This window comes from Aotus nancymaae, unplaced genomic scaffold (genome assembly GCF_030222135.1).
Source record: "Aotus nancymaae isolate 86718 unplaced genomic scaffold, 86718_ANA_hifiasm-v0.15.2.pri h1tg000019l, whole genome shotgun sequence".
Lineage (NCBI taxonomy): Eukaryota > Metazoa > Chordata > Mammalia > Primates > Aotidae > Aotus > Aotus nancymaae.
This window is the reverse complement of record NW_026988431.1, coordinates 11007819-11068766: the sequence shown is the minus strand read 5'-3', so window position 1 is coordinate 11068766 and position 60948 is coordinate 11007819. Positions and strand designations below refer to the sequence as shown.

At 41.8% G+C, this 60948-nt stretch overlaps 1 pseudogene; it reads right to left on the bottom strand.

Annotated features, from left to right (window-relative positions):
• Positions 1-24559: 24559 nt before the first annotated feature.
• LOC110567297 (adenosine 5'-monophosphoramidase HINT1-like) lies at positions 24560-24940 on the bottom strand (annotated as a pseudogene).
• Positions 24941-60948: the final 36008 nt, after the last annotated feature.

Here is a 60948-nt window from a genome sequence, read left to right as displayed (position 1 = left end):
AACATGTAGATAGAGCTGTTCTTCAGGGAAGACTGGTTTCCTTGGCTGAGAGGTGCATACCCTATTTATGGATGGCCATCCCTTACTCTCTAGACGCTTCTGTGACAGGGGATTCCCATCTTGTCATGTAGGCAGGAAAGTCCCTTCTTACTGTGTGGATTGTCAGGGTGTGAAGAGATTTCTTTTCTCACCACTGTGGCAGTGAGGGTTAGGGGAGTCCCTTTTCACTCCTTTATTTAATTTTTATTTATTTATTTTTTGAGACATAGTCTCAGTCTGTCGCCAGGCACCAGGCTGGAGTGCAGTGGTGGAATCTTAGCTCACTACAACCTCCACCTCCCGGGTTCAAGTAATTCTCTGCCTCAGCCTCCTGAGTAGCTGGGACTACAGGCGCGCGCCACCACGCCCAGCAAATTTTTGTATTTTTAGTAGAGATGGGGTTTCACCATGTTGGCCAGGATGGTCTCGATCTCTTGACCTCATGATCCACCTGCTTTGGCTTCCCAAAGTGCTGGGATTACAGGTGTGAGCCACCATGCCCGGCCTATTTTTATTTTTATTTTTTTGAGACAGAGTTTTGCTCTTGTTGTTCAGGCTGGAGTGCAATGGTGAGGTCTTGGCTCACTGCAACCTCCGCCTCCTGGGTTCAAGCTATTCTCCTGCCTCAGCCTCCTGAGTAGCTGGGATTACAGGTTCCTGCCACCGTGTCTGGATAATTTTTGTATTTGTAGTAGAGATGGAGTTTTACCAAGTTGGCCAGGCTGGTCTTGAACTCCTGACCTCGTGACCTGTCCGCCTAGGCCTCCCAAAGTGCTGGGATTACAGGTGTTAGCCACTGCGCCCAGCCCACTCCTTTAATACAGGCGGAAAAGAAAGGAAAGGAAGCATGGGAAAAGTCACTTCTGGGCAATGTAGTGCAGAGCTTGATGGCACTGGAGACAGACTCTTCTTGCCGTCTGTTTTGTGCCTCTGGAGGTGAGAGGGCTGGTCTATTACTAGTGCATATTTCACTTTAAACTGACCCTTCCCATCTTGTGCTGTTTCCCACTTACCCCCATATATCTTTTAAAATTGAAATGTCAACACTTCTCTGGGTTCTTGCTCCTATATCTTTCCTCTTATTAGCTATTAATCTTCATTTCTGTTTGCAGGATATGCCAGTAATGTGGAAACAATCTGATTTCTAGCTAAGGGAAATTTGAAAAATTTGCTTCAGCCCTCATGTATAACACACAGGAAAGTCACAACCTTCACCCTTGTGGAGCCTGCTGCCTTGTGGGCAGAAGTGAGTGTGTGGGCACAGGTGTGAGGGAGGAGAAGCTCTGGGCCTTTGGGCAGCCACGTGACTTACGAAAGAAGACGCAGAGTTGACAGTTGGATTTAAAGTGTTTGTGCCAGCCGGGTGCAGTGGCTCATGCCTGTAATCCCAGCACTTTGGGAGGCCGAGGTGGGTGGGTCACTTGAGGTCAGGAGTTCAAGACCAGCCTGGCCAACGTGGTGAAACACCGTCTCTACTAAAAATACAAAAGTTAGCTGGGCGTGGTGGTGTGTGCGTGTAGTCCCAGCTACTCGGGAGGCCGAAGCAGGAAAATCGTTTCAACCCAGGAGGCAGAGGTTGCAGTGAGCTGAGATGGCACCACTGCACTCCAGCCTAGACAACAGAGTGAAACTCTGTTTTGGGGGTGGGGGTGGGGGTGGGGGTTGGGGGTGAAAGCAGTTGTTCTCAATCTTGATAGCATATAAGAAAACTTTGTGGAATCTTTTAAAATATACCATGCCAGGATCATACCTCCACAGATTATGATTTCAAAATCAGTATAGAAGGGAACCTGGGCATCAGGGTTGCATAAAGATCCATAGGTAATTTTAATGTGCAGCCTTGTTCGAGAATAGCTGACTCCTCTACTCTTCCCTCCCTTCTCTTTTTCTTCTCTTTCCATCCTATTTTTACTCTAATCCAGTGATTCTCAACGTGAGCTGTGCGTTAGAATTACCTGGGGAAATACAGAAAATTCAGATGCCGATGCTATGCCCAGACCAATCAAATAGGAGTTTCTAAGGATGGAACTCAATATTTCGTAAGCTTCTTTCTTTCTTTCTTTTTTTTTTTTTTTTGAGACAAAGTCTCACTCTTGTCCTTCAGGGTGGATTGCAATGGTGTGATCTCGGCTCACGGCAACCTCCACCTTCCATGTTCAAATGATTCTCCTGCCTCAGCCTCCTGAGTAGCTGGAATTACAGGCACTTGCCACAACACCTGGCTAATTTTTGTATTTTTCGTAGAGATGAGGTTTCACCATGTTGACCAGGTTGGTCTTGAACTCCTGACCTCAGGTGATCTGCCCGTGTTGGCCTCCCAAAGTGCTGGGATTACAGGCATGAGCCACCGCACCTGGCCCATACATTTCTTTTCTTTTTTCTTTCTTTCTTTTTTTTTTTTTTAGACAAGGTCTCTTTCTGTCACTCAGGATGGAGTGCAGTGGCGTAACTTTGGTTCATAGCAGCCTCAACCTCCAGGGCTCAAGGGATCCTCCTGCCTTAGCTTCCTGGGGAACTGGGACTACAGGCATCTACCACTGTATCCAGCTAATTTTATTTATTTTTTGTAGAGACAAGGTCTCTCTATGTTACCCAGGCTGGTCTGGAACTCCTGGGTTCAACTGGTTCTCCCGCCTCTGCCTTTCAAAGTACTGAGATTACAAATGTGAGTCACGTGGCTGGCTAAGCATCTGTAAATTTCAAGACTGGTGATTCCACTCTACAGCTCAGATTGAGAGGAAGAGCTGGAGGAACTGGATACTCTGTGGCTGTCAGGTAGAGACTAAGTTAGTAAAGCAGACTGAGGGGTGGGATTAGCACCGAAACTGAAGGAAGATTGGGTACTTAGGCTTTTGGTGTAAATGGAGCCTTCAATATGATGTTGGTGAGAAGTAATGGTAATGTTTCATTCCTGATTTTAAAGAGGATACCGCCGACATTTTCTGATAATAGGTACTATGCCTGAGAAGATCCCTTCTGTTTTCTTACTATGAGTTTGTATTATGTTGAATTTTATCAAATTCTGTTCCTGCATTTATTAAAACGGTCATATGGTTTTCTTTTTTTCTTTCTTTCTTTTTTTTGAGACAGAGTTTCACGCTTGTCACCCAGGCTAGAATGCAGTGGCACGATCTCAGCTCACTGCAACCTCTGCCTCCTGGATTCAAGCGATTATCCTGCCTCAGCCTCCAGAGTAGCTGGAATTACAGGTGCCTGCCATCATGCCTGGCTAATTTTTGTATTTTTAATAGAGACCGGATTTCGCCATGTTGGCCAGGCTGGTCTCAAACTCCTGACCTCAGGTGATTCACCTACCTTGGCCTCCCAAAGTGCTGGGATTACAGGCACGAGTCACTGCTCCTGGCCATGGTTTTCTTTTTTAATCTGTTAATGCGTTGGACCATATTATAGATTTTTCTAATATTAAACCATCCCTGCATTCCTGAGATGATAACTGCAACTTGATTATGGCATATTATTTTTTATCCATATTGTTCCAATTGGCTTTGCTAGTAATTTAAAATTTTTGCGTCTTTATTTATGAATTAAAAAGGCAAAAATTTACCCCTTTTCTAATGCCTGCATGATTTTGGTCTCAGTTTTATGCTGATTGTGTAAAATGATTTGGGTGGCATATTTCCTGGAAGAAATTATGTAAGACAGATAATATTTTTTCTTTAAAGATTGGGAGAATTTTTGCATGAAGCCATCTGAGACTGGCATTTTCATTGTGGAAATACTTGAAGACATTGCTTTAACATCTTTAATAGTTATAACATTATTAACTTTGTATTTTTGCTGAAAGCAGCCTCCAAAAGATGTATTTTTCTAGTTCCCAACCTCTTACTCCTGTATCTATTTCTAATGTTTGTCAGCCAAATTTCTTGCTATCACCATTTTTTTTTTCAATTAACATTTATTCTCAACTTGCTGAAAACTAGCTTCTGTTGCTTTGAAAAGGTTGCAGATGAATGCTCATGATGCTGACTCAACAGGATTATTTTTTAGTTTTTTTTTTTTTAAACTTTATGCTTTATTTTGAGACTATTTGCCGGCCACTTTTTTCTGAAACTTTCTACTGCTTGATATGTTTGACAAAATCCTTTTCTGCTATCCTCCTAACTCTCTGATTATATTTGAAATATATCCTTTCTAATCCCTTTCCTCTTTCTCTCCTCGTGGTGTGAATATATTGACATTTGCAGGTTTCCATTCTTACACCCCTGCTCTTTTCATTCTACACAGACTTCTCAGAAAATCTCATCTACTCTTATGATTTAAATTTCACCCAGGGGTACGTAAGATTTTATGGAGTCTGAAGCTTATATAAATTTGGAACTTCTCTTTAAGACAAAAATATAAAATTAAGTACAAGTCCTCATCTTGGAAGTAAGGGGCATGAAACTTAAACTTCATTAAAATTGAGTAAATGTGTCTCTGTCTACATTTCTTGAGCTGGAATATGTTTTTGACCTCTTCCCTAAAAGTTTCTTTAAGATTTGTAAATGAAATTATTCACTGAAGGTATCTGTCTCACAGTAGGACTTAAGATGTCCTACAGTATGGAGGTTTTAAAACACAGCTGCAAAACAATTGAAATGCCTCCTATTGGAAAGTGGGGTCTATGTCTCTCTTTTTGAGTTGGCTTTATGACTGCTCGATTAGTAGACTATAATATGCAAGTAATATGGTGCCAGGTTCAAGCCTCGAGAAGCTGATAGCTTCCACTTCGTGCGTTTTGGGGATGTTTGCTTTTGGACTTTAGACACCACGCTGTAAAAAAGTCAGAGAGCCACATGGAGAACCCACGTATAGGTGTTTGAGCAGACAGCCTGGCAGAGGTCTCAGCAGGCAGCCAGCGCCAGCTTGCCAGCTGTGTGAGTGAGCTATCTTGGGAGTGGAGCGTCCAGCTTCGGGTCAAGCTGCCCTCGTTGAAACTGCATGGAGCGGAGGTGAGATTTCCCCGCTGAGCTCTGCCCAGATTGAAAATTGGTAAGATAAATATGGCTGCTATTTTAAAACCTTGAGTTTTGGGGTGGTTTGTCACACAGCAGTAGATAGCTAGAACACATAGACACCTCAACTTGTTTCTTCCCCTATGTGTCTAATCATAATTAATGATGGTGTCGGTGACACTGTTACCCATACATTATGTGAGCATTTACTCTAATTTTTCCTATTCCCTCATATCTAATTAATCACTAAGTTAGGTAGTTTCAGATTTTACTTCTTACATGCTTCTCTCATTTACTTCTTCTTGTCTATCTTTTTGTTAGTAGTGACCTCTGTATCTTTTAATGTTTTGCAGGAGACTCATAATGTTTTTTTCCAGTATCTCTCTTTGCCCTGCTCAAAATTGGTTTCCTGCACTGCCACAAAAATATCCATGAAATAAATTCTAACTGTGCTACCTCTCTGCTTAAATCTCTTCAATGAAATAGACATAAAATAGTTAAAGATAGGTCGGGCACGGTGGCTCCTGCCTGTAATCCCAGCACTTTGGGAGGCCGAGGCAGGTGGATCACCTCAGGTCAGGAGTTTGGGACCAGCCTCGACAACATGGTGAAACCCCATCTCTACTAAAAATGCCTGTAATCCCAGCTACTCGGAAGGCTGAGGCAGGAGAATTGCTTGACCCTGGGAGGCAGAGGTTGCAGTGAGTCGAGATCGCACCATTGCACTCCAGCCTGAGCAACAGAGTGAGACTCCATCTCAAGAAAAAAAAAGTTAAAGATATAATGCAGTTAACACATTTCTCAGCTGAAGAAAGACCTGAGTTTGCGCATTTGAATATTGCAACACTAACACACAGGTACATTCTTACACCGTTTCCTGTAGGCATCCTAACCTTCATTTCACTCTCATCCCCGCCCCATTAAACAACCACAGCAATAACAACATTTTGCCTACAAAGGATTGAAATGCAAACTGCTTTGGATTTCCAGTATGTCAGTGGTAAAAAATAATAATAATAAAAACACTGTAGAATAATATCTGTGGGATTTGAGAAGGTATAGTTAGTGAATTTTTTTCTTTTTTGAGATAAGCTCTCACTCGGTCACCTAGGCTGAAGTGCAGTGTCCCAGTCTTGGCTCCCTGAAGCCTCAGCCTTCCATGCTCAGGTGATCCTCCCACCTTAGCTTCCTGAATAGCTAGGATTACAGATGTGGGCCACCATGCTGGGAGGAGCCAACATTTTAATATTCAGACAAGTTGTCACTATGAGAGAACTAAAAATGCAAAAGTCCAAAAAAGAATGTCACCCACCATGCCTCCTAGAAATAAAAATGATTTTCGGTATTGTAAGGTTGGCTGCCTCGTGGGGCGTTCGGACACGCCCCCTCCCCTCGCGGAGCGTTCGGACACACCTCCTCCCCTCGCGGGGAGTTCGGACACGCCCCCCTCCCTTGCCGGGAGCTCAGACACGCCCCCTGCCCCCCCGCCGGGAGCCCGGGAAAGAAAAAAAGCCCCATCAGGACATACCTGATACCATTTTGTCCCATCCAGGCTCCACTCCCTGTCTACTATTTTGTCCTATCTGGGTCCCACTCCCCACCATCCGGGTCCTACTCCCCTCCATTTTGTTTCATCCGGGTCCCACTCCCCTCCATTTTGTCCCACTCACCTTGGCCACAGCCAATCGGACGCCTCCACTACCTATAAAACCCCGTGCCTGAGAGGAGTCTGCGCGACTTCTCCGGCCCTTCCTGTCCGGGCAACAGAACCTCGTCCGGGAGCCTGAATAAAACCCCTTGCATTGGATTATTTTCGTGCTGGCCTCAGTTTCTTCATTTCATCCTCGGCGAGAACAGACCTTACAGGTATTATTTGTAGTCTTTTTCCTGTCTGCAGTGGAACTTTCTATGCCTAGTTACGTCATGAGATTGGGTAGAATCGTGTAGCTACTATACTATTTCAGTGATAAATACGGTACCATTAGCTAATGCTTTTAAAATGTGGAATAGTTCAGCAACAGTATATAAATTAACTTCTAAAGGGATGCCCAAGGGGACGAAGTGACATTTTAAAATCTTGTTTAAATGAAAAAAGAAATATTTTCAACTTCCACACATCTAATTTAACAAACAATTTTTGGAGCATAATGTGGAAATGTCTGAGGTAATTTATTTTTGTCATAGTAATGATTGCTTGAATTTGAATACCTTATAGCCAAAATTCATACTCTTGATATTTAGAAGATACAAATATTGATGAGAATGTTGTACAGTATTTTCTTTTAAAAATTCCCATTATTCCTTGCTATTTCTTTAGATCAGGAAAATGTTAGATTACATTCTGAAATTGTTTTAAAGTACAACAAAGAATTGGTTTCTGTTTCACATCAATCGGCACTTCTTTTTGTTTTCAGGGTACCTTGGGTCTGAATTATAGCAAATGACTCCCTTAGATCAACAGGGACAGATATGGAGATTTAGAAAATAATAACATGAATAAGTCAACATTGAATAAAGAATTTAATACTTGGAGTACAGAGTAACAGATCTGTGTGGCACCAATGACTTTTTCAGAATCACCTTTTTACTGCAGGAGTATCTGGGTATTACATGTTCAGTGCTTGCAAATAATTATAGTGCTGAAATGATTCTTATTTAGGTTGAGATTTTAGCCTTTTCACTTTTTTCACAGGTTGTTACCACAGAACAGATTATGTTCGAATGTGTGTATGTGTTCCTGGATGACATAATTCTAACTCCGATTCCAAGTCAAAATGGTTATTTTATCCAGAAGTAATTTTTCAGGTAACCTGGTAACAAGTTTAAAGGCAAGAGCAAAGGAAGGCAGGTACGTTTGCTTCTCATGGTAAAGGGTGTTTTATGTAAAGGGTCATGGAGTAGACCTTACCTTTCACCCTTATTTTCTGTTTTAAAATTCTTCCTCTTCATAGGTCTAGGAGAAAGAGAGAGAAAAAAAGAACTAGTTGTTTCTTACTGCACACCCTTTGAAAAAACATGGGTGGTTGCAAAAGATACTGTATGGTTTCCTAAGGACTCAAGTTACTAGACTTCAGTAAGTTTGATTTATGTAGAACTTAGTGTTTTTCTCCCTTGAACACATGAGAAGGAGAGAAGGGCTCAAAGAACTATGCCCAGTGTAAAATCATCCTATAGTTAGGGTTTTGGGTTGAAATGGCAGGAAGGGCTAGGTTGTCAGCAGGCACAGCTCCTGAGCTAGTCACTGGTCCCATTTTTTTTTTCCTCCCTTTTAGTTCTGAGTCATGGAAAAAGGAATCTGGGCAAGGAAGAGTGAGGCAGGACAGGTCATGCAAATAAAGGAAGATCTCATCCTTAAATTTAGTTTCAACATGATCTCAATGAGTCTACAAAGACTTATGTAACCTGAGATTTCTCATGCCTGGAGCCTGCCGAGCCGCAGTTGTGTGGCACCTGGAGAAAATCCCAAAGTTCTAATATTATTTTGGTCACTCCCCACAGTCATCTCTTTACCATCATGTGACTGAATAAAATATGAATGCAGAAGAGTTTCCTGGATTTGTCAGCTGTGGCTCATTTTCTGTTTCCCAACAGTTTCATTCATTGTCATTATTACTTAACAGGCTCTATTTAGGTCTTGTACCACCTAGTTACACACTAAGTATCCTATAATGCGGTTACTTGAAGACTGTGAGGCTTGCAAAGTGGTTACATGAGTCCTACTCCCTGAACCTTACTTTATGACGTAAACAAATAGTTTACTTGGCTGTTTGTTAATTATAGCCTAGGGCTATCTATGAATGCCACTGCTTTGCCAGATTTTAAGGTTACTCTAATATCATCAGCTTGGAGTTTTGGGCAAAAGTACAGCCAATGACCTTGTACTAATTTATTTCTGTTAATATTGGACTTCTTGGGTCTAGAAAGTTTAAGTAACTCATTAGGAAATTTGAAAAGTTTTCACGACTACGGGGTATTCCGTAAAAATATCGACTGGATCCACTGAAATGATTAGATAAAATCTTTGTGGTTGAAATTCTATTGATTTAAAGTTTGTAATTATTCAGAGAAGTGTTAAGCAAATTTGTTTCATTACGCTGTACTTTAAAAGAGAGACTTTTACCTAAGTCGACTGTAGCTTAGTTCTTTTCCAAGCAGCATAATAAATAAAGCTCTGGCTGAGAAAATGTAGCGCAATTGTAGGCAGTGCAGTTGCAGGGTTTGGATATCCAGTTATCGCGGGTAGGAGGAAAACTGTACTTTCTATGTGCCATTCTATAACCCATTACAACTGATTTTCCTAGCATAAAAAGGGGACTTGTAAAAAATGGTACTAGAGGGCGCTGGGAGTGTCCTTGACTTACATCAAGGTGAAGAAGGGTAGCGCCGTCTGTTCTCACCTGTGGAGTGCATACTCTGTTCCTCGTAGTAGTAGATTTACAAACATCTTTAAAACACCAATGTGGGTATAATTGGCCCCATTTTACAGATACGAAAGAGCATTGTCGCAAAGGGCTGGGGAAGAGGTAGAATATAGAATTCCTAATTGACTGAGGAAAAAATAAATTAACTGGACATGATGAACTGGAAGTGAGTAGATCAGATTTCCTTCCTCAAAAACTAGGGGCTTGACAAAGACACAAAGATAGGTTTTTTTGGGGGAAAAAAAGATTTTTTTTTTTTCACACCAGTAGTTGACATTTGTGAAACTATTACCCACTACCTATCTACCTTTTTATTTTTTTATAGACAGTCTTGCTCTGTGGTCCAGACCGGAGTGCAATGGCGTGATTACAGATCACTACAGCATTGAACTCCTGGCCTCAAGCAAACCTCACATCTCAGCCTCATAAAGCACTGGGATTACAAGTGTGAGCCACTGTGCCTGGCCTTACCTATGTACCTTTATGTTGTCTATGTGGTGAGCATGTTGGTATTCATATTCAATATTCGTTGAGTGTCTACCATGTGCATAGCATTTTGCTAAATTAGGGGCTCTTATCAGTTGCTCATTATCAAATAATTTAAAGAAACTCACTTTCTGCCTTGTCTGGGAACTTATTCATGCTTTAAGAAGCAGCTGACACTTTAGCTTCTCTTGAAGCCCTACCTGAACACATCAATCAGACATTAATCAGCCTCTGTTTTAAGTTTCTGTCTGTAATATATCTATCATAGCCTAATCTCATAGACCATGTTTATTTGTTAATATGCTTGTCCCTTTCTGCTAGACTGTGAGACTATGAATTCCATGCCATGAAAAGTTCCTTGTCCGTCACCCATCAAATACCCCAGTGATTATGTCAACCTGGCTCTTAGTAGCAGTTCGTAAAGCTTACTTGGTACATGAATTACCGTATACCAGCAGTTCTATGTAAAGCAGAAAGTTCTTTTCCTTTAAAGTCAGTCAAAAATTTAAAAGGTATGACTGAGTTCCTGCACACTCTGTGTGTATTATCTAATTTAATCTTACTGTAATTTACTTAGCTTGGTATTATTTCACGGGCCCCTTCATTTATAAAACTGCTCAGAGAGGTGGAGTAGCACACCTAGTATCACTGAACTAGTAAGTAGTGGAACAGGAGATAAAATCTCGTCTGCCTGACTCTGAAGCTGTGTTTATTACACTGAGTTACTCTGACTTCCATATATAAGGATGCTGACATCTTACTCTGTCTATCTGTTTGATTCTTTGCATTTCTTTTTTTTTCTTTTTCAATCCTGTTCCTTCTCTATTTCCCTCCCTCCCTCGCTTCCTCTTCTTTTTTTGAGACAGAGTCTTGCTCTGTCACCCAGGTTGGAGTGCAGTGGCACGATCTCGGTTCACTGCAACCTCCACCTCCCAGCAGGGTCAAGTGATTCTCCCTCCTCAGTCTCTTGAGTAACTGAGATTATAGGTGTGCACCACCACACCTGGCTAATTTTTGTGTATTAGTGGAGATGGGGTTTCGCCATGTTGGCCAGGCTAGTCTTGAACTCCTGACCTCAGGTGATCTGCCTGCCTTGGGCTCCCAAAGTGCTGGGATTACAGGCGTGAGTCACTGTGCCCAGTTAAACATTTTATTTCAACAACATATAATATTGTAGCGATCTCCCAGCCACCAAATTAATTACAAAAATACGAACTTTTCCAGATCTGGGTATACATGCCACCTGCTAGTATTTGGTTGGAGAGAAAATTTCTCAGCATCTTTCCATATGGTGGTAATGAATACACTCAGCATCCACAGGTTTTTAGGCATCCTGAGGAGAAGAGCCCACCCAGGGTCGAAAATGTCCTTAGAGCTTGAGAGTTTGGGCTCAGGAGGGTCTAGTAAAATGCCCAAGGGCTACATGTATGTGACAGCCAGGCAGATCTCTGAGAGTGTTTATTCTGATAAACCTTAACCCTGAAAGCTCTGAGGTAAGTTCTCAGTGTCTCAACAGAAAGAAATATGCAGCCTGGGAGATAAACATGGAAGATAGAGTGCCCGTGGGGAGAAGATATTAACCCAGGAAGATCGTGAGCTCCCCTTTGGATAAAACGTTCCTCCAAGGCAAAGACAAAGTCCCTTACATAAAATGATGTAGTATTTGCATATAACCTGTGCTCACACTCTCACAGACATTAAATAATCTCTAGATTAAGTATAATATCTAATACAACGTAAATGCTATGCAAGTAATTGTTAGACTTTAGTGTTTTTAAAGTTTGTATTATTTTTTGTTATATTTTGTTTTTTATTTTTTTAAGTATTTTCCATCTATAGTTGGTTAAATCTGTGGATGCAAAACCAGTGGATATGGAGGGCTAAGTATATTGACATAAAAAATCAATTACTCTAGATTTTAAAATTAAGGTATAGATTATGCCCAGCAAGGTTGACACAGAGGAGAAGCTTTGGAGCTCAGAATACTTGCATAAAAACCTAGACATCCTCTTTTAAAGAGGCTCTAGCAGCATAGAGGAAAAAGCAGCATGGCTTTACTAATAGTGAAATGGCAAGGCATACACTCTGTAGAATAGCTCCATATGGTGAGAGCACAAGGCTACATCTTTTATTACTACACCTTCACCAACAGCTAACTTGGTAACCTTGTAGTGAAGAGCTGCCAGCAACACACTGCAAAATGACAAAAGCCCCATAGCACACTGAACTGCTAGATTGTGTTATGCTGTGCACGTAGAGCAGGAAAATCCCACTTACCATGTAATCGTACACATGTGTTATCCCACGTGTGTGAAGCTCAGCCTACATGTAGCCTGAGATTCCACAGCTCAAATCAAAGGGAATGGGGCATATGTCTGAAGGCAGGAAAGCAAAATACAAAGAGAGCCACAATTTCTGATAAACTAGGCATAAAAGGTCATTTTTCTTATCAAACCAATTAATCTGTTTAGCTCAACTGATTCTTTGAGACAGTAAAAATGCTTACCTATCTTGCAAGTACTGAGGAAAGGATCAGCTTTCCTTTTAAAATTGAGAATGCTAAGATTATTGCAGATATATGACATTCATGTTGAAATGTTTTTTGTTTCAAAAGCTATACATAGTAATTGTAGAAATAACTAGAAAATAAGACGATAGCTTTTTTTTTTTTTGAGACGGAGTTTCGCTCTTGTTACCCAGGCTGGAGTGCAATGGCGCGATCTCGGCTCACCGCAACCTCCGCCTCCTGGGTTCAGGCAATTCTCCTGCCTCAGCCTCCTGAGTAGCTGGGATTACAGGCACGCGCCACTGTGCCCAGCTAATTTTTTGTATTTTTAGTAGAGACGGGGTTTCACCATGTTGACGAGGATGGTCTTGATCTCTTGACCTCGTGATCCACCCGCCTTGGCCTCCCAAAGTGCTGGGATTACAGGCGTGAGCCACCGTGCCCAGCAGACGATAGCTTTTAAGAAATCCCAATATTTCTTCCCTTAAAAGATAATAACTTTTAACATTTTGGTGAATATATTGTGGGCCCACAACAATGGGTTGATGCTGTGAATATTGTTTTATACTTTTTTTCACTTATAAAGATATTGTGAACAATTCTCGGTGATAATATGTATTTTAAAATTAATTAAAATCAATCACATACATAAAAGTATACCTACTATATCATATCAAGGCATAATTTAATATCATTTTAAATGTATAGTATTTCATTTCTGGAAATATATAATAATTTATTTAACTAATTTATTTATTTATTTATTTTTTGAGATGGAGTCTCACTGTCACCCAGGCTAGAGTGCAGTGGTGTGATTTTGGCTCACTGCAACCTCTGCCTCGTGGGTTCAAGCAATTCTCCAGCCTTAGCCTCCCAAGTAGCTGGGACTACAGGCATGGAGGTTTCATCATGTTGACCAGGCTGATCTAGAACTCCTGACCTCAGGTGATCTGCCCACCTTGGCCTCCCAGAGTGTTTTGTTTTTAGAAATACAAGATTTCCCTACCTCTCCCCTCACTATTATTAAAAAATGCAAAAGAATATCAATGGACAGACTGTATATCTTTGCACATATCCCTAACTTATGTCCTTAGGATTACTATTAAAATTGGAATTACTGGTTAAATGAGACGGATTTTCTAAAGGTTTGCCAATAGCTTTCTGGAATAATCATGCCTGGCTATATGCCTACCCTCAGTGCACAAGATTATATGGAGAAAGGGATGTCGTGTCATTTAGAAGTTGCAAAGAGTTTTCTTTCTCTGGAAAGCATGTGCATTTCTTTAAGCATGAATTGCCTGAATAAGTCTCTTGGCTTTTAAAAAAAATTTTTCTACTGGGATATCTTTGTGTTGCTATAAAGGAATACCTGAGGCTGGGTAATTCAAAAAGAAAAGAGGCTCATGCCTGTAATCACAGCACTTTGGGGGAGCTGAGGCAGGCGGATCACAAGGTCAAGAGATTGACCAGCCTGGCCAACATGGTGAAACCCCGTCTCTACTAAAAATACAAAAATTAGCTGGACATGGTGGCGCACACCTGTAACTCAGGAGGCTGAGGCAGGAGAATTGTTTGAACCTGGGAGACGGAGGTTACAGTGAGCCGAGATCGCGCCACTGCACTCCAGTGTGGCAACAGAGCAAGACTCCGTCTCAAAACAAGCAAACAAACAAACAAACAAATACATAAAAGAAAAGAGGCTTATTTGGCTTAGGTTCTGTGGGTTGTGCAAAAAGCGTGGCACCAGCATTTGCTTCTGTTAGGGCCTCAGGCTGCTTCCACTCATAGCCGAAGGGAAAGGGGAGCTGGAGTGTGCAGATGTCACGTCAAGAGAGCAGCAGCGAGAGAGAGCAGAGGGAGGTGCCAGGCTCTTCTTACCTACCAGTTCTGGGTGGAACTAATAGAGTGAGAGTTCATTTCCATGAGGACAGCACCAGGACATTCATGAGGAATCTGCCCCTTTGACCCAAGCACTTCCCACGGGGCCTTACCACCAACACTGGGGATCACATTTCAGTGTGAGACTTGGCGGGGCCAAGCGAACCGTGTCTAAACCACAGCATGGGATATTCGCTTTTTCTTTTCCATTACGGTATCTTCTTACATAATAATGAATACATCTTTTATCTGACTTACGTGAAGGAATTTTTCTTATTTTCTCATTTGCCTTTGAAATATTTATATATATTTGTGTGTGTGCAGTTAATCCTCATTATTCATGGATTTTGTATTTGCAAATTTGCTCACCAAAATTTATTTCTCCGTTTTTTTTTTTTTTTTTTTTTTTTTGAGACGGAGTCTTGTTCTGTCACCAGGCTGGAGTGCAGTGGCCCAATCTCAGCTCACTGCAACCTCCGCCTCCTGGGTTTCAAGTGATTCTTCGGCCTCAGCCTCCCGAGTAGCTGGGACCACAGGAGAGTGCCACCACGCCCGGCTAATTTTTGTATTTTTAGTAGAGATGAGGTTTCACCATGTTGGCCAGGATGGTCTCCATCTCTTGACCTCGTGATCCGCCTGCCTCCGCCTCCCAAAGTGCCGGGATTACAGGCATGAGCCATTGTGCCTGGCTGCATATATGAATATTTATAGTTCTTCTTTGACTTATTTGTTTATTTATCTCTTAACTCTTTGTTTCAGAGTAGCTAATGTTGCTGTTGGATTTCTCTGTTTTTAAATAAGGCACAAACACTCAAGAAAAAGGGACAGGCCCTGTTAGCCTCTCAGGTGTCTGTGGTTTGGGGGCAGTTTCCCTTGTTCCTACCAGCCTTGTTTTCTGGGGTCTGAGCCTAGTTCTTATTTACCTTGACTTGTTATCAGATAGAAATTTCAGTCTTGATTCTTGCACTGTTTGACGCTCAGGCTGTTGCAGGATGGCCTCCACCTTCATTCTCACTGAATTTTTTCTTCGAAAGTCACGTCCCCTTTTCTTTTCTGCATCAATACGCCATAAACAGACAAAGGTACTTGGAGTTGCCAGGTACCGCAATGGCCTTGTAGGTATCACGGGTCTCTCAGCATGGTGACACCAGCCCAGGCTATATGAAGAACTTTTATTGTTCTTTAGGAACGTAGTAGATACTGTTATTCTGTTAAATTCATCATCCATAGAAAGACAGAACGCGACTATAGGAAGAGTCTTAGAATTAAGCAGAACTGGACTCAGATCCTGCTTTCCCTGCTTTCCAGCTGTGTAACCTGCCACGTTGACTTTCAAGACCAAGTTTCCTCATCTATAAAATAGTGAAAATATAAGCATTGTCTCAGAAGATGAGAGACTGTTTGTAGGGTACCTAGCATGATGCTTGGAGTTGATAGAAGATTGATACCTGTTGGTTAAATATATTTTTTATTCTGTTTCCTTCTCTTCCACATTGGGCGAAATTTGAGCTGTAATCTTTTAGCACCTTCATAGAATAAATAATTTCAAGGTATTTTTCATGCATAATTTGGTATATTATTCTGTTCTGCAAACCACCGAAAGGAGGGAGCAAATCAGGGACTCTTCCAGGGCACGTGACTCTTCCAAGGGTCCCCTTAGAAATAGTTGATCCCTAATCATCTGCTCACAGAAGGTGTGTGATTTCTTGTCATCAATGCTCAGTTTTCATTGACTTGCTCAAGGTTCTCATTTGTTCTGGATCATTCTTTACTCACATGCCTTTTTCCATTTGAGCATTATGCCTGGTAAATAGCTATTTAAAAAAAATTTTAAGTTTGATTTTATTTTTACATTTTAATTGACACATAATCTTACATATTTCTTAGGTACGATATGGCATTTTGATATATGTACACAATATGTGTAATGTGAAATCAGGGTAACTAGCATTCATCACCTCAAATATTGATCATTTCTTTGTGTTGGGAACATTCAAATGATCTCTTCCTGTTTGATGAGTTTGGGTGAGTTTGGTGAGTGCAGGAGTTCAGGGTAGTATCATTTCTTCGAGCTATTTGAAAGAAATTGCTTCTGAGACACAGTTTAGGACGCATCTCATGCAGCCGTTCATTCTTTCCCCTCTCAGACAGGGTAAGCACTTGCTCCTTTGTGTCCCTTTGTGCCCATCCAAGTGTCTCATCTGGAACCTGCTCTTCTCGAAGGTCCTTATTTGTTACTGCAGTCTTTCCTTCCATTCTGTTGGTCCAAAGCTCAGCACAGCATTTGGCATATAGTAGGTGCTTTATAAATATCTGGTGAAGGTAAGAGTGGTGAATTCATGAATAGTGGAAGACGGAGAGTCATTGAAATGAAGGCCATTGCCACAGAAGATGGCCCATGTGCTGTTTCCAGAGTGCCACAGCACGCCAAATGGGGCCTTCCAGTGAGGGCTTGAATACCTACTTCCTCAGCTTTCTGCTGAGATCATTATTCGGCTAGGTAAGGTTGAAAGGTGATTGGAATATTTGTTAGGGAACCAGAATGTTTCAGCCAGAAATTCAAATGGCTCCTTGTCTTCATAAACTGCTTGGGAGAAATAAGCCTAATTTGTATAATTCACACTAGGTCCTGGTGTGGGGCTACAAATGGGTTTTGACCTCAGGTGTACATTTCCCCTTGGCATATTTTAGTGAATATAACTCAGTTTATTGAAAAGGCTTTAGAAACAAAAATATTGCTTTGAAAATTAAAACCCCTAATATGTTTTCTTATTGCTTTGTACAGGTAAGATGTTCATCATTTTAATGATCTGTCTTATTTTAAAATTAAGGGAAGCAGCTGATTGAGTTAATAAACTGGGAAGAAGGGACAAGTCTTTCTCATGGTATAATTCCTAGATATTCACCCTTCCAAAGAATATATGTAAATACTTTCTTCTCCAGGAGGGTCTTGACCCTCACCCCTCTTAAGTGTGGGCTAGACTGAATGACTCTTCTAAAGAATAAATAAAAGAAAGGGAAAAATAGTAAACTTACAGTAGAGAAACTTGGCATAGACTACGTTAGCCAAAGATGAAGATTAATGTCACCAGTGACATCATATGGATATTATATACCTCTTGATAAGAAGTGATGAGAAGGGCACTTCCCCCTGTTACTTTTTCTAAATACCCATAACACTATTCTGTTCATGAGAAAAACAACAGCCAGTTCCAGACTGGAGGGCATGCTACAGAGAGTATACCTTGAGAATACCAGTACTCAAGAGAGTAAAAGTCATGACAAACAAGAAAAGACTGAGAAACTGCCACAGAGCAGGGAGACATGGAACTCAGTAACATGTTCATAGGTTGGATCCTAGAATAGAAAGAGGATCATTATGTAAAACTAGTGGAATCCAAATAAAGTCTGGAGTGTAATTAACAGTAATCTCTCCATGTTAGTTTCTTAGCGTTTTTTCTTTTTTTTTTTTAAGTGATTCTCCTGCCTCAGCCTCCCAAGTCACTGGGATTACAGGTTTGCGCCACCACGCCTGGCTAATTTTTTTTTTTTTTTTGTATTTTCAGTAGAGATGAGGTTTCACTATTTTGGCCAGGCTGGTCTCAAACTCCTGACCTTAGATCAGGAGGGTTTAGTAGAGATGGGGTTTTACCATGTTGATCAGGCTGGTCTGGAACTCCTGACACCTGCCTTAGCCTCCCAAAGTGCTGGGTTTACAGGCGTGAGCCACCGCACCTGACCAGTGTCTTAGTTTTCACGACTATACTATAGTAATATAAGATGTAAAAAAATGGGGAAACTGGATGAGAGGGTATATGAGATCTTTCTGTGGTACTTTGCAGCTTTTCTGTAAATCTATAATTATTGCAAAATAAAGAATTTATTTTAAAAAAATAAAGGAAGCCAAGTCTGTGGCTCGCATTGCCTAGCTTGAAAAGGTAAAGGCTAAAGAACTTGACACTAAACTGGGTTAAATGTACACTGTTCAGTTTTCTGTACATACAACTAATTAAAATAATACACATTTTCCTTCAAAAAAGAAAAAGGGAAGCAGATGTCTTACACTTTGTTTCTTTTTTAAACCCATGGTCAAATGATGGAAAAACCTTTACAGGCAGGCAGGAAAAAATGAGCCTTTGCGGATTGCTTTGTATTGGGGAATGCCTTCTGTCTTAGAAATTGAGTCCTATTGTACTACACCAAAAACTGTCTAAGACAAAGACACTCAAGTACAAAAAAAAAGTCAGGAGAAAATGAATATTTGGCAGGTCGTGTAGTCTATACTGGCATGTTCATAAGATAAAGGTAACTTTCTTTGGCATGGTAAAGATCAACAATATAAGAACTGGTGACTGTCTCCAACTTTTTTTTTTTTTTTTTGGAGACGGAGTTTCGCAATCTTGTTACCCAGGCTGGAGTGCAATGGCGCGATCTCGGCTCACCGCAACCTCCGCCTCCTGGATTCAGGCAATTCTCCTGCCTCAGCCTCCTGAGTAGCTGGGATTACAGGCACGCGCCACCATGCCCAGCTAATTTTTTTTGTATTAGTAGAGACGGAGTTTCACCATGTTGACCAGGATGGTCTCGATCTCCTGACCTCGTGATCCACCCGCCTCGGCCTCCCAAAGTGCTGGGATTATAGGCGTGAGCCACCATGCCCGGCCTCTCTCCAACTTTTAAAAACATCTTCTGGCTCACGCCTGTAATCCCAGCACTTTGGGAGGCCGAGGCGGGTGGATCACGAGGTCAAGAAATCGAGACCATCCTGGTCAACATGGTGAAACTCCGTCTCTACTAAAAATACAAAAAATTAGCTGGGCATGGTGGCACGTGCCTGTAATCCCAGCTACTCAGGAGGCTGAGGCAGGAGAATTGCCTGAACCCAGGAGGCGGAGGTTGCGGTGAGCCGAGATCGCGCCATTGCACTCCAGCCTGGGTAACAAGAGCGAAACTCCGTCTCAAAAAAAAAAAAAAACATCTTCAGCGGCCGGCTGCGGTGGCTCACGCCTGTAATCCCAGCACTTTGGGAGGCCGAGGCGAGTGGATCACGGGGTCAGGCACTCGAGACCATCCTGGTCAACACGGTGAAACCCCATCTCTACCAAAAATACAAAAAATTAGCTGGGTGTGGTGGCATGCGCCTGTAGTCCCAGCTACTTGGGAGGCTGAGGCAGGAGAATCACTTGAACCCAGGAGGCGGAGGTTGCAATGAGCCGAGATCATAGCACTGCACTCCAGCCTGGGTGACAGAGTAAGACTGGGACTCAAAAAACAAACTAACAAACAAATCAAAAAACATCTTCATCTTGCTTTTTTTTTTTTTGAAGCTACAATTATTTCTTTTCTGGATTTAACAATCAAGGCCTAGATAATCTGTGGGAATAATGGGTTAGTTAACTCCTTTATTTGTTGACAAGTACAATACGTTTTTGGCAAAAATTAATGTTTTAAATTTAATGTGGAAGAAGAGGAATGGTGGACAGTCCTCTAGGAATTTACTAAGGCTTGAGGAGAGAGGTGAATTTTCTTGTGCACAGACTGAAAATACTCTCAGCTCAAATCACCATTCCAGAGATGTGATTAGGCAGAGAATGAAATTTTACAGTGTTTACCTCTTTGATTTTTTCATTTGCAGTCCAGCATCAGCTCAGTGTACGTATCAGTTTTCATCCTTACATGTGCGTGAAACCAAACCAGGGGTTTTGCAGAGCTCTAATTGCTGTATGATTTGATGTTACTGTGCAGTGAAGCTGTGCTAGTTAATTGTCTTCCTGACTGAATTTCCATCTCCCCCAACATCCTCCCCCATTGTGCCTGAAGGAGCCTATAAAGCTAAAAACAAACAAACAAAAATCTCTCTGAAGAGCGTCTTTCATTTTCAGAAGCGTCATTTGCAATGGGTAGCGGCCTAGTCATAATACGGGCAATAATGATGACAGATAATTGTAATCCTTAAGTGGTTTCAGCTTATGGTTATTAGGGGAGGGAGCAAAGTGAGGGTGGGTGAGTGGGAGAAAAATATAGTTTACTCTGCATTTATTGTCTCTCCTAGCATTTCCAACAATAGAATGAGAAAGTCACCTCTTTGCATTTCCTGCTGGGGTCTGTTCTAGTTTTGATATGCGGATTTGAATTATAGTCCACTGGTACATTGTGTGATATGCCACATGGTTATTGGAGGAAAATTCATGGAAGCAAATTAGATTTTTGATTACCCACTTTAGATAATGATCGATTTCTAGGGCTTCCTGTACACTGCCATTTTCATGCTAACCAATAGCTCAGGTGATACATAAACAATAGCCTGCTGTAATAAATAATTGCATTACACAATGCTAGTTAAATTTAGAAATCACTCTTTTATTGCATTTTTCGCTCATAAAACGTAGTGCCAAATAGTAATTGAGATTGAGTTAGAGTCTCCTAATGCTTTGCTTCCAAATGTAATCCAGGAATCGTTTCTCTCTGAAGACCTATAGAAAGATCCCATGGGTAATAATGGATGACTGAAGAAGACAAGGGTGGGGAGGTGGGGAAAGGAGAGAAGAGGAAAAAGGTCTAAATGAGATTGGAGGGGAGGGAGGGAGGGGATTCAGAGAAAATAAAAAGCTTGATGTGGCAGCTTGCCTCTCTTTCGAATCCCAGTAAACCATCTTAATGGAAATGGGGGGTAGGGAAGGAAGAGCTCAACTGGAAAAGGCTAAGAAGCAGGCTCTGTGTCCTCAGGAGAGCAAAATGTCTCAGGCAATAAGATGGGAGATTTATTATAAAGAAACAAAATGTGCTGCTTCCCTCTCCCTGGTGTTTCTAAAGCCCTTAGCTTGACAGGAGAATGGAGAATGTAGGCTCCATCTAGTTCTAGTGGCTTCAGGAACATCTCTGGCTGCTTTGAGACTAACTGTCTACTTGCTATGAATCAATTATCTTCCTGCCCCCATCCCCAAGGATAAGCTGTATTCTCCCATTCCTCAGATAATTCCATCACCATCTCCAAGAAAAATGAAGGTCTCCCAGGTAGCCGGAAGTAGACTGGGGAAAATGGAGCTACATTACATTACTTTTATAATTAGAAGATGTACCCTCATCCCAGTACAGCGAGTGATAAACAGTACTCACAGCACAGCTATCTGGAAGGATGATACTTTCCATTAAAAAAGATGTAGGAAATATATTTTGAACATTTTTTTTAAACCAACCTCAATAAATGTGTTTTCAATATTGTAGCTCAAAATGTAACTGGGAAAGTAAGACTCACCTGGGAAGGGAAAGTAATCAAATCAAGTCCAATGGGTAAACAAAGAAAGTAAAACCTGAAACTGATTCTGCAAAACGGTTTAAGTTGCGTGGTCTTGGAAGGATTGTTCTTCCTTTTGTGGAGAATCTGATGGTATCTCTTAAGTCAACCACAGACATGTGAGGACGCCGGTATTCGCTCAAAACTACTACGGCTACTCGTGTCTACAATTTACTTCCTCTTTTCCCCAAACTGGAATAAGTGCTGTCATTTTATGCTCATCATTACATTATACCTCCTCTTCAAGTTCAACTAAAGTTCTATATCTAATCTAACAAAGCCCACTCTCAGTGTCCTATTCCTTCTTTGAACTTTTATTGTTAATACTAAATGCTTTGATTAGTAGCATAAAGGGTACCATAATTTGTAATAAGCGTATATTTTCAACTGAAGAGTGAGTTATTTGAGGGCATCAATCACATCTTGGTTTGTGTGTGTGGGGAGGACGGCGTTTCACCCATAAACTTACCGCAATAATGAATTCATGGATGATGACGCTTAAATGTTTGTTCGTTGGTTGACTGATTCAGAAACATGAAGGTCTTCTACAGATGTTCCCAATGTAGCATAGGAAAATTTCCATGGCAGGTATGATCATTTAGAAAGAGTGTTGGAGTGACCATGTATCCTCAAGCTCCAATCACTGCCTAGGCATGGTGTAAAGTGCTCCTCAGTCTGTCAATCAGTATGCAAATGGGGGACCACTGAGCACAGAATTTAGAGTGGATTTCCTTCCACACTGAGTCAGACTCTGACAAGACCTCTTCTCATATGATTCCCCCATCCAAATTTACTCTTTCCTTATGGGTCCCTTTCCTCTGCTGACCACTTAGAACAGACCAATCAGTCTGGCTGTTCAAGGTCTGTGTTACTGAATCAACAATAAAAAAGCTGAATGACTTGGACAGGGGTAGCTCGGGGAACGTTAAGGGGGCCCTTGAAAGTGAAATCACTTAATAACTTGTAGACACAGGATCAACTTTGGACCTAAAAGCTTAATTATGGTCTGGAGCTACACACTGCAAGTCACGGAGGCAAACCAATGCAAAAACATAGCCTGCTCACATGTATATGATTGTGTCTTATAGGACATGGCAATCTGGAAGGATGTATTCAAGAATGTGTGGGTCCTGCTAATAGAAGGCTTAGATTCAAGCTTTTACTGGCATCATCAATGGAAACTCAGTCCTCCAAAGTTCTCATTGGCAGGGCCCCCAGCATGGTTCAGGTGCTCTCTGGGGTGATCATTAAAGCTCCTCTCTTTGCTAACAGGAGGTCATCATTCACACTTTCTGACCATACTGCAGTTTTGCTAGTTGCTGTGTTGCTACTGTCTTTTAATTACTGGGTTCCCATAAACACTGCCTTGTTGATTGAGTCTGGGCTTTTCTCTGGTTGAGATTCAGAGACTGGAATGGGTGTCACATGTCTCCTCCAATTCATAAAAAGGCAACTTATTTTTTGAATACTATTCATTCATTCATTCACTTGGCACCTGATTCTGTAAGATGTTAGAGACAGTATAATAAATGAAGGAAAAGATAAAATACACAGCTGTAGAAATCAGTAACAAAGAAGGATATGGATAGGAAACTAATAAAGCAAGGAGTGAGCATACTATACCAAAAGGCATATTGCAGACATCTGGCTTTGCAGAGTTTTTAGATGTGGGATATAAATTGGGCTTAAAAATTCCTAGCAGCAGGCTGGGTGCGGTGGCTCACACCTGTAATCCCAGCACTTTGGGAAGCCAAGGAGGGTGGATCACCTGAGGTCAGGAGTTCAAGACCAGCCTGGCCAACATGGTGAAACCTCATCTCTACTAAAAATACAAAAATTAGCTGGGTGTAGTGACGGGCACCTGTAATCCCAGCTACTTGAGAGGCTGAGGCAGGAGAACTGCATGAATCCAGAAGGTGGAAGTTGCAGTGAGCCGAGATCGGCCATTGCACTGCAGCCTGGGTGACAGAGAGACACCCCTTCTCCAGCCCCACAAAAAAAAATTCCTAGCGGCCATAACAAAGATGGAAACCAAATAGGTATAGAATTCACTATGATCACATTTACAAACAAAGCAACTATTTAGGGATGCAGCTTTTCTTGACATTGACAGCAACAATAAATACTTCCCTGTGGGTTTGGGTAAGGCGGACACTGTGTCAATGTAGAGGATGATGCCTTCAGCAGCATCTTTGTGTTAGATTCCTTTTGTCCTTCAGTGCTGGATTATACTGTCCTTCAGTGTCAAGCTGATGGCTGTGCGGCTCGCTCGTGCTCTTGCTTGAATCAAAGCTTAAATTTGAAATGTCTGGGAGGATTGACAGGCTGCAAATTCTCCAGGCACCTTTCCATCAGTATTATTTCGGGCAAAGTGCTTTCTACCTGTCTTAACTCCTAAGAGGCAGTATAGTGAGTAAACATGCAGGCTCTGGAATCAGACTACCTGGGTTCAAGTCCCATCTCTGCTACTATTACCCTCAGTTTCTTTATCATGATAAAAGATAATACATACCTCATAGAGATGTCCTCAACATGACGTGAGGTAATGCTTTTTATTATTTTCTTTTTTAAATTCTCCTTATACTGCCCAGGCTGGTCTTCAACTCCTGGGCTTAAGTGATCCTCCTGCCCCGGCCTCCCAAAGTGGTGGGATTACAGGTGTGGGCCACCATGCCCAGCTGAGGTAATGTATATAAAGTGCTTAGCACTGGGAATACGCAATAAACATGAGCCATTGCTGTTAGACTACAAACAGAGTGGCTTTACTGTCGAAGCGCCTTCTGAGAGACATATTGCTCCTTTTTCGTTTGCCCTCTCTTTTCTTTAACCATGCAACAATGTCTTTTATTATGTATCCGGTTTTAAAATTATTTATTGAATCTCTCCATACACAGGCAAAAATAAGTGTGTCATTTAACATACTGGAACTTGCCTAACTTAATCATTGCCTAGAGAAGGGAAAATTATCCCCAAAACGTGCTTAACCAGGAGGCCAAACGCATCTGCCGACCTCCAAGAACATGGAGATGAATGTGATAAGAGACTGTCCACCATCTGAACCTTCATTCACTACCATTTGGTAACCCTTATTCAGGCCCAGATCCGCAGCACATTTCTTGCCAACAATCATTAAGCGTCCAAGAAGACTTTCATCATCATCTTGTGCTGCAGAAATCTGGGATATATGTTTCTTGGGTATACCAGAAAATGTGTTGGTGCTTCAGGAGAAATGTCGTGGAAAGCAAGGCACCGGTCATCCTCAAAAATGATTTTGGCTGGGATTTCCTTGCGGATGATCTTCCTGAAGATCGTTGTTGCCACCAGGCCGAGCAACCTGAACCTTGGCGATCTCATCTGCCATCTCTGCCAAGGGAGAGGCTCGGAAGGAGGGAGGAACCCTCAGAGCCTGCCCTCTCTTTCTTTCAGCGGTAGGAAGATGATCAGAATGCCCCCATGAGTCATGGATGCTTCTTGCTGACATCCAGACAGGATCCCTTTATTGAGCCTGACCTCTTATTTCCAGACAGGTTCTAAATTTGGCATCCACAGCAGGCATTGAAGGGATAGCCCCTATTTTCCTCCTTGGAGAATTTCCAAACCTGAGTTTTTCAGTTCCCTTCATTTCACATGATGTGTTTTAACTCCTTTTATAAAGAAAACTCTGGCTTGTCTACCTTGATCTACCCACCTACATTCCTGAGAGGCGCACGGAGTGTAAGGCTTCTTTTGAGATACTTGATATTCACATCCTGATAGGCCACATTAGGGCTGGAGGTTGCATAGTTGGCCCTAGAGTTCAGTCAGCACAGCATTTCATAAATGTGAAACCTTTCAGGACACGTGCTCTCTAATTTCCACTGTTCTCACCAGGGGTCACGTTCATGCAGTCAGTATAGGTGAAGCCACAGTGGGGTTGCGACATAAAGGAAAAATAAGTATACTACTGATCCGGTCTCTATTTAAAAATTTGATAGTTTGTTAAAAATACATAAATTTGGCTGGGCATGGTGGCTCATGCCTGTAATCCTAGCACTTTGGGAGGCCAAGGTGGGTGGATCACCTGAGGTCAGAAGTTAAAAACCAGCCTGGCCAACATGGTGAAACCCTATCTCTACTAAAAATACAAAAAAATAGCCAGACATGATGGTGCATGCCTGTAATCCTAGCAACTCGGGAGGCTGAGGAAGGAGAATTGCTGGAACCTGGGAGGTGGAGGTTGCAGTGAGCTGAGATTGCTCCATTGCACTCCAGCCTGGGCAATGAGAGTGAAACTCTATCTCAAACAAACAAACAAACAAACAAACAAAAACTTAGATTTTTGACATGAATTTTGTTTTATGAAAATGTTATTTATCTTGATTACTGAGTTTTTGGCACCCCCTAAAATTTTGCACCGAAGGCCAATGCCTCACTTTCCTGCAGGAACGCTGGTCCCCGCCCTGCCTGCAGAGCCAGCCATCTGCAATGTCCCGGTTCTCGAAGGTATTTGAACTCTAGACTCTTAAGGCACTTGCTCCCCAATGCAGGTCTGTGACAAAATTTTCATCCAACTGAGGATAAATAAGGAAGGACAAACATTAAAATTTAAAAATCAAGCTAAGTTGAAATAACAAGATAATGCCCTTTAAACTTTTTGAATTTATTTAAAAAATAGAACCTGCAAAAATATTATTATTACTTAAAGTAATGACGCTAGTGGATTGTAGCAGCTTTTTAAACATGCACTTATCAGGCAAAACAAAAATGTGGTGACTCAACTAAGAAAATAACGACCTACTCCAAATATTCCTACAACGTGAAGCTCTTCTCTAGGAGCTGGTCATCCCTCTCACTCAGGACAGCTAAGAAGGAGCAACGACAGAGGTGTGGTGGCTGCAAGTCCACGGCAGGGAGGGAGAGATCAGGAAGCTGGCAGAGAGGAAACGAGGCACCTGCTAGGGATGATGGAGGGATGATGGCCGACAGCCTCCTGTGTTCAACCAGGGGCGGGCTCTCCTGGATGCAGAGGCCCGGAAGCAGGTGGCAGGAAGTGGAAACGCGCCAAAACCAAGAGCAAATACGGAGCGGCAGCGGGAGGGGCGGTGCCGAGGGAGGCGCATGCGCTGTTTTCCCGTTGGCGTCCATTCCAGCTGCCGCCTCACGGTGCTTTAAGTGCACCAGGCTGTAACCTCAGAAAGACATTTTTTAGTATATATAGTGAATTTATAAAACCAATAAAGATATAGATGTGTTGAATACGGAACAATCCCTGGAAAGCCAGGACTATAGGCCCGCATTATATTTATTGAAAGAAGCATAATTTTACATAGCAGGCAGCAGGCAAATGGTACTTACCAAAGATGGTGAGAGCTAAGGAATGCAGGTGAGTTCAGGGCGGTAAATCCAAGGCCGATTTTCCTAGAAACTGTAATATCTGCAGGAACAGTCCCTATGTTTGGAAAAAGCAGAGGTTTTATTTTTTCTGGATTTTACTCATCAGTATAATCATCATCAATATTATTATTTTTTCCATTGGAGATGGTTTGAAGTTAGATTCAGAAGAATCAAGCCTAAGTTTTAGCTTTTTCATTTACGTTGTTAGTTGTATTACTTCAAAGAGGTCATTGTATTCCCTCAGGCCGGGCCTTCCTCATCTGTGAAAAGATAGAATTGGTCAGGTACAGTGGCTCATGCCTGTAATCCCAGCACTTTGGGAGGCCGAGGCGGGTGAATCACTCTGCCTGGGCGACAGTGCGAAACTGTGTCTGAAAAAAAAAAGAAAAGGAAAGAAAAGAAAAAGATAGAATTGAACATTTATTGGATTATGTTGAATTACAAAATGATAAACTTTGTCATGGTTTTTCTGGTGACCTGGAGGGAACTCCTACAAGCACTTCTTGATGCCCTCTCAAGTTCAGAACGATGCCTTGGACCAGAGCTACCTGTAGGGAAATTTCCACCTTCATTCTAATATGTTACTGTGCAGTTTCTTTTAGGATTAAGTTCTGTGGGACCAAAAGAAGGCCCTTGAATTTCTTGGCCTCACTCTGCTGTATCTGTAAGACTCTGTTTCTAATGCCTGTATCGCAATCTTGATGTTTTCCAGATGAAAGAATTAACTACAGTAATGCATCACTTAAGGATGTGGATATGTTCTGAGAAATACGTTGTTAGGTGATTTCATCATTGTGTGACCACAACAGAGTGTGCCTACACAAACCCAGATGTGAAAGCCTAGGCTATATGGTATAGCCAATTACTTCTAGGCTACAAACCTGTACAGCATGGTACTGTACTGAATATGGTAGGTAATTATAATACAATGGAAAGTATTTATGTATCTAAACATAGATAAGGTACAGCAAAAATATGGTATAAAAGATAAAAAAAATGGACACACTTGTGTAGGGTACTTGCCATGAATGCATCTTGCAGGACTAGAGGTTGCTCTAGTGTCTGAGTGAATAGGCCTAGGGCTTTACTGGACACCATTGCAGAGTTTATAAACACTGCACACTTAGGCTTCTAAATTTTTGAAAACCATTTTTCTTTCTTCAATAATAAATTAATCTTAGCTTCCTGTAAGTTCTTTTTTACTTTATAAACTACTTTTTAAAACTTTTTGACTCTTTTCTAGTAACATAGCTTAAAACACAAACCCGTTGTGTAGCTGAACAAAAATTTTTTTTCCTTAAGTCTTTTTTCTGTAATTTTTCAATTTTTTTACTTTTTAATTTCTTCTGTTAAAAATGAAGACACACACACACACACACACACACACACACACTAGCTTTGGCCTACACAGGGTCAGGATCATTGATATTGCTGTCTTCCATCCCACAACTTGTCTCGTTGGAAGGTGTTCAAGGGCAGGAACCTGCACAGAGCTGTAATCTCCTATGATAAAAATGTCTTCTTCTGGAATTCCTCCTGAAGGACCTGCCTGAGTCTGTTTTACACTCAACTTTTTCTTTCTTTCTTTCTTTCTTTTTTTTTTTTGAGACAGAGTCTCACTCTGTCATCCAGGCTGGAGTGCAGTGGTGTGATCTCGGCTCACTGCAACCTTCGCCGCCTGGGTTCAAGCAATTCTCGTGCCTCAGCCTCCTGAGTAGCTGTGATTACCAGCACCTGCCATCATGCCCAGCTAATTTTTTTGTAATTTTGTAGAGATGGTGTTTCACCATGTTGGCCAAGCTGGCCTTGAACTCCTGACCTCAGGTGATACGCGTACCTTGGTCTCCCTAAGTGCTGGGATTTCAGGCGTGAGCCACTGCACCCCACCAACTTCTTTTTTTCCAAGAAGTAGAAGGAATATACTCTAAAATAACCATAAAACTATAGTATAATATAATAAATACATAAACCAGTAACATAATCATTTATTATTGTTATTAACAAGTGTTATGTACTGTACATAATTGTATGTGCTGTACTTTTATATAACTGGCAGTGTGGTAGGTTTGTTTATATCAGCATCACTAAAACCACGTGACTAATGCATTGTGCTATGATGCTGTAACAATAGGAGCTAGGGATTTTTCTGTTCTATTATAATCTTGAAGGTCCCTAGGCATATATGTGGTCCATTGTTGACTGAACTGTTGGTATACAGTGCATGGCTGTATTGTTTTATTTATTAACATGAATGTCAGCGACAGGAACTTTGAGAAGCAGAGTTGACTTAGCAAGCAACACTTGGTAGCACTCCATCCCCCATCCTGTCGCTCGCCAGCAAATCTCTTCCAATCCATTGACTGAGGTGCCTGGATTTTCATGATTCATTTATTTGCTTTTGGGCTTTCCCTATTTCTTAGGGTTGCTGTTTAATTAGTGATGGCTTGATGTTTTTGTTTTCCTCCCTTTAACGGTCATGGTGGTCTTGCTCATGCCTGTATCCAACCATGTATGCAGGGCACTGTCCCAGGATGCTCCTGCTCCCTGGCACTCGAGGCCTACATTAGAATGAGCAGGGAGGCAGCATCCAACTGCCTGGAAACCCAGCTCCCAGACTAGAGAAATTCTCCACTGAAGAGTCTCAAATGTTCCAAGGGCCATACAAGTTTCCAGTAAAAACACACTCAAGACAGGTAATTCAGGGAGCAGCTAATTCTTTAATTTAAAAGTCACCACTGAAGTATGACTAGCACTGGCCCTGTTGCTTTGGGAAATGTGATAAAACTCACCAAATCATGATTGCACAGTCTTTGCTTACCTTGAGCTGACATCTGAAAAAGGAGAGAATTCTCACCACGAACTTTATGTCACATTGCTTGTTTTATTTTGTAAAGATGCTATGTTAAGAACGTATTTCCTGTACTCAGTCTTTTTTTCAATGATAAGATGGGGTGGAAAATAATAGTTACATTTGAACATAATATCTTATTTCTTAGAGGCAGCTGGTTGCCAATTAAGCAAGACTGCTGTAAAATAGCAGGTGGATATTTACCTACAAACAACAGGGAACTGGAGAGACAGAGAAGGGCCTCAGGAAAGAAGCTGTTATTGTCAATAAAAAAATGATTGGGTTGTGTTTATGCAATTCATTTATCCCCATATTTAGTTGAAAAGTCCTAACCTGTCCTTTCCCAACAATTCCTATATTTAAAATGGAACTACTTACATATCTGATTGTATTTGCATTGACTTTACGTGTTTGGGAAACAGCTTATGCGTTGGAATAGTTTTAGTATCTACATCCTTCGTGGATCCAGCGTTACCTCTTTCTGAGCCTTCTCTGACTCTCCAGGCAGAGTTTGTCACTTCCTTTCTATGCGTCCTCACTCTGTGCTTATTGCTGTCATAACGTTGATCTTTGTATGTGGCAGTTTTTATTTATGTGTCCATCTCCCTGACTCTTAGCTCTTCAGGGGCAGAGAACCTGGCAATTGGAAGCTCCTCAAAGGTGTTGGGTCATGAATCAATACATGAATGAATGATGATGATGGAAGAGCTGGTATCTCCTCTTCAGCACTTGTAGTCACCTTTCTCAGCCACGTGTCCATCAGCATGGGAGCCCCCAAAATTTGGTGTTACATTGGCCACCCTGGCTCAGTAGAGTCAAGGGATGATTTGGATCCACCTATTATAATGAGGCTTTAGTTGCGATCATAAGTGATATGTGAGATGGATTGTGGAAGACGTGGGCCTTGGAGAATGGGTAGCAATGGTGGCAAGGGTGTTTCCCATGGAAAAGGGTGGGAACAGCAAAGTTTTGTGTTTTCATTTTGCTGGAATATAGAATGCTTGACAAGGAGAAATAGACACACACATACACACACAGAAACACACACAGAGGGGGGCAGGCTGAGACTCTGAGACTCTTAGGGACGTGGAACCAGAACCACTGCAAACTGAAACCTTATTCTATTTCTGTCCTCCTGGTTAAATGAGCAAATAATTTTCCTTTTGTTTAAGCCAGTTTAATTTGGGATTTCTGTTAGTTGCTACAAAAATATCCTAACTGATGATAACATTTTATTGAAAAGAAAAGTTGGAGCCAGACTATTGAGGATAATATTTCAAAGGCAGGGGGAGCCATTTAAGGTTTTTCAGCTGAGGAATAAATTGATTGTAACTTCGAAGAGATTAATCTGGCAGATGTATGTAGGATGTTTTATGGAAGGGAAGAGAGTGCTCACAAAAAAGTGGTACTCCCTCTATGGTAAAAGTCTCCACCTGTGGAATTATAGTGATCGGCAAATCAAGTCTTCATCCTAAGTCAGCTGAAATTTTGCATATTAAAATGTGAAAGGAATCCCTGTATAGCTAAGGAGAAATCCTAGATTAGTAAGCTCCTGCTTGTCCTTGAATTGATTTGCATGATGCAGTTTCTGTTTCCCCTATTGTCATCAGATCTACATATTTTTAGTTACCTTATAGAAGATAGAAAGGGTGATCCCTCCCAGCAGGCCCTCTCACGCAATACGTATCCTTTCCTCAACCCATAGTTTTAGATTTCCAGAAGTTTCTAGGCAGACCTCTAATTCCAGTGGTATTCATCAATGAATATTCACAATTTTTGAAAATACTCAATAAATCATAGAGTATCTGGCATCTGGGACCTGCCTGCTTCTACCACTTATTCTATGTCCTTAAAAACAATTCACTTCCTTAGGCCTCAGTTTTGTCAACTGTAAAATGAAGATGAACATTGTTGTGGGAATGAATGAGATAATGTAAGTAAATACATAGTAAACTCCAATAAGTTTCATTGTGTTTGTAGTTGCTACTTGTTTTAATTACCAAGAGGCTTGGAATGGGAGATTAAACATCTGCTCTCTCAGGAGGCATGAGGTCTACCAGTCTTCCTGTATCCCATACCAATTTTGTAGGCACTAAGGACACAAACATTTCTTCTTTTTTCTTTTTTTTTGAGACAGAGTTTTGCTCTTGTTGCCCAGGCTGGAGTGCAATGGCGTGGTCTTAGCTCACCACAGCCTCCACCTCCCAGGTTCAAGCGATGCTACCGTCTCAGCCTCTCAAGTAGCTAGCGTTACAGGTGCCTGCCACCATGCCCAGCTAATTTTTTGTATTTTAGTAGAGACGGGGTTCCACCATTTGGCCAGACTGGTCTCGAACTCCTAACCTCAGGTGATCCGACTGCCTCAGCCTCCCAAAGTGCTGGCATTACAGGTGTGAGCCACTGCGTCTGGCCAACACAGAGATTTCATAATTGATTTTGAGAGGGCAAACAAAAGAAATGGGCAATAATAAAGACACCTTTTGGGATATTTAAAACTGAAAGATCACTGATCTTTTTAATTTATTGTTGACTTACAGGTATGACATGAAAAAAAGAGACACTTTGAGATTAAAAAAGAATTGAACCAATGAACTGGAATGGGGAAATTATGAAGAGTTACAATTCAAAAGAGAAACGTTGTGCTTTGATAATATCTGTGAATATTCTCTGTGGTTTGTGTTGAAAACTGAGATGCTGCCTTCCCCTATGTTTGTGTGAATCTAATTTTAGCCTAACAAGTTGTAAAAGTAACATTTTCTATTCAAATATGAGGAGATGAGGACTGTGACTTTTCCTGCCTGGGCCCTTTTAGGGACTTTCCCAAAGATGCCTAACCCAGAGTACCTAGGCTTGTCCAGTCTTGTTTGTATTTTAAACTTTCTATTTTGAAATAATTTTAAATTTATAGAAACATTGCAAAAATAATACAGTTCCCATATTCCTTTAACCCAGCTTCGCCCTCACATTAATATCTTAGTGCCGTATAACAAGTACAGAAACTAGAAATTAATATTAGGACAATACTATTCTTACCAAACTACTGACTTTACTTGGATTTTCCCAGTTTCTCTATAAGCATTCTTTAGTCATTCTAGGAGCCAATCCAGGATCCCAGTGTTACACTTAGTTGTCATGTCTCCTTAGTTACTTCCTATCTGTGATGGTTCCTTAGTCTTTTGTGGTCTTTCATGTCCTTGACACTCTTGAAGAACACTGGCCAGGTATTTTGGAGACTGTCAATTTGAGTTTGTTTTCTTGTGGTTAGATTAAAGTTCTGTGTGTTTCTCACGCTGAGCATCATATCAGGGGTTTGTGATGTTGATGTGCTTCCTTGCTGGTGATGTTAACCTTGACCACTAAATTAAGCGGCTGACTGCCAGAGTCCTCCACTGCAAAGTTACTATTTTCCCCTTAATAATTAATAACTACCTTGGGAGAGATGCCTTGAGACTGTTCAAATATTCTATTGCTCCTCCAACTTTCATCCATGAATTTCAGCATCCATCGGTGGAGCTTGTCCATGGTGGTGATTATCCCAGAGCTGTTCTGACAGTGATTTTCTGTTCCCTTTTCCCCTTCTTACAGAATTGGAATTCTTCTGGAAGGGACAATCTTGATTTTTGAGAATTACTTGATAAAATTTACCTGTGACTTCCCAAGGAGCATTTATACTTTGTGACATTTCCATGAAGACACTTTTTTTCTTATTACAAATGAAATACAAAACAAAAACAAAAAGCCAAAGATAGTAGGATTAAAAAAAACCTATAATCTGACCCAGAGACAACCATCTTAACATCTTAGCATCTATTTTTCCATGTATTTTTCTATGCATCTTTATGCATGTATTAACGAAAAGCAGATCATGCCATGCATGCTAGTTTGAAAACCTGCTTCTTTCACTTAATGATACATTGTGAACATCTTTTTATAGCAATAGATACATTTCCGTAACATCATTTTAAAGGATGGCCTAATGGTTATTCTATGAATGTCATAATTTGTTAAATGAATCACTTACTAGATATTTTGGTTGCATTTTCACTTACCCTTTTTGCACACTTGGGTGTGATGACCATCCTTGTACTGAAGCAGGAAAAGTGAGACACAAACCTCTCAAAAACCGAACTGAGGAAGGAAGTGGCTTTTTATTTGGCTGGGAGCTGCGGGGGGCTACAGCCTCATTCACTGAGCTCCCTGAGAAGCAGCTTCTTTCCCCTTTTATGGGCTTACAATGCTAAAGGAAAAACTGAGGTGAAACTATGTCATTGTCCATTGGCTGGACATCTGACCTTACAATGTTTTGGCTTCATTAATTTGCTCATTCATATACAGCTCGAGCAGGAACAGACAAGGGAGGGGATCTCCCCTCTCAGTACTATCAATATGGATCAAGACCAGCAGTGATATTTATCAGACTCTCATACCTTGCTGGGCATAGTGCTGAGCATTTACATGTTTGAACTCATTGTAACCTCATGACAGCCTTGTGAGTTGGGCATGACTGTTACCCCTATTTCACATACCAGGGCATTAAAGTTCACATTCTGTGATTTGCTCAAAGTTTCATTGAGTGACATCAGGACTTGAACCCAGATTCTGTTGACATCAAGGACTGGCTCTTAACCACTGCTCTACATTGATCTTTGATCTTTAAATTACTTCCTGAAGCAGATTCCTAGAACTGGAATTTCTGGTTAAAAGGATATGCACATTTTAAAGACTTTTTGAAACATAATATCCAGTTGCCTGCCAGAAAAAAGTCTCATCAGGTTTATACTCTACTCCCAGTGTAGTGGGTGGGTGCGTGTGCTCATTTTCTGGAACCAATACCAATCCCCAGTATTCTAATTAAAAAAAAAAAAAGAAAAAAAATCCAAAAACAGCAACAACAAAAAACTCTTGTTAAGACAGGTTTTTAAAGGGGGACATTCCTATAGAGGAGAGTCTGGTGTTACTGCTCTTGGCTACCCAAACTTCCCCTTGGCTTCCTGACCCAGAATTCCAAGGCTTTAGGGAGTGGAAATCAAAGAAAATAGCATTTGAAAAGTGAATGAAGAAATGATTAGATACACCTGCCTCTACTAATGGCCTCAGCCTCACCACCTCCCACAGCAGTGGCTTGGGAAGGGGGTCTGAGGGAGTGGCCACGTTCCTGCCCAGGTCTCCACGAAAGAAGGGACCCTGCCCACGTGAGGAGGAGCGAATAAAGGAAAGCATATGGCATGGCTTTGTCCTTTTCAATCTCGCATTCAGATATGCAGAATTGTAATCTTTATTTTCTTATAGTAAATGTAACTTCTGACTCTGCAGAAAGTTTTGATTTTAGTCATTTCCAAGTAAACTCAATCTAGTTCAGAAGTTTCTATGCAAGTTCAGGTTTATAATTCAGTCACATTCATGTTAAAATTCCCCTCTGATCTTTTTAGTCTTCCTCCCCCACCTTCCTGGCATATATACTAATCTCTTAGATGTTTATGCAACTGCCTCACTGTCCTCAGGGGAGGTCACTGTCTGCCTCCTCATGCCTTGTCTTGGACTTTTGCTGCCCTGTCACTCCAGACACCTTCTCTGATGGCCACCTGGACAGTATGTAGGACAGTGATGGACTTCCCAGGGCTCCCGGGGTGAGAAACCTGCTCAGATGCAACCTCATCTGCTGCTGTGTGAAGGGAACCTCCCGCCTTCTTCTGCTACATGGCACTTGTCCCAGCCTTAGCGCGTCTCTCAGCATTGCTTTTTTGGTCCTCCTAGGAGCCCAAGGCAATATTTCTTTATAAATACATTTACAACTCAGAAAAAAGTATTTTCTCTACTCACATGTCCTGATTTTGACTCAGAAAAATCTGTTTATTGTACCTACAGCTGACTTGGAAATATGGGAGGGGATATAGAAATATTGTTTCAAAGAATCAGTGGATAGATTCTTAGCTATTCCTTTTACGCATAAAAGCAACTATACATTTCTCCCACTTGGACTTGTGTTGTCTGTACGAATGTTTATTTTGATGTATGAACGCACCCTTGGCATTCACAGATTTAACATTCCTGGTTTCCACTATTTGCAAATGACCCAGAAGATTTATGACATGGAGCAATTTGTTCTTCTGCTCCAGCACAGATTTGAATCACATGCTGTCTGGCTGCAGTGGCCCGGGAATCACTTAGCTGGTGGTACACTTAGCTGACTGCCCAGCAGCCCTGCCATGCAAATTCACTATTTTGATTTCTTCTTACATATTCTGTTATTTTCATTATGCATCTAATTACAATGTTTTAGTTCATTTCACTGCGTTTAATGGGAGAAATTCTATTACGTATTATGATAAATTTCATGAATCTAGGCTTTTGACAAGTACTGACTTGTATTCCTGTGGATACATCTAGGGTGTGTACCACATGGCTCCCCTTTACTACCAATAATCCTGATCCCCTGCTCCCCCTACGAGGATGTGCTTGTGCTCGCAGAAATGCTCACAGCAATGCAGGAATGCAGGATGCTGGAGCAGCAGCTTGAGCACCCAGGAGTGGCCAGACATCACTCAACCACCTTTGTACCAGGTGAGCAGCCAGCCTGAAAACTCTGCAGCCTGGCTTTCTTCCCTCTGAAGGCAATAAAGCAGCCACATGCCTAGGCAGGAAGGAAGAGGAATGGGGCAGGCAGCCTGCAGACTCCAGCCCCAGCTTGCTCCAGCCCAACCAGGAGAATCCATGTAGCCAGTGGCCAAGGCCAGCCGTCTGTTTACTAAGACTCCAGATGTGACTCTTAGACCTGCCGCCTCCAATCACGTGGGAGCTTGTTAAAAATAGAGTTGCTCAAGTCTCATTAAATCAGAATCTCTTGGGGTGAGGCCCGGACTTCATTAGTATTTAAAATATCTCACATGATTCTAATCTGTGCTGGGACTGAGAATCACTAGGCCAGAATAATGGCTTTTCTTGGCCCTGAAGAGACTGTTAGCATGGCCCATGTGCTTTCTACAGGCCAGAGGCACTCCACAGCCACATCATACTCCAGATATTCCCAACTTGGATGTGGCTGTATCTTTATAATTGGCTATCCCTTCTCTGTGAGGCTCACTTCTATTCATTCCTCAATGGGTATCCCCTTCTCTAAGAGGCCTTTGCAATGACCTTCCTGCCCAGACTACCCCTGTCACCTCCAGTTCCTGGCTGGTTAGACACTTCTGTGCCCCTAGAGCCCCAGGACACTGAAATGTTAGCACTTTCACATTGTTGCTTTCCTAGGGACCTTTTTGGCCTGACTTTTTCATCTCTTCTCCTCTAGCCCTTCACGTGGTGCATGATGCATGCGTGCATGTACACGCATCCACATGTACATGTGTCTGTCCACATACACACTTGCAGCGACTGCTACATGAGTGGACCTAGTTTGCGTTATAAAGCCCAAGATCTCAGAGATTGTATGAAACAGAAGCAAAAAATGGGTTACTCCAAGTCAAATGATGATGTCTACTTAGATAAATGAAGAAGAAAAGTATGACTCTTTTTTTTCCCCCTCTCGAAATGGAGCCTACTATTTGTGTAAAGTTACGGGGCAATGATATTAGCACTGTGGTTCTCAACTTGGTAGCACGTTGGGATCACCTGGAGAATGTCACAAGCTACTGATGCCTGAGTCTCACCTTACATACTCTGAATTGGTTTAGGGTCCAGGTGATGATAATGAATAGCAAAGTTTAAGAAGCAGTCATCCAGCCCTCTGTCGCAAACTTGGAAGTGTCTTAGGAACCGCCTGTGGGAGCTTGTTAATTGGGCAGAATCATGGGTCCTGTCTTTGTGGTTCAGATTTGGCAGAACTGACTCGTTGCCTTTTAGCAAACATCCCAGGTTATTCTGATGGAGGAGCTCCTCCAGCAGGCCTTGAAAAATCTTGACCTAGGCAACTGTCTCCAAAACCTTCTACCAGCGCATACTGACAGCTGAGGGGAAGGTTCATTTTGTTTGAGTTATTCAGGCTCAACTGTTCACTTTTCACAACTTCAATATCTCTGACACTTTACACTTCAGATGCACACATACGCTTATTGTTTCTACACAGTACTAAATATTTGTGATTTTAAATCATACTTTTTATCTGTCCTAGGGAACTGCAACTCTCTGGGGCTGGGATTATTCATTTTGTTTTTTTCCCTGCTTGTACTTGGCACAGCGCCTTGCAAATAGTAAGTGCTTAATAAATGTTGGTAGAGTGAAAGGAGTAGAAAAAGCAATTAGGTGTTGTTCTGTTTCAGCAGCTTGCCTAACTCAATTTAAAACAAAAGATGACCAGGAGAGGCACATGGAAAGTGATGTGAGTGTGAATTCACATCAATTTCTAATATTTTCAGTTAAAAGGCAAGGCTTAAAACATGTTTTGAAACAATTTCTTGAGGTATACATTGTAATTGCGAAATCATTTTCCTTCTCCCTCTGCCCCAGATGTTTACACTAGCTGCGGTCTCAGTGGAATGGAGTTACGGAGGAACAGCAGCAAGCTCTGCTTTTTGCTCAGCTGGGAGGGCATATTCCGTTAGAACTCTTGTCCCTGGTCTTATTTCAGTTCTGAAAAGCACTCTTTGAAGCTTGGGGAGGAGGCTGCTCTCCCGCTGCCATCCTCCCCTGTTTTTCAGTTGAAATGTCATTTTGTCTGTCTGAAACTGTCCTCCTTCTTCATCTCCATGCCTCCGTGGTGAGGAGAGAGGTGGGCTTTAAGGGGCTGGCAGCTGTGGCCTCCCTTCGCAGCCTGGCTGGCTGGCCTCCTCCCCTCTGAAGCTGGCTGCTTGGTTGGTTGGTACTGTGAAGTGGGTAGGGCTGCAGGTTTGGGGATGGGCTAGTCCCTCTCTGGTTTCCTTGCAAATGTTTCCCCTTCTGTTCTGTTGCCTACTCATTTCTAGGTCCTTACATGGGAGACAGAAACTCTTCAGCCAGGCAAATTTGGGGGCTGTTGCTCCTTCCCCACTTGGCACAGGGCAAAGGAGAAAGCTCTGGACTAGGCCTACAGTCTGCTTCCCCCATCTCAGTTGGGCACTGGGTTTACTAATACGAAACAGGACCCTCCTTCTTAAGTCTTGGAAATCATCTCTTTCTTGACATGGATAAAGCAAACTTTTTCTGCAAAGGGCCGGATGGTCTCTGTCACAACGACTTGACTCTGCCATTGTAGTGAAAGCAACGATAGATGACGCATGAAGAGATGGTCATGGGTGTGCCCATAAAACCTTATTTAGGGACAGTGGACATTTGAATTCCATGCAGTTCTCATGTGCCACAAAATATTCTTATGACCTTTCAATCATTTAAAATGTGAAAACCACTCTTAGCTCACAGGCTGTACAAAAACAATCAGTGGGCTGGAGTTAGCCTGTGGTTGAGTCTGTAAACCCTGTTAGAGTGCCTTCAAAAGAGACAAATAAGGAAGAAGGAACGGGGAAATGTTTTTTCCTTAAAGTGTGATGGAATGTTCTCTATAGACGCATGCAAAAGCGAAAGCGTCTCTAGGAATCTGGAAACACATGGGCTGAGCATTCTTATCTGGAAACAGCTTCTGAACTATGTTTAGTAAAGGTTTTAGAAAATGATCCCGGGTACATTCCTTTGTATCTCTAAATCAAATCTAATTTGCTCTGAACCCATGCTAATGCGACTGGTAGAAAGCTTGATCTCTGATTGCTCTTTCTTTTTGGGATTATGTAAGAAATCGGGTTTGTTTGGTACTGACGGGGCACAATGGAGACGCTGTTTCTTTCTTTCTTTTTTTTTTTCTTTTTTGAGATGGAGTTTCGCTCTTGTTACACAGGCTGGAGTGCAATGGCGCGATCTCGGCTCACCGCAACCTCCGCCTCCTGGGTTCAGGCAATTCTCCTGCCTCAGCCTCCTGAGTAGCTGGGATTACAGGCATGCGCCACCATGCCCAGCTAATTTTTTGTATTTTTGGTAGAGACGGGGTTTCACCATGTTGACGAGGATGGTCTCGATCTCTTGACCTTGTGATCCACCCGCCTCGGCCTCCCAAAGTGCTGGGATTACAGGCGTGAGCCACCACGCCTGGCCTGGAGATGCTGTTTCTAGGCTGTGATGCTGCCTCTTGTCCTGACTCTTGCTCTTTCTTTTCTTTTGTTTTTTTAAGGAAAATTTGTATTGTTTTAATTATTTTTATGTAGAGAAACTCAACAGTGTACATTTAACCCAGTTTAGTGGCAAGTTCTTTAGTCTTTGCCTTTTCGAGCTTGACAATGTGAGCCACAGACCCGGGACCCAGGGCATTGCCTCCCTAGTAATGGCGGATCTCATCGTATCTGTCGTTGTAATTCGTCCTGGTAGCTTCCACCAGCTTAGCCAAGCACCTTTGTCTTCCGAGTTAACCTGTATGAAGGTGACAGCGGTGCAGGTCTTCCTGTGGACTAGACGTCCCAGTCTTGCCTTCCCCTTGATAATGCAGTAAGGGACTCCCATTTTACGACACAGGGCAGGCAGGAAGACAACCAGCTGGAAGAAAGCATTAGCTGAAGCGTGTATTTTGACCAAAAGTGGTACATTTCAAAGCTAGCTCGGTAGCAACCGCTCGACTCTTGCTCTTTCTACTGATGCTGGTGTTGGGGCTGGGCGCCTGGCGACACTGGGAGTTGAGGCAGACATTTGCTCCCCGTTGACTGCTGTGACCTTACCTTCTCTTGTGCTGTCAGTGTTCCCTTCTACAGGGATCCTGTGGCATTGGGGGTGAAACATGGAAGAAGAACCTGTGTCTGTATCATGGGGGAGTTTTCCACCCACTAAGAAAACTCAAATCCACACAAGAGCCTTCCCATCCTAAAGCTCCTCAACTTTTGTCTCCACTGTGTTCGATCTCACTGTCTCAGCCTAATGAATAAGGCAGTTTTTTCTGTCTCCAGATCTCACCAACCCTTCTCTATTCATGGGTGATCCCAGAGAAATTTCTCTTTCTGGGTGAAATATACAAAGACCTGAGACATTTAGAAATACAACACTCTCCTCTTTGGGGGTCTGGGACTGGAATTAGAAATGTTAGGAAAAGGCGGTGCTAATATCAAATTTCTTTCATAATAACACACCCTTTTATTTCCTTCCTCTGTACCAGTCCCTGCGAGAAAATGTCCCAGCCACTTCTTGGTTGCCTCATGACTCCATTCTTTAGAAGTTTGTTCTGGTTGGAAGCAAAAATTAGAAAGAGATGAGTCCTGTAGAAACAGTGGATGGTCATACATTATTTGAAGAACCGTACTGGAAGCCTTAGTTTTTTCAAGCTGAATCGTTTTTTCTCTAAGCATTTCTCTTTAGAGTGTTGTTTGAATAGGAAAAGGTAATTTTAGACCAAATGTTGAAGAGCTGGTACTAAGGAATCTGGACTGTATTTGTTTTTTTATTGAGACTGAGTCTTGCTGTGTCGCCCAGGCTGGAGTGCAGTGGCACGCTCTCAGCTCACTGAAACCTCCATCTCCTGGGTTCAAGCAAGTCTCCTGTCTCAGCCTCCTGAGTAGCTGGGACTACAGGCACCTGCCACCATGCCCAGCTAATTTATATATATATATATATATATATATATATATATATATATATATATATATATATATATATATATATATTTTTTTTTTAGTAGAGATGAGGTTTCACCTTGTTGGTCAGGCTGGTCTCAAACTCCTGACCTCAGGTGATCCACCTGCCTCAGCCTCCCAAAGTGCTGGGATTACAGGCGTGAGCCACCATGCCTGGCCTGGACTGTATTTTATAAGCAATGGAGAACTTTACGAAGAAAAGTTTCTCTATTTTGGGTAAAACTCAGGCAGCAATGTGGATGCTGGATTAGAGGAGAGCAGTCCAGAGGTGGGAGCCTGTTACGTGGCTCCTCCGACAATTTACGCAACCCAGGTTCAGATTCTTTACGCACACGCCTGCCCACTGCTTTCTCTAGATTGTGATTCTCTCAAGAGCTGAGATTGTGAGCTTCAGTTTCAACTCGCTCCACTCCCAGCCCCCAGATCTGCGAATATATTAGCTTTCACAATTTTGGCAGTTAATAAATATTGACTGAATTAGATTAGTCCCAACTGAGCTCTTAGAATAAAAACACTCAAAAATAAAGAATCTCCATTTTTCACAAAGTTTTCACTGTGGTGCGCTGTTGGAGTGAATCACCTTAGTCAAAACAAGCTCTTTATTTTGGCAGTAAAATCGGTGACAGCCTTGGGTAAACGTTCTCCCCCTCCCCCATGTGTTAATACCAGAAACTTAATTCTCTACTCTGTTTTATAATATATATCCATGGCGATAGAATATTAAAACCACATTCTCGAGTTGTAAATACCACAAACCACAGTTTTACATGGTATTGCATAGCGACTGTCTTTTGCAACAATTTTGGCATGGAATTACAAGTAGCAGCCATTAAATTTCATATGCCCTTTAATTTTTTTTATCTCTTCATTTGCATGCATATATTTTATAATCATTCATTCTGGTAATAAAGCCCACAGGATCTTAAATTGAACTGAAGTCCCAGATGCTTTAAAAGAATTTATGTTGCATAATTGTACTGGTTGACCTGAAAACAAACAATAACGTATGATTTAAATATTCTGCCCAGGAGAGGAGTCAAACTCTTCCTTAAGATTCTGTGGTTTCTATTGACTGACTTATTGTGAGGGAAAGACTCAGAAAACTAAAGGGATTATAGAAATGGCAAAGCCAAGGAAGCAGACAGTAGTGGCTTTCTGAAGATTTCACTGTCCAGAACTATACGCATATTTCAAACGAAATATTTGTGAGATAGCTACAGAGTTTATTCCCCAGCCAGAAAGGGGAGTCAGTGTATTAACACCAATGATGTGTTTATGGAGAGAGAGGAAAATGCCTTACTTCGACAGGAATAATCTGAGTAAGCCAAGGCAGGAGAAATGTTTAGTATTTGGGGGAAATTCCCAGGACGTGAATTTGTTGTCCATTCCTACGTAACAAAATACATCCAAACTTAGCGACTTAAGGCAACAAACATTTTTTTCTGTGGATCAGGAGCCTGGGAGCAGTTTAGCTGGTTGTTCTGGTTTAAGGTCTCCGTGAGGTTGCTCTGAAGCTGTTGCCAGGGTTGCGGTCTCACGTGAACACTCAAGTGGGAAGTGATCCTTTTCTAACTCACGCACATGGTTGCCGACAGGCTTTAGTTCCTTGCTTGCTGTTGGCGGGAGACGTTAGTTCCTCACTTGTCATGTGTGCCTCTCTGAAGTGGCCTAAGCAACTTCATGACATGGTAGCTGGCTTTCCCCAGAGCGAGTGATCCAAGATAGAAACAGAAAGAAAGAAAGAAAGAAAAAGAAAGAAAGAGTACCCAAGTGGGTAGTTACATGCTTTTACTAACCCACTGTCAGTCTTGCTGTCACATGCTGTTGGTTATCCAGACCAGCCAGGTACAGCGAGCGTATGACACCAGGGTATGAATCCTGCAGGTGGGGGGTCATTGATGGCTATCTTTTTTTTTTTGAGATGGAGTCTTGCTCTGTCACCAGGCTGGAGTGCAATGGCGCAATCTCTGCTCACTGCAACCTCCGCCTCCTGGGTTCAAGCAATTTTTCTGCCTCAGCCTCTTGAGTAGCTGGGACCACAGGCACCTCCCACCATGCCTGGCTAATTTTTTTTGTATTTTTAGTAGAGACGGGTTTCACCGTGTTGGCCAGGATGGTCTTGATCTCTTGACCTCGTGATCCTCCCGCCTCGGCCTCCCAAAGTGCTGGGATTACAGGCATGAGCCACTGTGCCTGGCCTGATGGCTATCTTAGAGGCTGCCTCCCCAACGTCTGGACTGGGTAGGGACAGTGACCCGGGGCCACAACCTGGAGATGGCTTATAAATCGTGCCCTCATTTGATGAAATGTTAGAGAAAAAGAGGAGCGAGGGCTGAAGCGACAACAGGGTCCTCAGCTGCCTTCCTTCTCTTCTACCCAGTGCTGCATCTCCACACCTTTTTCTTTGAGCTGTTCCTGGAGAACGCCAGAATAATGACTGGGGAGAACCCTTGTTTAGGCATCAGGAGTCGTGTGATCTAGGTTTAAATGTGATTTGACCACTAAAAACTTGGAGGCAGAAGGATGTATTATTAAATGAGTATAGACTTTAGAGTTTAATCAGTTTCACTCAAAGCCAGGCCTCACCTCTTACTGGATGTATGACCTTTGGTAAAGCGTAGGCAAGCCTTGCGAGGTTTAGCGTGTTTGTATATTTTATCTTTTAGGTTAATACTTTACCTTTTAGGGTGGTTGAAGGTTAAATAAAATGTTATTTCCCTTGCTTGTTCCCTGTAGGATATTAAATCATCCCTTCACTTCTCTGGATTGTATCTCAATGGGAAAATGGCAATGACAGGTGCTTCCACCCACTGGGGTCACTGATGTGCTCTCTTTGGGAACCAGGCACTGGCATTCTGAGCTGTGCCTTAGCAAGCAGATTATGCAGTCTGTGCAGGGGGCTGGGCTGCGGATGGACACGTGATCAAACCTACTCTGTGGTGATGATGGGGATGGGCAGAGGCAGGGTGAAGAGAGGGGCTGAGAGCTGGGCTTTTCCTTATGCCTGAAAAACATTTTTTGCACAGCGCTTAAAGGGAATGTAAGAAAGAAGTCTGATTGATGGTTTGCATATTTTTGGTGTTGCAGAAACAAGGAAGGGAAATTCTCTAGTAAAAACAATCTTAGATAAAAAAAACACTGGTAAATCTCTTTTCTGCGAATACATGAATGTTAATCCATGTTTTCAATTTGAGACAATTTTTTGTTTGTTTGTTTGTTTTGAGATGGAGTCTCACTCTGTCACGCAGGCTGGAGTGCGGTGGTGTGATCTTGACTCACTTCAACCTCTGCTTCCTGGATTCAAGCGATTCTCCTGCCTCAGCCTCCTGCCTGAGTAGCTAGGATTACAGGTCTCCGCTACCATCCCAGCTAATTTTTGTATTTTTAGTAGAGATAGGGTTTCACTATACTGACCAGGCTGATCTTGAACTCCTGACCTCAGGCAATCTGCCTGCCTCAGCCTCCCAAAGTGCTGGGATTACAGGCGTGATCCTGGCTGAGACTTTTTTTTTTTTAGTGACAAGGAATAGAAATCCACTAGCTCGAGTACAGAAAGGCAGTTGGTGGAGGATAGGGGTTAAATAAACTCAAATAATCCAACTGGAACTGGGAACTAGAAATCAGAAATATGGCTACTTTCACTGTCTCTGAGGAGTTTGTTTCTTTCTTTAAGTTCTTTCTGGTGTTTTTCTTGATGTACTCTCCCTGCTTGCCTGTCTTTCATGACTCTATTGTCCCCAAGTTTGTATCATAGCCTCTCAAGCTAGTACCCACCACAGCCTATCTCTATGTCCTGTTTGCTCAGATTTGAAGAAAGAGGATCTTATTGGTCAGTGTTTAGAAGGTGAGTGGGCTGGCTCTGGCTTATATGTCCTAAAACTGGTTACATGGCAGTTTTCTAGAAGGAGCTATGAGAGAGATAGTCAATGAAATTGCATTTGGGAAATCATTTCATTGTATAATACATGGTGAGTGTGTAGAATGAAAGTGGTTATCTGGCTACCTCTTTGCATTTAGGAGGACAAGAGTGGGGAATGAAAGAGTTTGAAGTTCGATGCAGAGGAGCCAACAGACAATAGTCAGTCAGTCTGTTCTCCTAGGGGATACAAATCTGGGGAGGGGGAAAAGAGAAAGCGCCTTTTTTCTTGTACATTTTAATGCACATTTTCTAAGTCAGTAGTTCCCAGACTTTGAGAGCTTGTGGAATAGTAGAATTAGAAAAAAATCAAGGATTTTATGGATTTTATATTTTGCCAAGTAAATATCTTTTTTTATCAATTACTCTCTTCTTTTATCATTTCATAAAACAAACAAAAAAATTTCCAAAGAAATACAAAGGACATGCAGACTATAGAATAGTTCTCTAAATTAAAAGGATTTAGCCTTATGACAAACCAACTATATTGTCCTTATTTACTTCCTCTCACTCCATGCAAACTGTTAAAAATTTCATCACAGCCTGATGTTAGTTGCTGCTGGTTGGCTGACTCGTGTGTGGGAACTGTTTCTATGGTTCATAAGGAGGGACACACAGGCCACAGAAGGTTAGAGTAAGTCATTGAGTGACAAGATGAAAAAACTGAGCTGTATTTGATCATTCATTCATTAGACAAATATGTGGTGAGTACCACTCTGTGGTTCATAGATATTTAATAACTTATTTAAGATTACTAATTAATTTTTGTTCATTAATTGCAGGATTGGGCAAAAAATTAGTAATCTTTCTACTATGCCTTTCAAACTGGACAGATTTGGGGAGATTAAACCCAATTATTAAACATACTGGAGCAAGGCTTTTAAAAAGAGGGGGCAGATCCAAACTAAACCTCCAGAAAAAAATGTTGAACTCTCTGTAACCATTCAGATGTAAAGAACTTGCATTTGCTAACGTCCTGAAATATAAAAACCTGAATCATTTTGATTAAGTTAAATCTTTAAATTTTTTTTTTTAACTTTTTAATCTTTGGTTAACACTACTTATATAAATGCATATATGTGGAGACTCTTTATTTCAAGGAAGATTGCTTACATAGAGGTTTTTGTACAGAATAAGTTCCTCCTTCATTTGTTAAGGCATTGTATCGTTTATGTGAGTGTCTGGAAATTTCCTAATTCTTAAGATTTCTGATCATGACCATATTTCATTCAGGTGCTGCTCCTCTTCAGATAAAAAAGTTTGAATAAAACCTTTATCTTTGTTTGACAGAGAGAAAAAGTAAAGGCAGAGTCCCAATTCTCTCAGTTTCCATTAACTTTAAACGGAAGCTTTGCCTGTGGAAAAGGAGATAGTCTGATGGCAAGGAGACTGAGGAGATTAAGTGGCTTTCACACCACCGTGTAGGATGTCCTTCACGGAATACCTAGATAACCTGATTTCCAGATCCACACTGAGCTATCTGCTCCACTCGCTGCTGTCGGTGAGGGTCTTGATTTACTGTGGGACCTTTCCCTACCTTCCAGTTGAGTTACAGGGCAAGCGATTTGCACTTTAATGTAGTTGCAAAGTCAGTGAACTTCATTCCTCTGTGTTCCAGTCCCATTGCTAAATGCTGTTAATATGTTTCTGGGTCATTTCCCCCTCTTGAATGCATTTATAGGATTGAAGAATTAAAGCAAAACTATGTTTGGCTTTAAGTTATGAGAAATTTAGTGAATGTAGAAAAAACCATAAACACAAAGAAAAAGCATCAGTAACCCCATTTCCCAAAGCAAACTGCTATTAGCACTTTGGCATTTAGCCTTTTCCTAGCCTGTAAAATAGAAAGAAAAAAATGCTATTTAGAACAGCAGTGACTAAAGATGCATCTGTATTAAAGACCTGGAACCAACTCAAATGCCCATCGATGATAGACTGGACAGGGAAAATGTGGCACATATACACCATGGAATACTATGCAGCCATAAAAAATGATGAGTTCATGTCCTTTGTAGGGACATGGATGAACCTGGAAACCATCATTCTCAGCAAACTGACACAAGAACAGAGAATCAAACACTGCATGTTCTCACTCATAAGTGGGTGTTGAACAATGAAAACACATGGACACAGGGAGGGGAGCATCACATACTGGGGTCTGTCGGGGGGAAATAGGGGAGGGACAGCAGGGGGTGGTGAGTTGGGGAGAGATAGCATGGGGAGAAATGCCAGATATAGGTGATGGGGAGGAAGGCAGTAAATCACACTGCCATGTGTATACCTATGCAACAATCTTGCATGTTCTTCACATGTACCCCAAAATGCAATAAAAAAAAAAGAAGCATCTGCATTCTAGAGAAGTGGCATAATTCATCTGGGGTGAGTTTTATTTTGTTTGTTTGTTTTGTTTTGTTTTCAGGCTAGCAATTACTCAGGAGTAATTCTGAATCTGGACAACAGAATCCAAAAAACCTCATATTTGAAAAACAAAATTTAAGACTACACGTACATCAAAAAATAGACATTAATCCACAATTCGCAAGAAGTAAGAATTAGCACCTTCTACAAGGAAACAAAAAAGGAGAAGCAATAATTCAGTCAAACTGCGGCATTGTATCTATTTAGGTAAATATTCCAAAACAGCTACCTCTGTTTATTGTCATGCTCATTCAGGTTATGAGTGTTGGCTTTACATCTTGAAATACAGTTTTTTTTTTTTTTTCCGTTGTGATCAAGGACTGAGCGGGGTAAAAAGAGAGAGACTTAGTGAGCTATGACACAATTAAGATTTTGCAGTGTAATGTCTCTCCGGTTTGTTGTGTTTTGTCATAGACATGTCTGGTATCTATTGTTTTTATTATTTCCAGCTGTCCTAATTATTTCTCTCATTTGATTTTAATTCCGCTTTCAAAGAGGAGCTGGCTTGCCAGGTGGTTATTATTTTTTCTAAACTCTTTCAGCTCTAATTAAAAAAGATGTCCAAAGAAAGTCATTATTTCAGCATTTACTTGTAACATATTTATGACCCCATCGAAGAGGGGAATCACATGTTCTCATACTGATTTCTATTGTTTGCACTGCACTCATGCTCAAGGAGATAAGAAATAGGCACAGCCTTTTGGAAAGTGTGTTTCTTCTTAAAGGAAAAAAAGCTGCTTTGTTCATTGGAAAGAAACAAAATGTTAAAGTAAGGCAAATGTTGCATATGAATACACTTAAAAAGTAGTCCGAATTAAGAATCATTGCTGTTTAAGGCTTTATTTGGGTTATATTTTAATAACTGAAATATCAAAGTTGGTGAAAAAGGACATAAAAGGCTGGATCTAGGGACAAAGGGGAATATGGGGCCAGTTCAGCTCCATAGGGTTGGTTGGGCCATTTATTGATTTATTTATCTTTGGGAAGTGAAACAAATAAGTCAATTTTCTCATTATTAATTAACAGGACAGTTATCATCCACTCTGCAGTTTCCTTTGGGAGAGGCAGAGCCCTGCATTTATAGATGTTTTCCCATCTTGACTCCGTCAAACTTTTCCCCAACTTGCCTCATTGCAGAAGAGTAATCTCAGTCCCATCTGCATCCCTCCTCCTCACCCTTGCTGTGTGCCCCCATGCCTCTTCATTAACTTCCTTGACTATCCTGTCACATCCGGCACCTCCATCCACCTTTCTCTCCTCCTAATTTCTTTCTTTCTTTTTTTTTTTGAGATAAGATCTTGCTCTGCTGCCCAGGCTGCAGTGCAGTTGTACAATCTTGACTCACTGCAACCTTCGCCTCCCAGGTTCAAGCAATTCTCGTGTTTCAGCCTCCCGTGTAGCTGGGACTATGCATGCACTGCCCACCTGGTTAATTTTTTGTATTTTAGTAGAGACTGGGTTTCACCATGTTGCCCAGGCTGGTCTAGAACTCAGGCAATCCATCCGTCTTGGCTTCCCAGTGTGCTGGGATCACAGGCCTGAGCCACAGCGCCTGGCCCTCCTCCTAATTTCAAGTCCGGTTGCTCAGTGGTGAAGGATACACAGATGTTACTATAGACAGTCCCAGACTTAAAATGGTTCAACTTCACAATATTTTCGACTTAGGGTGGGTTTATCAGGACGGAACCCCATGGTAAGTAGACGAACATGTGTACTTTGAAAGTTAGACTGGTGAGGTTTCCCAGAGGCCTTTGTATCCTCAAACATTTCACAATATAGTCAGCAGCCTGTGCTGGGCCACGGAGGGCGGGCTTCGCACAGGCATCTGCATTGCTCCCTGTAACTTCGTTAGAAGCATCTACCAATTTGTGCTGAGCACATGAAAGAGCTGGTGAAGGCCAGGCATGGTGGCTCACGCTTGTAATCCCAGCACTTTGGGAGGCCGAGGAGGGCGGATCACCTGAGGTTGGGAGTTCAAGACCAGCCTGACCAACATGGAGAAACCCCATCTCTACCAAAAATACAAAATTAGCTGGGCGTGCTCGTGTGTGCCTGTAATCCCAGCTACTCAGGAGGCTGAGGCCGGAGATTCACTTGAACCCAGAAGGCAGAGGTTGCGGTGAGCCGAGATGGCACTATTGCACTCCAGCCTGGGCAACAGAGACTCCATCTCAAAAAAAAAAAAAAAAAAAAAAAAGAGTAGGTGGAATTCCTAGATGCTCTCTTCCTGCTTTAATGCACAGGTATTAAAATTACTTAGCAACAGGGAATCATGTCAAGATAGAGGTCCGCTGAGCCATGGTGTTTTTTTCTTTTTTGTAAAATAGGGGCTCTGAGAGATGGGGTCAGTGTGAGGGTTCAATCCTATATGTGAAAGTGCGTGTTTCAAAGCAGGCTTCACTAAATAGAAGTTCCTGACCCTTCCATCCCCAAGTAGGTATTCCAACCTCAGATGATTTCTCTAGGGTAGGTGAGGGGAGAGTATGTGCAGAGTTCTGGGGTATTGTAGTGCCGTTAGATGAGGCTGTACGGGTCCCTGCTAGACTCATCACTGGCAATGGAAGTCGTAACTTCCAAAGTGTTCTAGGAATGCTTGGGCTAAGACAGTCATTTAAACTTTTAAGAACGAAACCTAAGGCTAGAATTATGGACATGACCTTTTCCCTCTCTTTGATGAATAGGAGGATAGTTTCTGGAAGAAAGAGCGCGATGCGTAAAAACAGTCCTGCACTCCAAGTTGTATAATGTGTGTTAGAATTGGTTCTAGATCTAGCTTTACATATCAGCCCTGACACAAATAGAGTATCATTTTGTCCCTTTACACACAAAACCCCCCAGGCTTATCGGATTCAGGCTCAGCACAGCCACTTGCGCCCAGGGACTTCCATGCTCCCATCAGTCATAGCCTGCGGCAGGCTGCTCCCCCATGAGCAGGGCCCAGGCCGACCACCTCATCTGCTTCCTTTGCTCCTCTGTGACCAAGAATGGCTCCATCCTGATTTAGAGAGGTCCTCCATAACCAGGGCTGAGAAGCCTACCTGCCCCCCACTCCCTTAGCGAGTACCCAGCTAGTGGTTGTGGAGGAGGTTAGAGGAGGGTGGTGGTTTCTTGTTCATTTATAGGAAGACTTGGATTCTCACTATACTGAACTGGGCACCTCAAAAACTCCATCTCCCTGGCTCCCCCCAACTCCTGTCATTTGGAAGTGAAGGTTTAATTACCAGAATCTCCAGGTTTCTGGAACTGCCATCCAGAAATGATTCTGAGAGAATACCTCTGTAGCACAGCCTAGATAGAAATAATCATCTAATCTTGAATTTACATAAAAAGATAATTTTGTACTCCATTGCAATTTCTAAAATAATTTTTAAAAACTGTGCACTTAAAGCTATTTTTTGCAAATGTATGTAATAATGGATAGATGGCCTTTACTTAATGCTATTTTAGGCATATGTGTGTGGTAACAGTACAATGGCTTTTGTGAATAAATTAAAGTATAATTATTTGATAATAACTTAGAGCAGCTTTCTCACCTCAGGCTTTTCACCCTTTTGTGCAGCTTAACTTCTGCTCCTCTTCCAGTCCCTTCCTCAGGAGGCCTTCCTTTACTCTCTAAGACAGGTGACTTTTCTCTGCTGTGCTTATTATTATTATTATCTAGAGACGGAGTCTCGCTCTGTCACCCAGGCTAGAGTGCAGTGGCTCAATCTCAGGTCACTGTAACCTCTGCTTCCCAGGTTCAAGCAATTCTCCTGCCTCAGCCTCCCAAGTAGCTGGGATTACAGGTGCGCGCCACTGTGCCTGTTTAATTTTTGTATTTTTAGTAGAGACGGGGTTTCTTCATGTGGCCAGGCTGGTCTTGAAATCCTGACCTCAGGTGGTCCACCCGCCTCTGCCTCCCAAAGTGCTGGGATTAACAGGTGTGAACCACCATGCCTGGCCAAGTGCTTATTATTTTAATTTTTATTAATTATTATTAAAGACTTACTAGTGTCAAAGCAGAAGCCAGGAGGCTCCAGGATCATATGGCTCACATTTGAGTTTCGACTCTGTCTCTTACTTGCCTTGTGATGTTGGGTAATTTGTTTCAGTTTTCTGTGACTCACTTTCCCTAAGTGTAAAATAAAGTAATGATAGTATATACCTGTAGAGTTATAGTAAGAACTAAATAAAAAATACTCCAAAAAATTCACACAGAGCCTGGCACATAAAATACTTCCACAAATGCAAGCTATAAAATGTCCTTATTACCCACTAGACGGAACTGTCAGCTCCATGAGAAGGGGTTTTGTGGTTGTCCTGCTCATGGCCCTGCAGGCCGAGAGCCTACTGTTTACTGATTGCTTAAATGCCCACTTACCTGGGTCCCTGGGCTTCTAGAAGTCATGAAATCAAATTTGTGGAGTGAATTTCAACAAGAAGCCATCTAAGGTTGGAAGCTTAATTTAGTCTTAGTATTAGTTTTGGTCTTTCATTATTATTTTTTATTAATATATTCATGCATCTTTAATATCTTTTAAGATAATATCTCTTATCATACCTTTATCATAACTTTCCTGCCCCATCCCCAGAAGCTTATTGATGTGTTGTATGAAGGGAGTAGTGGCCGGGTGTAGAGGCTCACGCCTGTAATCTCGACACTTTGGGAGGCCGAGGAGGGTGGATCACTTGAGGTCAGGGGTTCGAGACCAGCCTGGCCAACATGGCAAAACCCCGTCTCTACTAAAAAAACAAAAAGTTAGCTGGGCATTTGTGAGATATGGCAAGGCTTCTCTTCAAACAGCCTGATTCTTTAATACCCAGTACCCCCCACTTTCTTTTTCTTTCCTTCTTTCTGCTTTTACTACATGCCCAACCCAAGCAGGCCACAGCACCGTGGCATTATCAGAACCAGCTCACATTCCTTTCCTTATTTAAGAAGAAACTGGCCCTCTTGCTCGCCGCGGATGACCCCTTCTCCTGCTCCCCTCTCTCCCTTACGTGCCCACTTTATCTGAAAAAAAGTTTAAATGGTTAGCCAGTCAAGCCTAGCTCAAATTATGCAGTCTGACCCCAGCCAATGGGGAAAGGGAGAGGGGCAGGATTTGCATCAGGAATAAAAACATGCTCCCTCCTTTGTTCTATGTGCTGCTCTCCTGGCGATGTAAGGGGCAACCCTCTGCACAGAATTAAATTTGCTTTGCTAAAAACCCTTTGTCTAAGTGCTTGTTTTCCTATGACTCCAAAGGTTTATTTATAACACGTGGTAGCATGTTCCTGTAATCCTAGCTACTTGGGAGGTTGAAGCAGGAGAATCACTTGAACCTGGGGGGGCGGAGGTTGCAATGAGCCAAGATTGTACCACTGCACTCCAGCTGGGTGACAAAGCAAGACTCTGTCTCAAAAAAAAAAAAAAAGAAAGAAAGAAAGAAAGAGAAAAAAGAAAAGAAAATAGCGTCAGGAGTTTAAGACCAGCATGGCCAACATGGCAAAATCCCATCTCTACTAAAAATACTAAAAATTAACAGGGCATGGTGGTGTCCCTGTTACTCAAGAGGTTGAGGCAGGAGAATCACTTGAGTCTGGGAGATGAAGGTTGCAGTGAGCTGAGATAGTACCAGTGCACTCCAGCCTGGGCAGTTGAATGAGACTCCAACTCAAAAAAAAAAAAAAAAAAAAAAAAAACAGAAAAAAAGAAAAGAAAATAGACATTGCAATCAAACTAACTTTAACACATTATTAATCAAAGTCCATAGTTGACATTAAGGTTCACTCTTGGTGTTCATTCTATGGATTTTGACAAATGTATAGTAACATGTGTCTTTCATTATGGATACAAAGTTGCATTTCTTTTTCCACTTCTTGATCCATATCACTCTTAAGAAGTAGTCAGGGCAGGGCACGGTGGCTCATGCCTATAATCCCAGCACTTTGGGAGGCCGAGGCGGGTTGATCACGAGGTCAAGAGATCGAGACCATCCCGGTCAACATGGTGAAACCCCATCTCTACTAAAAATGCAAAAAATTAGCTGGGCATGGTGGCGCATGCCTGTAATCCCAGCTACTCAGGAGGCTGAGGCAGGAGAATTGCCTGAACCCAGGAGGCGGAGGTTGCGGTGAGCCGAGATCGCGCCATTGCACTCCAGCCTGGGTAACAAGAGCGAAACTCCATCTCAAAAAAAAAAAAGAAAAAGAAAAAAAGAAGTAGTCAGAGCTCTTCCTGGTCACAGCTCTTGAGCCCAATATACCATCTGCCTCCTGCTCCTATTTTAGCCATCTCAAATCTTTTATAGACTCAGCCTCAAAAGTGTTGGCACTGAATAGGACCTTAGGGATCCAAGGCCAGCTCCATCATTTTACCGATGAGAAAATTGAGCCTCAGAAAGGGAAGTAATTTGCCCAACACCCCGGAGCTAGTTAATGGAAGGGCTGAGACCAGACCACTGGACTCTTAAAGGAGCTCTCCTGCCAATATGCCCCCATTGCTTTGCGTTGACATCACTAGACTTGTTAAAAATTTCCTTTAACGTATTATAAATATTCTTTTACTAGAGAACATTAACATTTCCTTTAAGAAAATTTAAACTGACCAGGTTTTCTTGCTTTCTTTTTCTTCTTTTTTCTTACGTAGGGAATCTATTTAGGCTACTCTTTGGGGCTGAATCGGGTCTATAGAACTGAACTGCTTGGTGAAGTTGGGCTAATATTCAGCTAGAAAATAACCCACACAAGTTGTGCAGTGTTCTGCTCAGAGAGTTAGCAGTGATGCCCCACCTTCCCAAATCATGGAGGGAGCATTGAGATCCAATATTTAGCCTTTCTCAAATGCATTTTAGATAGTCTTTTCTTGGGATATTCTCTTAAGGATTGCTTTGATAATTATGTGGGGAAAAAAAGAACAATGCTACTGATTTAAATAGAAGATAGATTAAAAATCTGAAGTGTCATTATATCTTTTAGCAGGCAAAATCACAAATGCAGTAAGTTTGCAAATAGAATTTACTGATCGAAAAGAAAAATTTATAACTTTAGTATCAGAGAATGCTCTGGTATGAAAAGCTAGGCTACCTCTTAGGGAAGTTACATGTTTCAGCCTTGAGCAGGGTCATCCAGCCTCTTCCAAGGCCACATGGTGGCTGATGCAGAGGGGACAGGTCATTTCCAGCTCACTCACACATTATGCCAAGAAGATACTACATTTGTTAATCAACTAAAAAGAATCACTTAATAACATGTCATTAAAAAATAGCAATGAAACTTCAAGGAATAAAGAAAAAGCGAACTTCATTTTCAAAGCATAAGACATGATAAAAGTTATAACTGCTAAACTTATGTAGTAGCCATTAAAAAAATTATCTAACTGTCACAGCAGAAACCAATTTTTCACCATGCAAAATGTGACATCATCTTGAAAGGCCCTTGCCACGAGAGGCATTTGCCAATATTGTGGGTGTATTCTTAGAGGCTAATTAAAAACTGTCAACCCTTAGATTTCAACATTGTAGTTTGCTACAGCAAAGTGAGATGGGGCAACTTAAGTCTGATGGGCTATGCCAGATGCCAAGGGGCAAAATTCCAGGCTCTCTTATAATGCAGTTGACACATACAATATTTATTACACAGCAGCAGGAGTTCGTTATTTCATCAATAGGCTGAGAGATTAGATGATTTTTTTTTTCAATTGAATAACTGGTCTGCAATAATGGAATTCTATATCAGGTTTGGAATAAGTCAGTGGGCTGTTCTTTTATTCCTCCAGTTAGTTCAGTAAACAGGGTGCCAGAATGACGTGATTGAACGGGATGGAAAGAGCATGCCCTTTTAATGGTTTCCAATAGTGGTTTTGATAGTTACTTGAGATCATAAAGCAAATGTTTAAAGGGCTACCTTTGCCAGATTTCGTGTGCTTGGGTGACCAGTATTTATAGCTATGGCAAAACAAAATTCAGGCAGCTATAAGGGGTTGGGTCTGTTTCTTTCTTCAGAATAACGTTAACATTTTCTCCATATTTCCTGAATAATTTGCCATTAACAAGCTACTAATGTTGACTCCTGCAAATACAATTGGAGTGAATGTTGTGTATAAATTTGGATGCCCTGGTACCTTCAGGCTCTCCCAAAAAGCAGGGGAGATACTAAAACTATTTAATAGCAAGTAAGATACAAAATGACCAGTCGAATTGGATCCTGGCCGGCATGCTTTACCTGCAGGCAGAATGTAAGCCTTGCCAGGCCTTCTGCTGAGACATCTTGGGATTTGGGGGTTTTCATCTCTGAACCCACCAAGGTTGGGAGGATGCGCAGATGATTCTGAATCTGGGAATTGCCCCAGAGTTGCATGTTCATTTCTGCATATTTTTGTATTATGGGTTAAAAAAGCATGAATGGCATGGATGTTAGTAAGAACTATGGATGAAATGACCGAAAACATCTGCTTTCATGTCCCAATTCTGCTACTTGCCAGCTGCATGACTGTGGATAATACACATGCTCTCCCACTTAACTATAGAATGAAGGAATTGGATGAAAATTCTCTTTTGCTCCACGGTTCATTTAAGCTTCACACTCATGCCTGCTCAGAGATAATTAATAAAACCTTCCAGCTTTCTGAATTGTGAAAGGGTATAGTCTCCTGCCAGTGGAGATTTCTGAGTGTTATGCAAAATCACCCCAGAGACGTGACTTGCTTTACCTTCACGAGATCTATATTTCTTGTGGATGAGCACTATTGGCCAAAAAAATGTGTCAGGTATTCAGTATTCTCTTCCATCTTATAATCTTCCATATCATGTCACATGAAATTGGCACAATTTCTTAAGTGGGAAACATTAAATGTCTGGGCTTTAGACCATGCCTCTGAAGGAGAAATGCTACATGGGCAGAAAGTTTTGAAGCAACTGTACTGGAGTGACTTGTTGATTTCCTTCCGTACTGTCAGCCTCATTATGCACACTTTGGAAAAGGGATAAGTTGACTAATTATGTCACTTTTCTTGCATTTCTTAAAGTTATTGAGCACAAAAGAGCTGGTCTGGATCTATCCGTTCCTCTAAGCAGTGGTAAGCAAAGACTTACCACGATTTCTTCTATTTCTTCTAGTCTCTGCCCAACTGCCCTGATGGCCAGCAGCCACCACCAATCCTGCTCCTTCTTGCTATTGCTTTTTACTGAGGGTTAAAAATGTCCATTGCCCGGCAATTGCGTTGAGGAAGCAAAACTGTTCCTTCCTTCGTCACATGTGGGTAGGTGGACAGGGGCTTGCCTGCCAAGTCCAAATCTTTGTGTGGGGTAAATTACTCCTTACTCTGATCGTAAAATAAGCATCTGACATTTCCTGCAAATGCTCTATTTCTTAATACAGAGTTAACCTGCCAAAAACATTGTGTTTATGATCTAAATATTTGGATCATAAGCCAAAAGGGTGGGGGAGTCTGTCTTCCTCCATATTTTGCACAGTGATGTGTCCAAAAATGTTAATTATGATAATAATAAATAATCAAAAAAGAACATGTTGAGGGAAAGTGTGAGGAGTCGGGAATGGTAAATTGCATTAGTTATGACAGTTATTTACAGGAGAAAAATGAAGAGATGTCTCTGGATTGCCCATCCCACTGCACATATTTTCCTAGTTTTCGTACCCACAAGACATGCTTCATTCTGGGACAGGTCTAAGTGTTGTAAAAATGGATGCCAAGGAAGGTGTGAAGCTTCCTGAGGGTCTAGTGGGGATTATGTTTTTTCTGGGAACAGGTTGAAAACCCAGAGCACTGTTTCTGAAGTCAGACAGACTGGGGTTTGGGTCCAGATTCTAACAGTTCTAAGTGGCCTCTCCTGGCTCATTTCCTCATCTCTCTGACATGGTTAGTAAAGGCTTCTGTGTCAAAGGGCTTGTATAGTGTTGAATGAGATTGTGCATGGAAAGTACTTGGCATGATACTTGCATGCAGAAGTACTCAACAAATGTAATGATGGTGGCGAGGATCACTAGAATCTCCCTCCTTTGATTGACAGCTGCGCTGGGCCTTCCCTGATGCTCAGGACCTGGTGCCCGGGGCCTGCCTTCTGTTGTACCTTCACTCCTGTGGAGGGACGCCTGCTTCTTTTGTGCACCATATGTCTCTTTTTCTGAGACAGCCTCAGCTTTAAATATTTTGACCCACTGTTTCCATAAATCCGTGAAATAACAGAGAAGTCCAGTATTTGATATGTAGTAACTGAATGATTTGGGTCAATAATACAATAAAAACCTGTGTCACACATAAAAAAATAAGTCACAGGCTGAGGAATTCAGGGATTGATGAGGACACATTTGTGCATGCTAGCCCACATTCGATATGATTATGTGTGTGAATGTGCTGTGGTTTTAGCTGTAAAGGTGAAGAATGTTATACTTTTAAAATCTTGCCAAATTAGGGGCAGTGCAGAGGTGATGGACTGTAATGGGGGTGAGAAGCTGTAACTATTCCTACTTGCTACTGAATGCACTTGGGAAATTTAAAATAGGTTTGAAATTGTTTCAGAGGGTCAGAATTATTTTCCTTAAAATTTTAATTTAATTTTAATGTCAAAATAAATGCAGAATGATTGCTAAAATTTGATTGGATGAGACATTTTATAAGAATTCACAACATTAGGCCAAATTTAATCTTGAAACTGTGTCTAGACTTTTCATTTGGAAATTATGATCAACATATTGCTAATCAAAATTCCTGAAGCAGAGGCCTTTGTCTATACCGAAGACTTACAAAGGAGAGTGAGATGTGTTTATCTGAGATGATGGCCCCAAAGCCCATGTGACTTGCATTTGATAGAATGATAATGGAGTAGTGTTCTTAAGCCTATGATTAATTGCAACAAGCCTTGGAAAGCAACTTGAAAAACTGCTTTGTCTATTGTATTTATTTCTTTGATTCAAGAATTGTTCCAATTGCAAAACTCTACTAGGGCACATGTTCAAATGATTAATATATTATTTATATGGAAAATAACCTAGAAAAACAACTAAACTGAAAGCAAATAGCTGCCTTAGTAGCAACCTATGGCACAAGACCAATTTGGATAAAAAGAAGATGGGATCCCCTTCTTGGCTTTGTGTTCACACATGGTGAGGTATCCTCAGAACTTTGTATTGTGGTACCCCTCTGGGGGCTGAGATGGAAAGTTCCCCAATGATGGAGACTAACAATCTTTTGTAGCAATGGAAGAGACTGGGCGTTTTATGCATATATGGTTATGATTTGGAAACTTGCGAGGAAGACCGAAGTGGACTGGGCGTGGTCTCAGTGTAGCACAATGAAATCTGGTGGCTTAAACCTAGCTGTCCACATTTCACTATCTGAGAAGCAGTAAGTGTGTTAATGGGAGCCTGGTGAGCTGAGGAGACTGAAGATGGAGAGAGAGCCTGGACCTGAACATGAGCATTTGGAACCGTTTGGCAATGTTAGGTTGTGACCGCTTGGAGAACCGAAAGATAAGATCCTCTGATAGTTCCCCTTATTCTGAGTTCATGTTTGCAAAGCACTTTCTAACTATGAAAGTTTTCTATGAAAGTTTTCAAATAGGGAGAATCTGCACTGATCGATATTTGGCGTGTTCATCCACTTGGCAATTATAGTTCTCAATGTAAATTAACTCACTGGGTAGAGGGAAGAATGAAAGGACTTATTCTGTGTCAAGGAGACACAGAGCGAAAAACAGACTTCGGAAGGCTGGAAACTCAGGCTTGCTCTATCACTTTCTCTATCCCTAACATGCTTTCATAGCCCATGGAAGCTTGAGAGACACACAGACACATCTTACAACATCTTCTGGCTTCTCCATGTGCGTTTGTGTGAGTGTGGGAGCTCATGCGTGTGTGCATGCTGAGAGAGAACCCCCTATCTCCTCCTCCGAGGCAGTGTCCCCACCCTCTTTAGATCCTCATGAGCAGACTCAGTTCCCATGGACAGATGCTGTGTGCAGAAGTGGGCCACTGGCCCTGGGCTCCACAGCTGGCTTCAATCTCTGACCTCTGTGTTCATTTCACTCTAATCTCAGTCCCAGCAGACCTCTCATCTTCCTGGGTGATTGAATGTAGATTCTAGTTTTATTCTTTTAACACTTTTATTTACTGATGAAGAAAATTCCTAATTTCATGGACCAACCCAATAAAACCAAAACATTGGCAACTACTGCCATTTTGAATCCAGTTCTACAGAGTTTGGAGAATTATTAACTATTTCTAGTTTAAAAAGACCTTTAAGGTCTTCTAGTCCACATGAAAACAGAAATACATTTTATATTGCAAAATCCACACACATCTACCCACCAACACAAACAAATATTCACACACACACACACAACTGAAATAAAAGTTTAATGAAATAAACTTTGCTTACTACATGGGGTTATATAGATATTTTCTATTCTATTTCATGAAAACTACTACTGGTCACTAATCAGCTAAATTGATTTTACAATCACCTAATTTTGTGTGTGTGTGTGTGTGTGTGTGTGTGTGTGTGTGTGTGTATGTCTTGCTGGGTTTAACCCTTAACCTCTGCTTGAGTCCGTGGCTTGCTGTGTTTAACCCAAGCCTCTGCTTGAGTCCACGGCTTGCTGTGTTTAACCGTTAACCTCTGCTTGAGTCTGTGGCTTGCTGGGTTTAACCCTAGCCTCTGTTTGAGTCCATTTATTAATTCCTTTCTTCTTCCAACTGTAGGAGCAGGAACCAAATGGGACTTACCCACCTCATCTGTCACCGAACTGGGGCATTACGATGACTAATGCAGAAGGGACACAAAGTCAGCTGGGAAGGCTGGCATGAAAACAGAGGAATGGAGTAAGTGCCCAAGAGCAGAAACAAGCCTGGTAGGCAGTAATGCAGCCTCAGGCAGGACTGGGAAGCATGTTTTGAGCGTCCTTTAGAGGTCTTCAATGCTGTCAGTTTTCTGCATGTCACTGAGCTCCAATTCCCTTATCTTGGGCACAGCAGAGCCCTCTGAGAGAAACTAATGTTGCTGACTGAAGGTCATGGTCAAAACCAAAACCATGGTGTGCACACCCCCCCCCCCAGGGTCACATTATTTCTGATTCAGTGATAATTATACTAAAATAATAATAGAAACAGCAATGATTAAAAATAACTGCAACCATTTCTCAGTGATTATTATGTGCCAACATGTTACGTACATTATCTTATTTAATTTTTGGATGAATCTTATGAGATAGGCAATATTTCGCTCATTTTACAAATAAAGAAACGGAGACTCGTAAAGATTCGGT